Here is a 72,089-nt window from a genome sequence, read left to right as displayed (position 1 = left end):
TTTTTCTCCCTTAGCTATGCGGATCTTCAGCGCGGCAAACTGGCTTGGTTGAGCCCCGCTGGTAAATGATGGCGCATTAAGAGCACTATGATACGGTAAGTAAGCGCTATGCGCAGCTCTGCAAAGTCTTGCCTTTGCTAACCTGTGTTTTCTTTCCTTGTAGGTCGCACTGTTCTTCAGCACGAGTGGAATGTCCGGAGAGGTGCCAGCCGCGAGGCGACCAGCCAGGTAAGCCTTTTATGCAGTTCGTAATTCGTAAATGTCTCTACAGCTTTCTTTAATGTTGCTTCTACCTTCCTCTTTCAGGTCGTTCTGTCCGGGAGGCGTGCAGATTCAAGTAAGCTGTTCTCAGTAGCTGCGAGTGTTTAAAGATGAAGACTACAGGTAAAATGCTGCTGCTAATGATGTTCCTTTTGTCTCCTTGCAGGTTCTACTTCTCAGAGGTTCGAGGGAATAGCTGGACACGGTGAGCGTCACGTTGCAAGCTGCAAAGTAACACGAAGCATGTTCTGCCGTCATGGTGTGGTTTATATAGCCCAGGTAAAGTAGTACCAGGGAAAGTAGTTCCAGGCCTGCCACACCCAAAACACTAGACCGCATAGCTTGGTTCTTAGGAACCAAGCTATGTTGGCTGACAATACAATAAAGTAGTTCCCAAGCACATTGTTGTTCATGGTGTATGAGCCTGGCGCCATAGGCGCCAGGACTGGCCCCATGAGGGCTTTTGAAGAGGATGCCAGACTCGAGAGGCCCGAGTCCTGACTTCACCTGGAAAATGTGTTTGCCAGAGGGGGTTATGGGTGAGGGTCGTGACAGTGCTTAAAGTGCAGGCCAAGAAGGTTGCATTTTGGCATAGACGCTATGGGGGCCAGAACAAGACTGGCTGTACTTGCACGCAATGAGAACGTTGGGAGGGAACAAGCAAAAACGGCAGGAACTTTCATGATGCTTCATTACATCATGGCCTTTACAAAACCAAGCAAACAATGGGTGGACAAGCCAATATACCTGGAAATGAATTTTAAATGCGTGAATGATCTGACTTGACTGTGTTGGCCATGCATACGCATGGAATGGCTCCTGATTTTGTTCTAGGACACATACAATGCCACATAACATTGCAAACGAACCTTCTCTTCCAAAAATTGAACTTGTTGAAAGGTTGACGTCCAGATTTAAATGGTTTGTAGCTGTCTTTGAAATGTGTTCACAATCAAAATTTCAAGATGTGGCCCAATTTTTGGACATTGTACCAAACAATCTAACCGTATTACACTTTCAAGGTCAATGGTCAATAATTTATTAAAATGTATTTATTTATGCCGATGCAATCGTGTTAAAGATGCATTAATGAATTTATTTTACCTTACTTCATTTATATTGCTTATTATATGTATGGAAGGCACTTGTCTGGGTTGCTGTGGGTACTCTTGTTCAGAATAGAATTGCCAGAGCATTTCCGTGCTGGACTGCCCAGGTGGGTGTGATAAAGACTGATATGCAAATAGATATTTTCTATCTGTGAAAGGTACAGTGAGCTAAAGTGTAGCTAAGGACTCTGGAGTGTGTACCTTCAAAAAGAACAGGTCATGTGGTTGTGTTTATTCTGTCAGAGGGGCACCCATGACAAATGTTTGATTGTATACATATCAAAACCTAAAATGTAAATGTGATTAATTAAAACCTAAAATGCCAATGTGATTATTTGAAATATGTTTCTTCATTTCTAAATCAGGGAAAACTAGTTTTGATTTTAATATATTAATACATGCTTTCTGATTCTCTAGTGTTTTTTTTACAAAGTCTGTGTGGGGTGGCTTTTTTGTTCCCTGAATGAGTGCCTGATGCCATGCTTCACAATCTGACACAATCTTTTTTCGAATGTTTCGTCTGCATGCTTGGTGTCTGTCAAACACTCTGGCAGAATGTAATCCCATGCATTTATGCAATTCATGGCACTTGCACTCATGGCCTCCTCTTGGCAGACGCAATAAGTCGTTCCTATAAGGGATTTGTTTTTTATATGGACGAAGTGGGTTACCTTTCTCAGATTCTGCACTTTCTTTTGGTTTCTTTGAGATTCATCGGATGCAAAGGGACTGGCCTACATACTTCATCAAGAGATTGTCCTAACAGCTGAACACCCATGCCAAGCGATTTTGCAGAGAATAGCACAGCTGAGCCATGGAATGCTGTGATGCCTCAGACTGCTGGTCAAAACGAGCCCCTCATGAGAAGTACATAGTGATGAAGCTGCTGGCTCAAATTCCAATGCTGCCAGAGACGGCCTTGCAGAAAACAGCCTGCACTTGCAAAAAGTACTTTCTTCCTCCTGTTCTGCGAAATGACCTGTTTGTTATCATACGTGCATTATACATGCTGGTTTATGGGTGGAAAAAAGATTTAGCTACTCCATTGTACATAAGGATGAGCCATGCCAGAGAGGGGCCGAGCAGCATGCAGCCCTCCTATACACTGGTGTGTGTTTGCTTTACAGCCCATTTCTCTCTACTTCTGGTCTCCTGTGTATTATTTCTGCCCAAGTGCCGAGTGCCTTTTTTGAGGTGGCGTGGGGGAGCTGTATGTGCCCTGGTATCGTGGAGAGCAGGACAAGCCTGTGACAAAGTGGAGGTGCGTTCCGTCCATACATTAAGTTTGCTGAATGGTCAATGGAAAGGGCTAAAAAGGAAGTCATCAAAACCATTTAAATCTATCCATTGGCTCCAGGTGGCTAGATGGATCAAATTCAAGACTCTCAGAATCAATCACAAACCGTTCAGGGGGCTGAGACCAGGCAATCACCTACTTTCCTTCCCTAAATATTAAACTGATACAGCTGTATGCTCCTCTAATTCTAACTCCATAACAGTCAAATACTACTCCAATCTGAGAGTGGGTGGCAGTTCTCTCTCCTCCGCAGGTGCCTACCTTTAAAACAGGATCCATGCCCCTGTCAGACTTCAGGAGCAATGGCTACAGTTCTGCAAACTGCTAAAATCTCTTCCCTTCCATACCTCTTTCCTGTCACCGGTAATCACCCCACTGCCACTGTTACCGGCAGTCTGATCCTCATGAATCCTACAGGTTCCCTGGACCATCCTCCAAGTCAATACTTGCACCATCCAAACCAGGCTGACACTGCACTGCCCCAAGTGCCCCCGCTTGAACAATACACATACCACCATCGAAAGCTGACCACAAAAGCACTTAGCACGTTGTTTTCCTACTTGACTCACCCTAGCACTGAACCTCACTGGCCCTCCTCCAGCAGTTGTACACCCATACGATCCACCTTCCATCCACTTCACCAGCACTTATCCCCTATCCATTAGCATAGCCAATTGACACAAGGCCTAGTTGGAGCAGGAATGTAAGTGAGCATTTTGGAATTATTTTTCACCAACCTGCGTTCCCATTTCACGTTGCGGCACTTTGAAATAGAATTTTGTTGTAGAATGCGCGGTACCAATGTTCGCCTCATGCTTCGTGTGGCAATTTAACATGAGAATGAACACACTGGAAACATATTTAGTATGACCACGCAATTTCAACCAGTCTAGCATGATGGTAGAGAGGGCTGCTTTAGGTGCGCAAAGGGAGGTCGAACGGACATGCATGAAATATAGTATGAGCCATATAATATATGCCAGAAGTGTAATTAGCAAAGAAATGCTTCAAGAATGGATCAGGCACATAGTAATGAAGGGAGGTGGGTATATATATGAGTAGGAGAATGCTTTGTGTCATGACACAGTGCTGGATGAGGGAGAGCTGGGGTTTCGATTTAATTTTCTTAGAGAGAAGATATATCCCCATATGTAAAAGCAGCACATCATTTTCTGGACTGCTCTAATGTTCCCGTTGCGGCACATATTTTACATCACTGTGTGTAACTGTCCCCGATTTTTTGAACCACTTGTCCGCAGCAGCGTCTTGTTCAGTGTTTTTTTTTTCTTGGCATTCTTTCCCCAAATTGAAACCTACCTGTCTCTGGCTTCAATCACTGAAAACAGGCTGATATTGTTATTTGGCCTTGAGCAAAAGTCAGCAACAGTCCGAAGGACACAATGGGCCTCATTATAAGTTTGCCGGTCCGGGAACTACGGTACCGGTAAGCATACTGGTACCGTAGTTCCCGGACTGGCAAACAACAAGTTAAGCTCTCGGGCACCTTTCTGCCCTATGGGGCTCAAATGGGAATGAGGAGTAATGGATTCCGGCCCCTATCAATGGGGACATACAGGGTCTACCAAGGTCGGAATGGCCCTGTACGTCCCCATTGCCAGTGGCCAGAAAAATGAAACTCCGGCGGCAGCCATGCCTGTGTGACAGGCACGGCTACCGCCAGGGTTGTAATGAGGCTCAATGTGTCAAATACCCCAAAATAATTGATAACATTTACTATATTGATAGTGGACATACAAAACTTTACTTTCAAATTCGGTGAACGGTTGCTCAGAGCGGTTACTCACTGTGCGATTGAGAGGACGGAAACTCCAGAAATTATGTAAGCTATACTATACATACTATTTGTGTGATTAAAAACAGCATTTGTGCAGTGTGCATGATGACTAATTAATTGACATGCAAATGTGCGATTTGACCAAAGGAATTGACACAGTACATTATGTTATGTTGAATTATATTTATACCGCGCACTATAAAAACCTGAGTGCGGAACTCGCGGTCTGCTTATCTGTCTAGTAATGATTGTTAGTTGTTTATAGCTTAAAGAGGTGCGAATAGAGGTATTGCTTTTTTGGATGTATTGCTTGCTGGCCTTGATGGCTAAGGGTGGGCACATCTATATTTTGGCTGTTAGGTATTCTGAATTGTAGTAAATGAGATTATCAGAGGACCCCTTCAGACCTTGGCACAAGGCTATAATAACAAGCTAAAAGAAGAGCTAGAAATCAATCCAGTTCAGGGTGTGCTCATACTTGTCTCTCCATTGGAGTTGCGAAAGAGTTTAAATCAAAATGCATTAGATCGGATTGTCATTCATAATTCATTCAGAGATTCACACTAAACAACTTCAGTGTGGTATTTTCATTTGTGATTATTTATGTGCTTGCTTTATGCACAAGTTCGAGAAGGAACATATCTGAGATCACGCAGTATTGCACAACTATATCTCTCTATGGGTCCGGTATATCGATGACATTTTCAGGATCTGGACTGGCTCACAAGATGACGGACAAAATTCTTTATGAATACATCAATTCCATCGATCAAAGGATCCAATTTACCCATGAACATTCAAGCACAGAAATACACTTCTTGGATGTAACCATTAAAGCACAGTCCATCAAGTACACTACAAACATCTTCAAGAAAGAAACAGACCGGAACAACCTCTTACTTCGTCTTAGGTTCCACCAACCAAGTTTAAACAAAAGCTTACCATTCAGCCAGATGATACGGGTTCAAAGTATAGTGAATGACCCCACAGAATATACCAGAGAGATTGAGAAAATTGTCAACAAGTTCTTGGCAAGAGGCTACTAGACAGAAGAGATACAAACAGCCAAGGAACGGTTCATGACGCCAACCAAGTCAAACGGGAGATGAGACAAAAGCAGCACACCGTTAGTCTATGTATCTTGCTATTCAACCCAAAGCATCACATAAAAACAACAATAAATACACATTGGCAAACCCTGAAAAATGATTCTAGAGTGCAACATTTATTCTCAGACACACCTATATTTGCCTACAAAAGGAGTGCCAACTTCAGAGACCATTTAGTCAAGACAAGACCGAAATTGAAGCAATCTATTACGTCAAGAAAAGGAACATTCCCATGCTTCCACTGCAGCAACTGCAGCTTTATCATTAAAGGAGATGTTATCAATCAACCAGGAAAAGGTGAAAAGATACAAATAAACAGTTATTCCACCGGTGACACTTCAAATATAATTTACACCATAAAGTGCCCTTGCAGCATTTACTACGTTGGACAATCGAAATGACAAGGGAGACTACGAAGGAATGAGCACAGATGGTGCGTGCGGACGGACAATATGAACTCTGCAGTGGTGAGACACTGGAAGGAAAAGAGACACAGTATCAACCAGATCCAGTTTCAGATAGTGGAAGTAATCACACGACACAACACACATGAGAACTTGAGTGAAAGGATGGACCAGAAAGAAACATACTGCATTGACCGTCTTGACTCCCTTTCACCAAGGGGATAAATGAGGAAGTAAACTACTTATGTTATCTATGATACACCTGAGAATATGAACTATTGTGAACTTTAAAGTTGATTTGTATATGCAAATGTTAATACATCAGCGTGTATATACATTATTTGGTATTGACTGTACACCCACTAGATCGACCCCAATTGACTCCCTTGCACCAAGGGGATAAATGAAAAAGTGAACTACATGCGATACACCTAACAACAAGTATGTTGAGGTCATCAGTGGATACACACAATGGTTGGGAAAATGATAAATGACAACTGTTGGGAACATGTAAACTGACACAGCTCTGCGTGCCTTCACAAGCGACTCGGTTTGACACAGATTAATCATGCGCCACTGTCACTCTACTAGCGTGCAATAGGACTGAGAGTATTACCACATCACAACATAGTAACACTTTCGTTCTCCATAGCGATTAGCGCTTGATATGGCTCCTGCAGTAAGTAGCACTTAACATTGCGGGGATAACAAGACAAGCACAATTCGGTCTACTGACCTACAATGTCAACAATCATGTAACTAATGGTTACAGCTGTCTAGGACAGGTAGCTTGGTTACCATGTAAACAATCAGGTAACTAAGGGTTACAGTGATCTCTGTAAAGAGGCTGCGTTGTGCTCCATCACACGTCACCTTCATTAGCCAGTAACAGCTTCCGCTGTCTTTTACCTACGGACAGCGTGGATATGGAGTTACATTATATGTTATTTTGATTTAGAAGAACATCGATTTGCTATTAAGACAACAAGTCCTGCCGGCTTGCTAGGCTGGCGGATGCTTGAACATTAGTAATAATATAAAGGCATTATGCAGTGACGCACGTACAAATTAACACCTAGATCCAGCATTCACGTCGGAAAGCACAATTGACAGTTTGGCCACATAGCCACTTAAAGCACGTAATGAACATTCAATTACCACAAAGTAGTTTGTTGATGTTTTTAAATGAGTTTCTAATTCAAACTTACATTTTATTTACATGACCATGACCATTTACACTGGCGACTGCACTTTCTACCTGATGTGAACCTAACACGGTATGATTTTGTTTTACTGTAATTTTCTGTCTAACACCTGATTGATGGTTTGATCTAATTGATGTTATGCTATTGAAATGGATACGCATTGCAATTTTGAACTTTTTTCCATACATTTTCTTTGAGTCCTGATGTGGGTACACATGTTGATTCGGGAAATAGGTAACTTTTACTGTATGATTTGAATCTCGGATTCTGACCTTTACATTTGCATGTTGACCACTGAATTGGCAAACGCATGATACCAATATGAACATGAACAGTGAGGACGGACTCACTCTGAAATGCATTGGCATACCACACCTGTGGCACTAGCTTATTGGTTGCATTTTTTCAGCTTCCAAGAAAATAAATAATCAAAATTGAAAATACCATACTGAAGATGTTTGGCCTTTAGTGTGAATCTCTACATGCATTTTGAATGACTGTATGACCAAATCCATTTTGATTTTAACTCGTTTGCAACTCTAATGGAGATGTAAGCATGAGCACACCTTGAACTGGATTGATTTCTAGTTCTTTATTTAGCTTGCTTGCTGACCTTGCCCATTAATATATTCTGTGCAGAGTTATGGGTTGTTAGCTGGGGCATATTGTGACGATTATTCCTCAAAGACCCGCACCCACAACCTGTATGCAGGCTAATGATATCTACACCACTTACTATAGCTGTCCTTATTTTATGGTAGGGCGTGCTATGTGAAGCGTGTACGTCTGGTTTGCCAGCCCACCAGGAGGTATACCTACTTCACAGCGCTAGCCTTTTATGCACCTCGTGATCTGACCTACTCCTCGTGTTGACATGTCTATGTTCATTCTGTGTGGTTTGTGTTTATGATTAGGTTTCATCCGGTTCTGATTTATAAGTTAACTTGTTATATTCGATTACAGGATGGATGCTAAAATATATTCTTTCAATCTGTCATCCACACAGCTATATTCTGCCGTTCTGCGTATTCCATAGTTTCCAGCTACTGTCGGATGGATTATTCAATCAACATTGGCGGATAATCATCAACAGTGCTTACTTGATATCCGTAATGTGGGATGATTGACAGGGACCAATCTGCCATTTAGCGGTACCTGCAATAAGTAGCAAACTGTTAGCGTTTATGGTGTAAAAACGTGCTGATGCGAAAGCGTTGGCTTGGAAGTGAAAAGAATCCATATCATCTCACAAAGGGAAGTTTTGTGCTGAGGTAACATAAGGACACACACAAATTGAAGTACAGGAATTGATCAAACACTGAATCGCTGCACACAATCAGCATTTCATGAGGACATTATAAAAAACATTTGATGCATTCGATGTTCGCTAGCTGTAACTTGTTTTCATAAGAGATATCGTTCATTCCGTGGACTTAATCTTCTCTTGTGAGCGTTCTTTGCAACAAAAAAAAAAGTACTTGTTACATTGCAGGCTATTGTTTTCTTAAAAATAAAGGTTTTGCTCCCCTATTTGGGACAAGAAAGAAAAGTTATGTGCTTTGGGAGCATGTGTGTGTTAATCTTCCTGGTTTCGCGTTCAGCAACGTTATGGTGTGGGTGATGACACGGCACGTTTTGCTGCACTGGCCACCGAACATCGTTAAAAAAGATGGAGCATATGTTTTGGACTAGTGATGTCAGTTTGAGGGGTAGGGAATCTGTATTCTTGCAGTGAGGGCACTTTAACCTAGGGTGATGAATCAACCGATAAGATTCGCACAAGATGGCGATGCCCAACCCTTTATTTTCGCATTTGTAAAAGTGTGGAAAACTATGGTAAAATGCATAGGAATTTTTTTTAAGATTGATTACAGTATGTTTAAAAATACATGTCCAATTTACAGAGAAAATGTCAGTTAGTGGGTAATACTGATTGCATTTCCATTTTTGTTTGGAATTTCATGAGTTTGACCTTGTGCAGCTGCCTCTGAGGCATTTTGCTCAGGTCCATGTATGATGGTCAAGGATTCTGTAGGAACGAAAATACACTTGGAAACCCATATCAGCACAGCGACTTTCCCCCTTACAGCAATATCCAGGTCACTGCTACCTCTTATTTATATATTTATACATTCATGTATTGAACATTTGTAAGGCGTCTATACAGCAAAAGTGTATCCAGGTGCCACAAGACAAGCGAGGGGGGGGCAGAGGATGAAATGAGAATAACAGTCCCACTAGGCCTTGGGGCACTTGGATCGTGCAAGTGCAGTAACAACAAGTGCACGGGGAGGGGAGTCAAGGGGAAGGGATGATATAGGGAGAGGCGGAGAGGGAGAAGTGCAGGAGGGAGGTGGTCTAGGGGGATGGGCAAGTGTTAAGGGGAGCCCAGGAGGACAAATGTCAGGGGAAACATGGGAGGAGTAACTAGTGTGAACAGAGGGGTGAACCAGACTCAATAGGCCAGTCAGGGAAGTAAGCACAAGGGCACGTGCTGGTAATGGGATGCAGGGACTGGTCGAATGAGGGGCTGGCTTCAGTAAGACCCATAAGAGACACAGGCACCAGTCACAGCAGCAGGTGTAGTTAGCATGGGAGGGGGAGAGAGAAGGAGGATGAGAAGAGGAAGGTCTTGCAAAGCTTCCAGAATGTAAGGAGATTCAGCACAAGACAGAGGGTGGCATGGAGGCTGTTCCAGAGGGAGGCTCCTGCTGAAGAACAACATCTACCCCCCCCCCCACTCTCTGCTTTATTTGGGATAACCAGTAAAACCTGGAGACAAAGGAACATCCTTTTGTTAAAGTATCCATGGCAACATTCTCAGGTTTAATGCTTCTTTGGTCTCGTGTCTTGGGGTTTCATTGCTACTCTTTTTATTCAGGGTCTTTGTTGTACTTAACTTAACTCATATTCACTGCCATTTTGGAGAAGGCATTATATTTGGGAAGGAGGAACCACTAGGTTTGATGTCTGCAGAGTTCTCCTCTTTTCAAATGTAATTGTCACATATTTCTCCTTACTAAACTTCGCTTTTTTAATTTTCTATGATTAGGTTTCATGGACAAAGGAGGGTTCACCATTGATCTTTGCCAATTTTTCAGCAAACACAGGGATGTTTCATGCAGGGTAAAATAAGCTTCCTCTAAGGCCTCTCATATTGTTTCTTTTGCCTCCCCCGTTGTATGCTTTTCCTTGATTATTTTTAACTGTAACAATTTATTTTTGTCATTGTGCACAGTGACCTGCTGGCACATTCCAGAAAAAGGTTTCTATGAGCAATAAAGTCAGGATTTCCCTGTTGTGATCTCATGATTTGAACAATGCTCTCTGTCAATTGCTTAACCTGTCACTCAAGTTGTGACAATCTTTCTCCATCCTCCCGACTGCAGGGTGGTCTTTGGCCATGGCTTTGTGGTTCCCTAGGATGCTAAATATCTCTCCTAGGGAAGTAGATTTGGCAACTCTGATAACTGTTATTGTATGTGTTACTTGGTCTCCACTCTCCCTGGTACTGCGATCTGTTATAGTGGAACCAAGGAGGAGGAGGGTATGTTTCATTATAACAGGTTCTACAAGGCGGTGATTGGCTTCTCTCCCTGTGGAAATGTTCACTTGGACTTCCATATTTGTCTTAGAAAGATGGATATATTTGTAGCCCAGTATAGGCCTAGAACCTAAATACAGAGGATGAATATGTTTTTGGTTTTGTGGGATCAGTATTTTGCAGGCCATATGGAGGACTAGTCAGTTAGCTTTGAACAGAGAGTCTTCTCTGTCTGTTGGGATCCTTAACATGAGAGGAATATTTATTTGGGCCCTGTCTCTATGTCCAACTGAGGAGTACTCTTCTCACCTTACTGACAGTTGGAACAGATGTTTGTTTAGGGTTCTTTTCTTTGTATTTGGAAGTTGTTAGGTTATGTACCCAAAGGTTCCTTTTAGCTTTTGTGATGATCCACTCAGGACATCATGAGTCATCAAAATCACAAACTAACTGAGCCAGTATGTATTTTGGAAGGGCTTGAAGAATGTCGTTTTGAACCCACGGCTTTTGGTATCAGCACATCAAAGAATCTTTGGCAAATGCACGCTTGAGTTCTTGAGCAAACTCCCTTGGAAATGTTCCTTAGCACACATTCAATTATAGGATGCCTGGTGGGCTTCTTGGGGATTTCTGTGAGTTTAAAAATATTTCACAACGGCAGCATTGTAAGAGGACCATTTGTAATGATTTCAATCTTCTAGCACAGCAAAGAAACCTGAACATTTGAGAGCGAGGGCGTCCATTTGATGAATTCTATGTTGCTTTTGTCATTTTTCAATCCAAATGTTGCTATCATCAGTTTTAACACTTCTGGATGTTCCCAAAGAGATTATTTTGCATTTTTATGGTAAGAGGTCATAAATATTTTTATAGACTCACCTGCTTGATTGGGTCTCTCACACATTGCTATTGTGGCTTTCTTGTTCTATGTCTCCTTACTTGTGTCAAGCTATCCTCATCAGAGTCAGAGCCATTACTTGAATCCCACTCTCTGCTGACATATTTTCCTGCACCAGTTACAATGACTGTAGGGGGGTTTCCTATCTGTTTAGTACAGGGGACTGTAAGGGTGCAGACGTAAGGCTCGGACACAGTGGTGGCATCTTTCTGGTTACTAACTTTTATTAAATAATAAAAGGTTGGGAAATGCCTCTCTATCCCTAAAGCTAAGAGGGGTTTCCCTACCTCAAAGGAAACTAGTGAAAATGTCAGCAAGTCCAAAATTAGAGAGTCTGTCACTGTCGTGTGAAATAACCTGCTTCTGACCCTTCTGACCCTAACACTCGTCAACTACAATAAATGTGCAAGGATATTCTCTTAAAGTAACAAGTGTTATCTGGGATTTCAATCAACCAATATTTTTCCCAGTGTTTCTAGTGGTAAAACGTGATGAAATGTTCAAAAGTACAAGATTTCCAGGCTAGGGTGCTGCTCCTTTCCCCTAGTGCTCCTTTTAGGTTGTTGAGCCTTTCTATGATATAGGGTCCCCGCTTCCCAACTCCATGATCCTTGACACTTTTTGCCACTCAGATGGGTGCGAGTCCCAGACTTGTAGTTCTTAATGATATGTGTGTGGTGCACGCCTGCCAAACATAGGATTCCTCTGCTTTGTTTATTCTTGCAAAATGTTAGGTGTTTTGTTCACTCTCCTGCCAAATAGCTAATCCTCTTGTCTTGGTTGCTCTTATATGGGAGCAGGTCCCATACTTGCAGCTTGTCATCATATCTGTTCGGTTCACTTTCCTGCCAAACATATAATTATCAGCTTTTGTGGTTTCCCAGAGTTTTATATGTGTTTGGTTCACTCTCCTGCCAAACACCCGACCCTCTTATCTTGGCTGCTTTTGGTTTATTATATGGGTGCGGGTCCTAGACTCACACTTCAGCATCATATCTGTTTGTTTTACTCTCCTGGTAAACATATGATTCTTTGCTTTTGGGGTTTCCCAGGGTCCCCTACCCTTTTACAATATATGATTCTTGTGGGTGCGGGTCCCGGACATGCAATGCCCTATAAGGAAGGCATGCTATCAACAGTAAGACAGACACAAGTAGCCACAGTTCAAGGGTGTCTATTGAACTTGAATTGGCTTTGAAAAATGCCTATATAAAACTAAGTCTAAAGATGGGAGCAAGCTGCGACCATCAAATAATAATAACGCAGTCCTAGTAGAGTCTTGTCAAAATAAAAATGACCTATAACCTATTGACAATCCATACTCCTAAGTACAAATTGTGTGGGAAACAGTGTTATGCAAAAGAAAAGTGTCCAAGAAATGATATGTCAGGATACTCGAGCTGGTGGCTTCCCTTCCCCCATGTTTTCAGCCCGGGACAAGGCAACACACTCGAGCTTAGCACATACTCTGGCGTTTCAAACATGAGGATACAGTTCAAAATCTCAGTAGTAGGACAAACTGTGCCAAAGTCTCTTTGGTATTCAAAGTCAATTATTTCAGAAGGCCTGGTGTGACAAACAAACATTCAAAGTTCCTTTCTCTTCAGGATTCTCATATACACAACTTCTTTGGTGATTCACTGTTCACCTCGGATCCCCCTCTGTCGGGCTCAGACCCACTTTAACACAAAACCTTCAATTGGTGTTCCTCTGCCAGGCTCAGACCAAATGTATCTACTTTTCCAAACTTTCTTTACTTCATCAACAAATTGAAGACTTTTGACTGTGCGCAGGATTTTGCTCGACCCATCGCAGGACCATTTTGATCCACAATTCTTTCCTTTTAACTTTCACTTCTGTCACTTCTCAGCTGGATACCTTAGAGACCTTCAGTTGAGCACCGAGCCGGTGCCGGACCACTCTGTCAAAGGTAATGTATTGTATTTTTAAAGTTCAATCACTCATCAGCATTTCAAGGTTACTTGAGTTTTTTTATCACACGCATTTTAACAATGTTTGTTCCAGCACCCGCCATTCAATGTTGCTGCTTGCAACCTTGACTTCAACACAGACCGGTCATGTATCAGTCTCCCAAACTCACCAGCTGTGTTGATTTCACTGAAGCCGCTTTGTTCTGGGCGCCAAGGACGGTATCACAGCAGCTGCTGTTTCTCCCCACCTTGACTATTGATGCAGCATCACCCCGGGTATCTCTGACACACAATGCAGGATTCTTCAGCCTGGTTTCCTTGTCTTACACTTTCTAATCTCGAGGACTCTGGAAAGTAACAGTTCCTTGTTGGAAAGGTCAATGGAATTTCCTTTCTTCCGATCATCTCCTGGTTTGCTGTTTTTCTTCTGTTGCTCAGTTGCCGTTTCGAAACTGCTATTTCCTCATGTGCTTTGTGTCATTCAGAGTGTGCTCTCATGCTCTGCCTTTTATCCGTGTGGGGAAGCTTAATGGAAGTCAGGTGTGTGTGATAGTCACTAATTGCCTGACCTCACCTCACCATTGTATTCGGACATGTCAGGCATACTGCTGAGGTGTTAGTCTGTTTTCTCTCATAGTGGGATGTCCATGTGAAAGTGTTTGTGTTGTGGAAGGGGAGTTAGAGTTCCTAAGTATCCTAACTGGTAGAATGTGGCAAAGGTGTTACAGGGAAGGGGATACCACGTCCCACCATCCGGTGTCCCACTTCCACTCCCTGAAGACCCCTCACCCAGGTGATCCTCCCACACTGGTCCACCCACAGGAACTGGATCCAAAAGTGATGGCTGTGTCCTGGTCACATGGATGACAGATCCCTGGGGACCAGGGGGTGAGACACATTCTGGTTTATCACAGTCCCTTCTCAGCATCCCATATCCTCTTTCTGCAAGGTTCAAAATCACTCTATAGCTTCTCCAGCCATCCAACGCGTCTTGGTAGACCTGCATACCTTTTCTCTTTCTCTTGACAAGTACTAGAGTTTCCCCAGCTTCTGAGTTGCTGGTTGCTCATCCTGCCTTGCAAGCATCTCACCAGTGCCTATGGTGCTGTAAGTTATGTTTTGGCAGAACACATATGGTCCCTCCAGTCTGGACCAGGTTTGGGTTCTCCTTCCCTTCGATTCACAGCTTCTTCCCCTCTGGCTTCTCTCAGCCTGCCTGGTGCAGGAGTCACAGAGTTCCCCCTCAGAGGATAATTCACACTTTGCTTCAACGCTGAATTTCTTTTGAACTCCTGCACTGGCCAGCTACATTTGTTTGAGCAAATGACTTCTTGGGAAATGCTAGACTGCTCACTCTGCTACTTCTGAGTGATATCCAAACGCTTCTTCTTTTCAGCACCCCTTCTCCACTCAGATGTAAAATACGTAGTATACTCTTGTGTCTTGCTTTTGTCAACATTAAGATGGCTAACCTTGCAACCAAGTATTACTGTGAATGTTTTTTTTATTAATGAATGCACATTTGAGGTGTAATCAAATCTAAGAGGAGATGCTAAGCCTCAAAATGCACCCAGTCCCATGCTTCAGAGTCATATGGTTCTAGAATTATTAATAATATTTGCTTTTGCACATAGGGTCAATGGTTAATAATGTGCTGTTTAAACAAAGGGGAAAACACATGACTTGTCATGCCATGTATTTCAACTTGGAAATGCACACACAAATCTTGTAAAGAGATCTACATTGTGAGTTTAGTGAGTGATTAATTTGAAATTAGATCGCAGATCTGTTTTGTTCCCCTGCTTTAGCTTGTTGGCAGATTTTCTTTCAGAGATCGGGTCAAAGCGTGCCAGATAATGGATGAATGTTCCTTTGAAGGTGGGTTGTAAACCAGACTGGCCACTTTAGATCGTAATCTCTATCCCTAATGCAGATCTCCAATTTATAATATATGTATACTTTGTTTTTCAGTGTTTTCTTTCAACATGTCTTGCAAAGGAGGGGTTGATTGTTCCAGCATGAATCCTGTGTCTTCTTGAAGTCATCACAATAACAGGCTAACATATCTTCAAGTGTTATTCAAAGCAACATTGAATCATTGGTTTTTCAACATATGTACACCATTATACATTATAAAACAGTATATAACATTCACGTTCTAAGCTTTGTAAAATAATCTGATGGTTGTCTGAAAAATGAAAAAACTGTTTGCATTGGAATATTATTGACACTTTGATGCTTTGAATACAAAAATAGTGTTCTTTCTGCATTGTTTTTCTTTTCGATACAGCAGTGAAACTGCATTTCAAAATTAAATATCAGTAGTCAGAGTATGTTTCATGATTTGTAAGGAATTATCAATATTTATTAAATTGTATATTTATCTCTCCAATATTTTGAGTTTGCTTGTTGCTCTCAAACATATTTTTCTAGTGCTGCAAGCACAGTTTTCAATTAACACATATTCCTTATAAAGTTACTCAAACTTAGTCTTCTGGCCAGTATGTACTCAAGGCCCCATATTTTTCCTGAGATGGTTCAATGTGTGGATCTATCCATACCAATGAATAGAACAATGGATTAACTTGTTTCCTGTATGTATGAAAGAAAGGGCTAAGAACAAACTGCTTCTCATCTTCAAAACTATCCATGGACTTGCCCACCCTCTCTATCTGCTCATCTCACTCCCAACTCTCCTCCTTGCTTGTTAAGATAATTCTCAGCTCACCTCCTTGCCACAATGCCAGCCCCCTGTGCACCCTCTCTCGTTTACGCTCCCCCTCTCTCTCCCTCTCTCTCTCTCTCTCTCCCCTCGCTCCCCTTGTCTTGAATGTTCTTCCACTTTCTCCTGTGTGTTCTACGCCAGCTCTACCACTATTTAAATCCAGCCTCAAAGCTCTCACACTTTCTGAAGAACCTGTTTCCTAGCACTATACACTACTGCGTCATATGGTTTCCACAATCCATACCCTTCATGAACAACCCTACAGCACTTTTCCTTCACCCCTGCATCCTTAATTCAGTATTTTCTCCACCATTCCTTGCCTATGTCATTCTGTCCTGTCCTCGTCCCTGGTTTATCTTTCCACCTTCCCCTGCAACATCTGGCCTTAAAGTCGCATTCTCCCACCCCACTGTAAATATATCTCTCAATCTCTACATTTCTAAAGCACCAATGCCCATAGGCACCCAAGTTCTACATGGAAAACAAAGACGAAACGGACAAGGCAAACGACACAGGTGGAAAAATAGTCTGCGGACCTCACAAAGCAAATGATCTAGTTTTCAAATGTTTTCTGAAACTGAGATGGTCCTCTTTCTTTTGGAAAGACTCTGGGAGCTGATTCCAAGCCTGTGCAATCAGGTTGGGAAAAGTCTGACCATTCCCCTGGGTTCTATTAAACCGGTGGAGCCTTAGAATGTGAGCACCAGAGGATCTCAGGGTTCTCCCTGGTTTATAAAACTCCAGTTTCTCCTTCAAATAGTGAGGGGCAGTCCCGAATAGACACTTGTGGCCCAGCGTTAGACTCTTACATTGAAGTCTGGCTGCAACCGGGAGCTAATGAAGTTCCCTGCAGGCTTTAGATACCGGATATCTGCATGCAATATTGCACAATATTCGTACTGCATCATTTTTAAGCTTCTGAAGCTTGTTTATGTTTTCCATGCTTGCACCCCCAGGCAGAGAATTGCATTAATAGAGCCGCAGTAGGATAATTGCTCGGACCAGCTTTTCATGATTTTTCTCCGAGACCAGTGGCCAGATCTGTTTTAGGACTCTTAGGTAGTAATTTGAGTTCTATACTATATAGTTAACGTGGGCGTCTGCATTGAGTGTGGCCTCCATGAAGGTGCCAAGCTTTTTAACCTTACTGGCCACAACTACATGGCCTCATCAATGCTAAAACTCACATAGTCCCATCGCAGGACATCACAGACATGATTCGACCTGTATACCATAAGCTCAGTTTTACTATCATTAAACAAAGCCAGCTAGAGGACATCCAGCCTTTAATAAGCATGTAGATTTCATTTAAAGGGCCTATGTCCTCCACTCTGTTATCAATGGTAAATTCTGTGTTTTTGCGTCACAAATGCATTGCTTTCCCTATGATTTTTATTAATAATTAACTAATAAATAAATATTCACATCTTTTACATGCACCTGTAGTTTTGGTAAATGATGTGTTTTTGTGTCACAAATGCATTGATTTCCCTATGATTTTTATTAATAATTAACTAATAAATAAATATTCACATCTTTTACAGGCACCTGTAGTTTTGCAGTTCCCATTAAAAATGAAGGCCTGCAAGTGCCGGAATGCAAAGCCAACACCAAGTATGAAGGAAGTATGTATGTCTGATATGGGGCAAAATTAAATCCCTAATGTATAATTACTTTCAATATTTATGAAAAGCTTAGAGTGTGATCTGATTCCAGTTTGATAACAATTAGGTCATTTGTGTTGCGCTTCACAGAGATGGATCAGCTTCTAAGCACTGCAACAATGTATTATTCTTACCTGCCCGAGATACTCGATGTATCAAACTCAGAAGGATTATGAGCGAATCCTGAATAGAATGTTGAACCTCTGCGGGTCAGCATTGTCCCCATACTGGGACGAGAGTGTTGTGAGTGAGGTAGCCATTTGACTGATGATATGCTGAGCCCGAAGGCACAATATTTGCTCTAAATAGAGCGTATTGAAATGTGAAGCAAGCCAAGTAGCAGGACACCTGCCCACGTCGATGCCGCTGTTTCACTGAATTTGATGAAACAGCCATGTGGCTGCATCTTTAGCTGCATTTTTTATGGGTGGCTGGTTTAGGGATTAAAAATATTTTATTTTTAAGGGTGTAGGAGTGGGAAAGAGGAGTGAGAGGTTTCAGGGGATATGGAGAGCTCCCCCCATAAAAAATGCTGTTAAAAATTCTACAACTGACACCCGCAAAGTGATTGGTCAGATCCAGGTAGCAGTAATACCACAGTGATAAATCGACAGAGTGCAGCTAATTCTGCAGAGGTCGGGGTGACATTTGTGCTCCAGGAACCTGAGTTCCCAGAGCCACCCCCTTACTGAGAGTACTCCAGAGGAAGGCACTTGTATTTGATTAGAACACTTTACTCTCACAATAGGAACACACCAGTATCTTAGCCTGTACGTCACACTGCAGACTCCCAGATTCACATTCCTAATGCACCTGGCTGTGTGTGTGTGTCTCTGTGTGTGTAGAGCTGGGGCTGTCTCGGTGGATCTGTCTAGCTTAGACTACCTGAAAACAATGAATTCGGTCCATCTGTCTTGGTTTGCCAATGTGTTTCTTTGTGGCTGGGCCTAGCTCTTTCAGGGTCTGCCTGTCTGGGTCTGTTTGTGTGCCTGACAAGGATGCCGCGAGAGGAGGAATGTCTATCTATCTATCTATGTATCTATCTATCTATCTATCTATCTATCTATCTATCTATCTATCTATCTATCTATCTATCTATCTATCTATCTATCTATCTATCTATCTACCTATCTATCTATCTATCTATCTATCTATCTATCTATCTATCTATCTATCTATCTACCTACCTACCTACCTATCTATCTATCTATCTATCTATCTATCTATCTATCTATCTATCTATCTATCTGTCCTGCCTGCCTGTCCATCTATCTATCTCAGGAATTCTCCCCCAGCTTACTGCGAGTTAGCTAGCATTTTATCTTTCAGAAGTCATATTTATTTCCCAAATCTACTTCCTGGGATGGAACACAGTTGACAGGCTGCCGTGGAATCATGTGGGTGTGGCATAGCACTCCGTGACCCGCATCTGTGTGTGCAGGACTGCACGGTATGGCCCACCTGTGCCCAGAGCTCTGGCATCCCTCAAAGCCTTTCACCTTCGTTCTGAGATGACTTCACTGCAAGCGACAACATTTCTCGGGCTTCCAAGAAAGATTTGTTTGCATTTAAATGTTATACCTTCCTGGGTTCCATCCCCCACCTGTAACAGGAACGTATGTGTTGTGAATTCCTCTTAAAGTACATTTGCAACGGTTATACTTGAGATCTTGCAACATCTTCTGCAGGTTGATGTCCGTAGACCACCAGAACACCAAAAGAAACACTGTGTCATCATGAACTTTGCGAGAAAAGGGGGCCGTCGGATAAAATGTAATTGATTCCGAGGTAAAATGGATCCCACCAGCAGTGAATCAGTGCACACTGTAGGGACGCTGTCTAAGTTAATATATAACAGCCAACACCCATGGCTTTGGCAATGCTCGTCTTAAATGGGCACTCTATGTCTGTCTCGGTTTTCTCAGTGAGTTGTGTATATTTCAAAGAGATAAACTGTGGTGAGACAGAGCACGGCCCGCTGCGCCTGTCCCGTGTTTGTAGGTCACATGAAAAAGATACGATCAATGTTGTACCTATTATTGTGTCTGGGCGCCGTCACATGTTACCGCATCCCGAGTGTAGGCCGGTCAGACAGTCGGTCACGGGAAGACTGCGTTGTTCTCACCAGCTAATAAAAAACCCCGGCTACTCGCAGCAAAGGCAGCTGTTTACTTCATGTTATTTGCTAGATGTTCCGCTCCTTCCTTAAATTGGATCGCACCCCCCTTCCCGCCACTCTGTCAATTATAAATGGCAGAGTTGAAAGGCATCATGAAAGTTTATTTCTTTCATTTTAAATTACAATATCTAACATGAGCCCCATTTCTACTGCAGGCACAATGGAGGACAATATACACACGGCAGCAGGTCACAGGTCAAGAGCCTTGGGAGATAACTCAGTGGGTAAATGTCCCTGCGGTAGAGATCGTTGTGTAACCTTTAAGTCATTGGTTTAAAGTCTAGTAAACGAGTTAAAGGGTTGTGCACCTGCTGCACAGAAACCCACGTGCCATGCAGATCGCAGCTTTGGATCCTTGTGAGGTAGCTCAGTTTGTTAAAGCATCTGCTGCACAGATGCGGGTCAAAGATTCGAATCTGGGAGGAGGCGTCATCATTAGACATTTCGGAAGACTGCAAAAATCAATCTCTTGGGAGGATATCTCGGCGGAAACGTGTTCGCATTGGAAACGACGACACGGAGCAACACAGGTTCGATCCCCGGGTCCACGCTTAGAAACCTCGGGCTTATAAATAAGCTATCATATCAATGGCATTGACGTTGATAATCGCCTTATTATTCAAGATCGAGACACAATTCAGTTTCGATTGTGTGCTTTAGAAATAGTTACTCTCGTTTTTGCTCTTGCAGTATATATTCCGCTGTGTGTGGAGGCAGTTCCTTCTCTCACCAGAATACTGAATGCAAGTATTGTTTCTAAGATTTCTGTTATATTGCACCTTCTTTTACCTTTGCCCAATTTTTCTGACAATTGACCTATAGTAATAGTAGTCTTTTCTGAGCTTGATGAGGTGGGTTGTCTTCATGCCTCGGTGCTCGCTTCCACACTCTTGTGCAGTAAGGGCATGGCCCTTGTGCGCCTACATTGCTTCCAGATACCCTACTGTGCCTGGAAATAAGCATGCACTTGCAATCAACTGTGTACTTTGCTAACCCTTACTCCTCTACCCTGAGTGGCACAGAAACAAGTAACACAAGTTACTTCCGGTTGTTCTTCGAGGTTGGTAAATGGGTTGAGGGAAGGATTATTATCCATGGGAAATCACCAGCCCCCCTGACCTCCTGCTGGAGCCACGGTGGTAGGTACACAACCTGATTGAGCTCCAAAACATACCCATGTACTCTGCGTCTTATGTAGATGGCCACCAGCTGATGACCAGAGGAGCATTTGCATCCCTCAAAGCTTCCCCAAAAATGCACCCAGCTCACGTTCATCATCAAAGCACATACCATCAAGTTCTTCACTGCAACTCTCCTCATCTTCATAACATTCAATGAATGGCAGGGACAGACAAAATATAACAGTGCCAGTCTGCCACCCGTCCTTTTCTGCAACTACCTAAGGGGCTGAATGCTGTCTCTTTCTACCTTTACTCTTCCAAGACCCGCCCCTGATCGATGCCAAGACAGTTTAACAGGAAATGACTTAGAATTAGTGACTGATCTTGCTTCATTAAAAAAAAAAAAAAGTTTAATTTCTTTGAACACGCAGGAGTTGTTGGTGGAGCCAACCAGAAGGCTCAACATGCACCCCTCTCCTGTTCGCTTTTGTCCTCAATGCACCGGTTGTTGCATGCTTTCTGCTGCACAGTGGCTTCTCTTTTTGACTTAGACCCCACATTAGAAAGGAAAGAGGTTTCTCTTCTGTAGTTCTTGTGCCTGTTTCACTTTTCCACGTTGGCCATCTTTATCTGCTATTTGTTTTGATTGTGGAGCCCTGAGCGCGTTCTGAACCTGCAGCATTTGGAACATGCTCACTTTTTTCTTTTGTTGGTTCAGCTCCTGGGATTGTTAGATAAGGTGTTAATAATCTGAAAGTCAGTAGGAGTAGGCTGTAAGAATATTTTGCAAAAACAAACACAGATGTCAGAACGTTTCAGGAGCAACCCCCCTAGAAATCGGTATTGACTTTGCAGTAAGACCCAGAGTTTTGATTTTTTTTTTCAGAGCTATATATCAATCCATACTTTCCATGAGAAAGCACTTGAAAATTGAAGTTTACGCTTGCTGCAAGAACATAGATATACCTTAGCTGACTCATTATTAATAATATTAATTAATAAATGATTGCGGAAATGTCATAGCCCATGCCAGTCTCCTGTAGTTGTTGGGCTGGGCTGCTGCTACCATACGGCACTTTTAGAGTGTTGCTCCTGGACATTTAAATGCTTCTACAGGTGCAGAGCACCACATGGAGGGCACCATTGAGTGGAGTCTCCAGCAGCCCACCGCAGTTGTTGGCAGTGGAAGGAACAGACATCTATAGGATTTGATGTGACTCTGGTGAGAGTGTGTTGAGTGTTACAACTTTACAGTTTAGCTAGAACGTGTTGCGAGGGCAGCCGTTCCTGAAAAGCTGTCAACATTATTTCTTTGTTAGTAATTGTTTAATGATTCCTTGCTATCTTCCCGCTGAGCCATTGATATATACACTTCGGACTCAGTAAAACGATGGCAGTATCTACGCTTCCTTTTACAACTAAGGACCTCAGTGACTTTTCCAGAGACCTGGTCCCAGTATTTATCCTTCTGAAAGTTTCCGATGTATGACTCCTCGTTCTAAGCTCCCAAGGGCCTGCAGGATGATGGGCACTGGGAGCTTCTTCTATAATTTAGGGGACAAATCTATCATGATTTCATCTGACGAGAAACAAGATGACTGAGGTCCAGGGAGAAGTAGTGACCTCTTAACTAGAGCTGTCTTCACAACACACTGTCCCAAGACCTTTACATGAGGAGCCATTAGTGCTTATCAATTCGCAGGAGGGTCTCTCCTTTTCCCTTCCAGAGCCAGATGCATCCCTTATGCAGTCCCCTCCTTCATTCATTTCGGACAATTCTAAAAATTGTGAATCTTCAGCGTTCTCTTACACTCCTTCCCTGATGACTCTAAACTCTTCCCATTTGATGGACTAAATGAATCTGCTTTGTGTAATGGTTCATTCCATCATGTTTGTGTTGAATTTTCTACTCAACTCTTTGGGCAAACTGTATAAAAACATTAAAAAAGAATTAAAAGATCACAAAATTGTTTTAAATTCTATTAGCTCAAAGATTAACTTTTGGGAAGGCTACATTTGTGCACAGAACAAAGCAACCAACATTGCAGAAGCCAAAACCTCTGATCAAATTTCAAGCGTTCAGCCTCTGATTATCTCCCTGCCTATGCCAGCACAACTTAAAAGTATGACTCCTCTTCTGGATGCTGAATCCGTTACAACACAGGGGTCTGCCCCTGGGTCGTCTAACTCCGAGTTTGGCTGCTCACAAAATTGACTCAATGTTCAAGTAAACGACTCAGATTCCGAATGGCAAAAAAATAAAGAATATGAAAAATGTGGCATCCATTAGAAATAGTGGGTCGAGAACATTCCCAAGAAAACAAAGGCATAGCCTGCCTGAAGCTAATCTAAGTTTGACTATTGATCCACCCTCTAATAACATTCCACATGTGCATGAACGACGGACTCCCTTAACGGTTACTTCTGAAGTAGACCTAAGTTCTAAGCAAGCCACTTCTGCTTCATTGGGCCCAGTTTCCAATCAGGCTACTGCTACAGGCTCAATTAGACACTTCCTCATGCTGACTGTGGAAAGTCCTGGTCCTGAATTGAGTGAGGTTAACCTTAGTAACCCGTCGACTTATTCCCATGATTTAACTGGGGCTCATTCAATATCTTTCCTTCCCTCTGTTAACAAAGTTTGTGGATCAGGGGAACTTATCAGCTCTGAATCGACATTGGAGGAAAAAAGATCAGCTGCCCTAAAACGACCTCGGATGGAAATTTCAGTCAATACAAAATCATTTAAAACTTTTTTCCCAACTGATGATACTAGCACATGCTCCATTAAATCTTCTCTACTAACTGACTACTCTTCTAATCATTACTGTGTTAACCTTGAACACCTTTTAAAGTGTGGCAATATAATTGACCTCAATCGGCAGAACGTTTAACAACTTCAGGATATTCCTCGTCGAAGGACATCACTTCAAAAGACATTGACCAAATCGAATTTGTAACGGATAATAGGAATGATCTACTACTTATTCATCTAAACTCAATATTGGCAGTTGATGTGATCCTAAATGAAGGTTTCTCCTTTCTGTCATTGGGCTACAACATTTACAGAAATAATATAACAAAAGGTGGTTGGTAGACATGTTAATGGAATACAGCCAGCCCTCGATGAAAAGTAGTGTCTCTCCGAAGGACTGGAGCCTTAACATTCAGTATAACGGTGACATTTTGTGTCCTAGGAAAGCTTACTGATTCCAGTTGGTTAGGTCTAACATCTACACTGAATCATTCAGCTCATCATAACCGTCCTTCTTTTTGAGTTTAGGGTTCTCCCAACAGTTGTTACTCTCGTCGAATACACGGGGACACTCTTATCTGTTTAATCAGAGTGCTCACACTCTTAACTTGCAGGAGTTTGATATTATGTTATTTCATGAAACATTTCTAGGACACAAACCAGTATTGATGGTTATGAAATATCCTACACAGCAGCATGGGATAGGTTTTAAGTTCGTGCATATGGGTTAATTATAGCAATTTGCTCGAATATGAATGATCTGTGTGTGAGGCAGACAATACGGTCTGATGACTTTCCTGTTATAAAAATGTCTTGGAAGTGTTCTGCAATCTTTAAACCATGAGAATGTCTTATACTAAATGTGTACTGGTACCCATTGAGAACAAATCAAGCAGATTTTATTGATACTTTATGTATTGTTCTATGAGAGTGGCACATGAGAAGGTCGAGCCAGTTAATTGTGGCAGAGGATTTTAATTCTATATTTGGCCTCTGAATCCCATGTAGATGAGCCCATTCTCTGTCATGAATTTGACCTGATAACACGAGGAAGGTGTATTATGAGTATATTGGTGCGTGGTAGAATACTTGCGAAAAAAGATCATGCTATTTGAGTGCTGAGTCAATAGAATCCAGCAGGCATATCCTGACTTCATGTGAGAAGGCAACTGACCTTCATATTAAAGGATATGAGCGTTTTATGCACATGACCCAGCAGTATTGTAACAGATCAGATTTGCTCAACGATTGTAGCAGCTGAATTCCTTGTGATTACAGCTGCAGCAATGCATGTCTGGGAGAGTATACAATGCATATTACTAACTCCGATGCACTGAATTGACCTGAACTTTTCAAAAGGCTAAATGGTGCCATGACTAATCATGAATAGAATATGCACTGACCTATCCACAAATAATAATGGGTAAAGTGACCGGAATTTGAATGGAAGCTTTTATACATTTCATTATGGATTGAAGATTTCATGTATTGATGTTTTTATATGTATTAATTAGTAGTGTATGAACTGCTCAATTACTTTTTTCTCTGTATTAATGATTTTACATGTGGAGTATATTTTGTTGTGTTTTACAAATTGGTGTTGTGAAATATATGCAAAAGGCTTAATGTATTAGCCAAATGCATTAATGACAATGAACATAAAGTATTTTGGGAATTAGGAGTACATGGGATCTCTCTCGGTTGAATGGCAATATTAACAATACCATTCCTGCCCACCCCAGTTGACAAAGGGGATTGTCTTTATCCATACTGGACCACATTTTTGTAACTGATGCTGTTGAACATGTTGAGAGTTGAACATGTATGAATATTGTAGTGATCACGCCACCCTTCACTTAATGTTAAACATACATTTACCTAAAACCACTCCGACAATGCTTAATACACCACCCCTTACTAACACTAGAGTCATACGACTTATTTAGAGGCAGAAGAGGATATTTCACTTCAATAACAAATTGGTGGAATTGTTAAAATCAGATCTAGGGGTAAGTTCTGTGTTCCATCGGACATGGTTCAATACTCCAAATTGTTAAACAAAGTGATGGGTTGTATGTTGAAGGACGATCACTCCCATCAAGGTCTTCTAGCCACAATCACTTTGACGAACTAGTCCAGATCATTAAAAGGGAATTAAGACTTAACCTTTGCACCCTGAGACACAAATATGATTAGGAAGATCTGCTCTCCAATCTCGACACCAGCACCCTTTCTGTCTTCATCCTCCTTGACCGTTCCTCTGCTTTTAACACAGTCAATCAACATATCCTGATCAATCGACTCCGTGAGAACCTGGGCATCACAGATCAGGCTCTGGAGTGGCTGACCTCCTTTTTCCTTGACAGACCCTCCCAGGTTCAACTTGGGTCCCTTTTCTCTGCCACCTCTATCTCCACATTTGGTGTTCCCCAAGGCTTTATCTTCTCACCCTTGCTCTTCAATCTTTAGGTGGCCCCTTTGGCCCACCTAATCTCCTAATCTCTAGCTTCTGCTCTAAGTTTCAGTGTTATGCGGATGACATGCATCTCTCTTTCAGGCTTCCTCCAGCCTTCTCTCCTCTCTTGCACATTCCAGACTGGCATTTTGCTAGGATCTTTGATCGGCCAGGTCCTGAAAGTCTGGTGGTGGAAACTCTGATGTATTCTTTGTGGCATCGTGGTTGGAACTCAGACAACATTCTACTTGTGAATTTTATAGCTAATCCTTCTACAATGGCATATTAAAAGGTATTCTCGTGGCTGTGAGGATCTTGACCGCCAAGTGTTTAGTAGATTGGATTACAGCGTCTACAATCCTGAAAACGCATCAATCTATCTCTGATGGCGTCTTAGGCTGGGTCGGGGTCTGAATTTACCTTGGTCTGGTGACCACATGTGAGGAGGTGGCTGGTGCGCGCAGAGTGGAGGAAGGGGGCGCTTGGCTGTAGCTACCTGTAGATTATTGGGCACTGCCAGGCATGGTATCACAAGTATGACACTGACACAATGGATACAATTTGAAAAAGTTTTATTGAAAATGTTGGGGTCGGAGAAACTCCTATGTTGCCCTATAATTTAAGATGGGAGTAATCTCGACCATTAAATGATAAACAAAACACCCCTTATGGAGTCTGACAAATCAAAATGGCATATGCTAACAAAACCTAATGCCTGCCCTATCTCTTGTACAAAAAGTGTAAAAAGGAGAAATGTATGCAAAGGAAAAATCAGTGTTCAAAATAATACGTGTAGTTGAACCAGCTCTCCTCCTCACGTTAAACCTCACAGAGTAAGGCTGTCCTTGTAGGCAGGATGACACACTCTGGCTCAGTTTCTGACATTCTAAGCAGTTCCAGACTGTGGATTGAGGCCGGCCTGGCCTTCCACATTAAATATTCTTTCTAGACCTTCTAAAATGTATTCCAACATAAAGTTCACAAAGGTCCCCCTCTGCCTGGCTCAGACCTTAAATGCCACAGTTCAACACGAACTTGCCGGGGGGCTCCCGACCCCAAGCTTATTGTACCTTGGGTCTCCCTCAATTGGGCTTGGACCCCTTTCGGATGTCAAAGACTTTCGAATATGTGTGGCTCTCTTTACAGACCACTGCGGGACCACTTCGACTCAAACTTCACGTTCACTCTCGCTTAATTCACTTTTACTGTTGTTTGCTTTAGAGTTTCAAACAATGTACCTTTCACTGAGATATTCGAATGTGCTACTTCCTTTCGCTGGGCCACTCTGTTACTTATTTTTTCTGATCTCACAGCTGCCTTTTACTTCAAAGGTAATTCACAGGTCTGCCTTTTTTCTCATCTCATCCACATGCTTGCAGCTTTCACTTTTGATATAATGTTGCTGCTTCATTCGCTTTAACACACACCAGTCTCTCAGGTTGCTTGCCAACTCACAGGCTGTGGTCGCTCCTTTCTTGTTTTGCTATTTCCAATTTATGAGTCATGGTTAGTATCAGAGGCTTGGCCTGGCCTCCCCATACTTTGCAACATCCACATATCCGTGCCTATAAGAACCGAGGTAGGGACCCTCTGCAGCAAAGCCCTCGCAGGAAAAGGCAGCAGTGTTGAGTGATGTAGGTGCGCAGGAGACGCTACCTGAAGATACGTAGCACGCTGTGCTACGTTCACGCATCTGTGACTATATGAACCGAGGTATGGACCTTCTGTGGCAAAGCACTCGCAGGACAAGGCCCTGGTGTTGAGTGACACAGGTGGGCAGGAGGTGCTGCCTGATGATACGTAGTGTGCATCGTTACGTCCATGCATCTGTGCCTATAAGAACGGAGGTACAGACCCTCTGCGGCAAAGCCCTCTCAGAACAAGGCTACGGTGTTGAGCGATGTAGTTGTGCTGGAGATTCTGACCAATGATACGTAGCACGCTTCTCTACATCCGTGCATCCATGCCTATAAGAACCGAGGAATGGACCCTCTGCGGAAAAGCCCTCTCAGGACAAAGCCACAGTGTTGAGTGACACGGGTGCACAGGAGATGCTCACCAATGATACATAGCATACTTTGCTACATCCACAAATCCGTGCCTATAAGAACCGAGATATGGACCCTCTGCGGCAAAGCTGCAATGTTGAGTGACGCAGGTGCACAGGAGCTGCTACCCAATGATACGTAGCATGCGTCGCCATGTCCATGCATCTGTGCCTATAAGAACTGAGGTATGGACCTTCTGCGGAAAATCCCTCGCAGGACAAGGCCGCGGTGTTGAGCGACACAGGTGTTTGATGGCGAAGGGGATGTGGCGTAGACGGTGAGAGCAGATGACTCACCTTCATGTCTGCGGCCGCCAGGTAAGAAGTTGTGGGGATAGTTAGCTTGCTCCACTCCACGTAACCCCCTGACCTGGTGCCCCTTCTCACTCTTGCACACGCATTGTTTTCCTGAGATCTGTCCTTCTGCCCCCTCACCCATTGCTCACTATGCTCTCTCGCAATCCCAGATCACTTGTGTTCACTCGCTCCCTAGTCTGTGCATGCTCCATCGCATTTTAGGCTGTGTGCGTTTCCTTGCAATCCTAGATTAAGTGCGTTCCCTTGCATTCTAGTCTGCATGCGTTCCCTCAAAATCCTTGATTGCATACGCTCACTCGCACCCTAGGCCACGTGCATTCCCTCACAATCTCAGATTGCGTGCGCTCACTCGCATCTTAGGCTGTGTGCGCTCCCTCTGCATCCTAGGCTGCATGCGTTCCATTACAATCCTAGATTGTGTGCGCTCCCTTGCATCTATGCTGCGTGCGTTCCCTCGCTATCCTAGATTTTATGTGCTCACTCGTATCTTAGGCTGTGTGCGCTCCCTCGCAACTCTAGGCCGATCTTCTCCACTTGACCAATTGCCCTCTGCATGCCCCCTCTTTCCCCCTTTCCTAGCCCCCATCCCCCTACCTATCCCCGTTCCTCTGACCTACAATGTACTGTTCTGTGATATTGTTCTACATGGTTGTTGGCTATATTGCATTGCCTGCCCCCTGCTGTGTTCATTCTTTTCCTCTAGGATCTCTTGGTAGTTTGTTCTGTTTTTTTGGTGTTTTGCAATCCATGATTGTTTGATTACATCGTACTTCCTGTATCCCTGCTGTGTTAATTATTTTCCTCTAGGCTCCCTGGTCGATTGTTCTGTTTTTTGGTGTTTTTCTTTCTCCTTGGTTGATTTCTTACATTGTAGTGCCTGCATCCCTGCTGTGTCCATTCTTTACTTCTAGTTTCTGTCGGCAACTGACTTTGTCTATATATTGCATCTGAGTTTTGGTCATTAGTCTGTTTGCTGTGTACCCCTCCTTCTGTGTTTCCCGTCCTAGTGTTTACCCTGCCTGCCTACTGCCCCCTCCACTATCCACCCTCACTCCCCCCCACTCTTTCCTATGCACCCTCTATGGTGCTCGCTGTCTTATCTATCTTCTCTAACTGCTTTTCTATCATCTATACTATCCTTCTCATTAAGTCTGGTAGGAAGAAGTTCAAAAGGGATATCCTGGTCCCCAACCCAGGCCTCCCTATCGCTGATACCTACACCAGTGCTTCCTCCAGACAGACCCTTACTGACATCCTCTTTGTCAATCCGTCTCCAGGCCTATGGACACCCCATATGGTCTCTGTTTCTCTGTTCTTTCTCCTTTTTCCTCGTCACCCATTAATGGTGGCACCCAATGGGAGGCCCTCCTGGCCCCATTCCACTCCTCCAAGACCATCATTAATGTTTACCTAAACGGCACCGTCTTGGTCCAAGGTCTTCAGGCCAACCTCCTCCTTTTGGATATATGCGTTCTGCGCCTTATCAACTTCATTTCTTCTCTTGCTGTCCCTTCTTTACCCTCTCTGGCTCCTCTGCCTCCTCCATCCTCTGCCACTTCTACGATTGCCTCTGCTGCTTCTCTGGCTACCCTGTTGCCTCCTTCCTCCGCCACCCATCTGGCACCCACCCCCTCCTCCTTGGCTATCTTGCACTCTCCTTCTTCCTCCTCTGCCCATCTTTGGGCGACTTCTATACTTTCAGGGCGTGCCTCTGACCTGTAGCCCTCAACGGAAGTCCTTCAATGGGGCCAACCTGCTCCACATTGCTACTCTCAATTCTCGCTCAGCTGTTAAACACTCCTCTGACATCTGCCGTCTCCTGGAGGAACTCAATCTGTATGTTCTCGGTTTGATCAAGAAGTGGTTTCGCGGCCAGCTCTGTCACAATCTTTGATGCTCTCCTTTCTGATGGATACAAAATCCTCTCTGTGCCCAGAACCAACCATCCCAGTGGGGGTGCAGCCTTGATCTTCCCGTAGTGGATCCCTGCTTCTATCATTCCTGTACAGAACTACTCCTCATTTTAATTCCTGGTCTGCAAGCTCCCTCTCTCCAGGCCTTTCTCTCACTGTGGTCACAATCTACGGCCACCTGGCCAGGTAGCCGCTTTCCTCTTTGAGTAGGCGGACCTCATCTCCTCCATCCTCGCCTCTACCTCTCAACTTCTCCTCCTCAGAGACCTTAACATCCACTTGGATGTTTCTTGTCCTTCTGCAGGACTCTTTTTCAACCTCTGTCTCTCTCTCCTTCTCTCTCTCCCTCTCTCTCTCTCTCTTTCTCTCTCTCTCTCTCTCTCTTCTTCCCTTTGGCCCAAATAACTCTGCAGTGCACACCCTGGATGTTCTGATCTCCTCAACCCTCCCCCTCTCCAACCCTCTCAACACTCCTCTCTCCTGGAGTGATAACGTTCTCTTTTCCTCCCATCTCTCTCTCTCTACCCCTCAGGCCAAGCCGACTCCAGCACTGCCACCTACCTTCTCCGTCATCTGAGGAAGTGGAGGGCAACAGGTGCACCCTCTGACAAACTGGCCTGCCGGCTGCTCCAAAGACAGTACAGACTCTCTGGCCTCGCCAAAATGAGAGCACACATCCAAGCCCTCGTCTCTGTGGTATCTAACAACTCGGCTGAACTCTTCAAAATGTTAAAGTAGCTGGCCAATCCTGCTGCAGTCTCTACTTCTCCTGTTCCCTCCCAGGCCCTCTGTACTGCTTTGGCTTCTCCTTTTATCACTAAAACTCAGGACATCCTGTATACCCTCTCTTCCTCTTCTTCCTCCTCCTCCTCTGCTACTGGCCTTCCTGTGGCCGCCTCTCCTCCTCCCTTCTCTTACTTTCCCTTGTTCACCCCTGACAACGTTTCTAGACAAGTCCGATCTATGAAGGTCTCATTAAAACAGGTTTTTCCCTGTTCTTGCAGAACCATTAAGGACCACATTGACACCTTTGCTCCAGCCTTGACCAATTTCTGCAATCACTTTTTTGCCACTGGAACTTTCCCCTGCCCCCTGAAGCACTCCCTCCTAAAGAAGCCCTCTGACCATCCTTCCTCTCCAGCTAACTATCGCTCCATCTCTGTCGCTCCTTTTCTGGCCAAACTCTTGGAAAAGATGGCCATCTCCCAGCTTAACCGTCACGCTAAATTTGTTGGTTGTCTCCATGACCATCAGTCTGGCTTCAGAGTGGCCAGAAGCACAGAAGCTGCTCCCCTGAACACGTATGAAGACCTGCTCTCTAACCTTGATTCTAACCTCCCTTCTGTCTTCATTCTCCCTGATCTTTCTTCTCCTTTTGATACGGTCAATCATGCCATCCTGCTCAATTGCCTCCATGATAATCGGAGTGTAGAGGACCAGCCCTATGCCTCTACAGGAAGTCCCACCCCCCTACTGCCTACATGCCGGGAACCTGAAATCATGCCATGTTTAACACCATCAGTTGTGACCATTCGGCGGCGAATATTTGAGAAAAGATACCCATTGAGAAAGCTGTATCAAATGTATTCCCGAAGATAAGACAATCTCATGGAGGAAATCCCTTAAGGAATATGAAAAGAGCAAGAACAGGAGATGATGATATCACAAGAAATGAGCATGATGCATGAAAAAGACTGACTGAAGATGAGAATGTATGGACCTTATAGAAATTGATGACGAAATGAAGAATTGAGTAAACTTTCATATGCGAAACAAAGGTTGCACGTGTGAAAAGCACTGCAGAAAATGCATTAGCCACCTTCGTTCAACAACTGTACAGATGCTGAAATGCAAGTAGACTAAGTGATCGTAGCAGCTGGCTATACATAGTGAATAGACTGTAGGCGAAGTCGCTATTATAGAAAAGCTGGACATTGGTGTCACAGCTTTAATAAGTTCAAACCCGTGGAGAGAAGGGCTGAAAAATGTGTCGCAGCAAAAAAGTAGCCGACATCGTGGCAAGGCCTGGAAGGGCTGCCTGGCCTGGTCTCCAGGTTAAAGCAGCCAAGACTGGTTATCTATCCTTGAAGGCAGTGGACGTGAGATGCTGAATCATCCCATCCCATACAATGAAAGGCCTTATAGTTTGAGAGTCAAGGATGTACTGTGTATCTAATAATTGATGAAGATGACCTGCATTAGGGGTGGGCATGAGTTGTCCACCTGGCAGTAGATGTCCAATCACAACCCTACCCCTTATAGAAAGTATACTTAGATGTTCCCCTTGAGTCTACCATAACACCCCACAGGTTTTCCTTATTTACCACTTAGTATGATGTCACGTATGACACATTTTTACTATTTAAATGTGATTCTTTATGAAATACTGCGCATGCGCGGGGGAGCAGTGTCGCGTTGCACGACCCTTCTGCGCATGCGCTCACAATCAGTGCCTCGATGCGCAGGCCTAATGCGCATACTCTGCCCTTAAACGCAGCTTCTCTCTCACACCTAGCCCTGCAGCTGTGACTCCGGATAGCTCCTCTCACCATTAGAGGTAAGAAGCCATTTCACAGGAGTGCGCTTCAGCTCTTACTAACCAGTCTGGCAGTATCCCCTTAACACTCTACAATATGCATATGCCTAGCACAGAGGCACGCATTCTAAACAGCATTTTTTCTGCCCCTTCTTTTGCCTTCCCCTACAGAATCCACCCCCTGTCCTTCTTTACAGGGGTGCACCTTGTAACCATGCCCCCACAACTCATCTTTGCTGGGTCTATACTCTTGCAGCCCTCTACCTGCCCGGGGCTTTGGATGGGCCTTAACTAACTCTGGCCACCACTATTGGAAACTACTGGAGGTTGTTTAGAAAACTTCACTCAACCACCAGGTAGGAACTGTGCCTATCTCTTTGCTTCTTTTCATGCTTTTTACCATGATGGGCGTCACTAGCTCTGACACACACACTGGTGTCTTTCAGATGTAAGGTGGGGTTCTGCCTTTCAACCCTACCCAGGGGCGGCGTCTCCTGCCGCCTTACAGTTGCTGATTAACCACAGCTTTACAAGACAGAATTGCTACCTGTTCCTTTCCGCCCTTCTCTTGTTCCCTTCCCTCCGGACCCAAGCTTTAGGTTGGCTTGTTATTGTTTTTGTTGTTGTTTTTAATGGGAGGTTTTCTCTCTTTTAGCCATACAGGTCCCCCATATGTATATAGCACACTGTTACCACTTGTAACAGGTTACTCAGGTTACTCTGTGAGTTTCTAACATCCACCCCCTTTTTGTGTTTACCACCTATAGTGAGATATAATCCTCTTTCAGCCCAGATGAAGGCACCCAACCTGGAAGCCGAAACGTCCTAGGGTCCAGTACCACCACTGCTGACCCAACATACATCTCTGGGATTGAGGATTGGTCACTCATAGATCGAAAAATCAGTGTACAACTATATAAGACTCATAATTGACATTGCAAGGAAAACGGCTCCTTACCTATATGTGAATGTACACTAACTACTAACACTCACCAGTCCGACCTGCTTTGCTCTTGTTGCAGAATTCCCCGAATGGAAAAAAAAATGTGTTTATCTTTTTGTAATTGATGCAAATGTACCTCTGCTGCTCTTGGTAAAGAACTTTACCACTCAAGTGATAATGTTATGCAGAGATTAGGTCAAAGTTTATTATCATAATTGAATTACTTTGCTTTCTGCTTACTTTATTCCTTTACTTACAGAACAGGTTTGAGACGTATGCTCTATTACTGCCTGTATCTTTTGCTTTTCCATTTTATAAGGACACTGTATTTTGGATTTTGCTGTTTTGATAAAGAAAGTGGAGTGCAATAATAATAAAAACTGCACCTCAAAGAAGTGGTTTCTCTTAAATAACATAGAGCACACTCACACAATACAATTTATATAGTCTTGTCCACCCCCTAGGGGGTTCTAGATTACATCACTAGGATGAATCATTGGTGAATTGTTGCATACACCACCAATTTCAATATAATTAACTACATACAGAAGTTATAGTATGTCTCAACTTTGCTAGGTGGCTACCCCTCCCTGTGACGTATTGCTTACCTCAGCCTTAGGTTCTGCCATTATGGGCTGCCCCTCTAGTGTACCTTCAAAAGATCCAAACCAGTTTGCCTCTAGATTTTTGGAAGATCCGGCATCCTGCGCCATCTAGCTGGAAGATTGTGAGATTTCCTGTGGAGAGGGGCCGAATAGAAATCTTGCAAGAAGAACCGAGATGGTGGGCAGGGTCCCTCATAAATGAAATCCCTGCCTGGTTTCCACAGGTGCTCTGCAGACGGAAGACGAAAAGTGGTCAGTTGGAGGAGGAGACGATAGCGAAGGACTTGACTCGATTAACGGAAGAATGGTGAGTAGACTGAGGGGAATGTCAAATTAAGGGGACGGGGTTGTGATAATTTTGAGTAATGGGAAATATTGTATGACGAGATAGACACTCAATCAACTGTATCAATAAGTGTTCATGATTTTATTTTATGCAACTGTGTAAATAATGTATTACAATCAATCAACTGTATCAATAAGTGTTCATAATTTTGTACATACATAACCATGTCAACTACTGTAAATTTACCTGTAAGAAAAGTGCCGAGATGCCCTTGGGTTAGACGCGTTATATAAATAAAAAAATAAATAAATAGTAGCGCCGAGATGCCTGGCTCAAGGGAACTGCAGAAGAAGTCATCTCACGCTCCAGCGTGAGTCAACAGGCTACGTGTGAACAGGTTCACATAAGGAGATGATTTAAACCCTTTGACAGGGTAATTAAATAGAGGCAAGGAGAAAAATGGTGATCATGGGGTGTTTATTAAATGGGCAAAGTCAACTAGTCTGTCTGTGTATTATGTATTGAGTAAAGGTGTTACAAAAGTGATATGGTTGTTAAAGAATTGAGACAAAGTTACGGAGTGATAAGGACTATCTAGTGAAGTCGTTGGTATCAATCCATAGATAGACTGAGATAATTGAAAAGATAGAGGCTTGAGCAGCGATTGTTGGAGCACGCTCATATTTGTTGTTTTAAAAGTATTGAAAAGGTGGTGAAAGTATTTTTTATAAAATCTTGTAAGTATTGACAGTCAATTGAGATTCGTCACAATGGGAGACACTCCTGATGCACTTATATAATACATTGCCAAAGCACATGCCCAAGCTCAAACAGTATAGTGCGAAATGGGTGAAAGGCACAGCAGATAAGATGTTCATTCATGGTCACAAGGGGGGGTCACTGTAAAAAGCGGTATTGCAACAAATGACCACATAGTTGCACGCTGTGTAAACAGGGACAAAATTAGAGAAAAGATTAGCGATCCTAGAGCTCTGGAAAAGGTACCAGGAAGAGAAGGAAGATCCACCACCTGAGGAGTGGATGCTTAGTCAGTGTGAAGAGAAGGCGTTGAGCCTTCACCTCCCCTTACCTCGCCTAAAGTGAAAGGCACAAGCACAGAAGAAGTAGGCTTGCATCCTTTAAAGGAACTGAAAGCGGTGACGTGGTATAGTGATCCAATATACGAAATGCCCGCTTATAGCATTGATGATAGTCCAGAGAATAATAAGAGAAAAGGAGAGATCTTTAAGATCATACAGCACAAGGAAGAGAAGAGTAAGCTGTCAAACCTATCGGCAGAAATAGAAAGTGAGATTAAGAGATGGAAAGGAGAGAAGGATAAATGTGACGAGGTAGCACTCATGCAGAATGAATGGATAGATGGACGGATATTACTCAAATTAGATGGGAAAAGTATCGAGGAAGTCAGCAGGGGGAAGATTAGGATGAGCAAAATAGAAGGGACAGGGAACGAGAGAAGAGATTGGAAGAAGATGAGCAGGAAACGACAGGAGCAGATGTATTAGGAGGAACAACAAAAGAAAGAGGAAGAAGCACAGACATTAAGGGACAAGAGAATACAGAGATGAAGGGAAGAAGAGGAGAGAAGGTCAAGAATAAGAAGAGAAGAACAAAAGTAAGACGAAGGCGGAATTAGATGGGAGGCAAGAAAACAAAGAGATTTAGATGAAGAAATAGAAGAAAGAAGGAAGCAGCAGGGTTTTGATGCCAGTCTCATTTGTAAAGAACCAGTATGACCAAGCCCAGTAATACAGTGGGACAGGACAAAAGAGTTTGTTGCATTAAAGGGAGCAACGTCAGTAGTATTAGATGAAGAAAACTTTGATTTAGTAAGTGTCGGAGACACGCTTGATAAGCCCTATCAAGAATTGAAAGGAAGTGGAAAATATGGGAGTCAAGGGAAGGGGGAGTCATCTGTAATATTCCAATTATGAAACAAAGAAGAAAATCTGCTCAGTTACAAAGACAGAGCACTGTCGTTAAGCAGACTGAATCTGAATAAGGGTGAAGGAGAATATAAACATACTTCTTGGGGACAGGAGATGTCAGACTAGGAAAGATAATCCTTTTTTGGGGAAGCGGGAAGGAGAGCGTGTGCCCTGAGGGAAGCCTGTAGACAAACAAGGAAGTAAGATGGTCGGATCTAGAGCAAACTAATGATAGGACGCCAGATCCCATTGCATATCCATAGCGTACCCGAGGAAGATAGTATAGTGAGAAGGGAGAATCACCACCATATGGGTGCAGGTTATAATCGCTACCAGCGAGGAGGCGGTCAGGGACAATTGTCCCTGCCATGGATAGGCAGACGATGGGAGCTGATTGCGGGTTGGGATTCACGCAGTTCTCCTTATTAGAAAAAGGAGGAGCAAATCTGCAGTATATTCCATAGCTGCAGACGGATAAGGATAATTTAAGGTGCAATCTTCCGAGTTTGACTTCAGGTGCTGGGAAATGGATATACGAGTTGGAGAAAATGACAGGAGGGAACACATTGGCCATAGGGGACATTAAGTGTCTCTTTTGCAGCTATTCTTGGGGAGAGAGCTGATGACATATGGAGAAGAGCAGGCTATTCAAGTGTGACAGCACAAAACACAGCGCATGACAGAGCGTTGTTTAATAATTGTAGAGCAGATGTGTGGAAGGCTCTCAGGGTACTGTATCTTGATACACCAGATATGGGTGCAATCATGACACGTAAGATGAAGGAAGATGAAAACCATTTTTCTTACATTCAGGACATTCAAGAGCGATGGCAACTTGAAACGCGGAAGCCGTGGGAAAAATTGTGGCATTATTTTATCACATTTTATGTCTGGGTCTGCCAGAGCCAGTACAGAGGCAGATGAAGAAACAAGTGGCATTGGAAGCAAAACCATCAGCTGAAATACAGCTGACAATAGTGCATCACTGTCTGTTGTTACAAGAGAAAAATAAGAAGAAAGATGAGAACAGGTAAATTAAGGAAGCCAAGTTAGTTCAGAAGAAATTGTCAAAATGTGCCATAGAAGGGGCGGTATTGACAAGCGGAGACGGACTGGGAATGCAGGACGTGGTGGGTACAACATAGGCAAATAATCAGCGCCCGTTGGACCAAGGTGGTTATGGGTTTATACCAAAAGCTAGAGGTATGGGATATAGATGAAGAGGTGGATTCCAAAATAATCAAGGTGGGTTGCAAAATGCACAGAATGAGAATCAGAACACAGAAGGGGGATTAGTCAATCGGCCTTCCCCTTTGTGTTGGACTTGTGGGATGACATGGGCATATTGCACGCGTATGTGGGAGCCAGGAAAATGTACATAATGGGCAATTTTCAAGAGGGGGGACAGCTTATACTCCACCATATAACACACAAACTATGGAAGTGTTTGCCCATTATCAGACAGTGTATCAGACACAAGTGCCGCAAGTGCAGCAGGTACAGCAACCACAGCAAGTGCAAATGAATCTGCCACAAGGGCAGTCGCAACAAGCCCCCATGCAGACACAGCAGTATGCAAACAAGGGACAACTATTGACACCTAGGATAGGAGGTACCACTGTGGTGGGAGGAAATCCCTTTACAGGAACAGAATTATGCTGATACCCACAATAGGACAGCTCACAGGGTGACTTGATGTGTTCAGTACTAACTGTGACACCAGACCCCAAGAGGAACCAAGCATCGATGTGACAATAGGAACATATCTTTTTCTTTTTAAGTAGATATTGGGGCTACTCGTTCATGTCTATCAGAGGGAAAATATCCAATGCCAAGAATTGCCATGAATGCTCAAGGTATCTCTGGAGCTACGAGTCCAGTTCCTTTAACCGATAAATAACCAATCTGTATAGGAGAGTGTGACATGTCTGTCCCATTGTTGTATTCATGACAGACACCAGTTAACATTTTGGGAAGAGATTTGATGTCAAAACTTAACATGACAATGTCATGTACTGACAAAGGGATAGTGCGTTGCACTCCAGGAATACACTACTTAGATGTGGATCGAATTTATACTGGCGTATACAAGGCAAGTGGCTTTGCAATGCGTTTCAGTAGAGCCAGATGTTTTCCTATTTGGGGTGAGCATTCTATTGACCTGGATATCTGGCCTAGTTGGAATGACTGTGAGAATATCTGATGAGTTCTTGTTTAGTCCGCAGATACCTATGGATGAAGAGGGGGGACATTCAATCCCTATAGAGCTAGAAGCAGCCATGATATGAAGGGAAATGGCAATGCTTGAAGGAATGGATGATGAGGGTAGACCATGGAGGACAGTAATAGCTCTCGAAGACGGGTACAGGTTGACTGACATTACTGATGATGGAAAGTGTTTAAAGAGGACCAAACAGATGACGAAGTAGTGTTCTTTATGAGCATCACATATTGGATGAGAATAGAGAAGAGGGAAATCCCACAGCGAATAGCAATAATGCAGCAGCGTCCAGCATTTTTTGAGGAGGACATAGAAAAGGTGCCCAGTGTCCTGTGGAGCACAGGCCCTTACGATGTAGGATTGTAATAGTGCATAGGGGAAGTCAAAATAAATCTGAAGCCAGGGGCAATTTTACCTCGAGCAAGACAGTACCTCATGTCTCGAGAGGCTGATGAGGGTATTTTCAAGACCATTTCAGCACCGCTGAAACAAGGTATTCTGGTTCCATCAGAATCATAGTGCAATAAGATGGTGTAACCTATCAAAAAATGAAGGGAGGGTCGTGGAGATTTATACAAGACATCAGATTGATTAACCAGATTGTAGAAACAGAGTTTCCTTTAGTTCCTAACCCAGCGACGATACTAGGTAGTATCCCAGTGGAAGCACAATATTTAACAGTGATTGATTTGAAAAGTGCATTTTGCTCAATACCGTTATACAACGACTCACAAGTTTGACTTCCTTTACTTTCTGCCAATCTCGACTGAAACACACTAGGTTGCCTCAAGGGTACTGTGAATCTCCATCAATCTGTAAAAGAGTCCTACAGATGGACTTAGGCAATATTGATCTTTAGAGTGTGATTATACAGTATGTAGATGCCATTTTAATTTGTAGCACCACAGAGGATGAGTGCAGGCAAGACTCGATTCAGTTGTTTACTATCTTAGCAGACAAAGGATATAAGGTAGACAAGAAGAAACTACAGTATTGTCAAGAAGAGCTGTTAAGCATAGGACAGTTGATTTCACATGAGGAGAAAAAGATGACACCTGAAAGTGCTGAGGCAATTATGAAAACTGCAAAGCCACACATTGTAAAACAGTTGCAACAACTTTTGGTGCTATGTAATTATGTTAGAGTCTGGGTGTTTGACTACAGTATGTATAAAAGATCTCTTTTGCAGGCTTTATTGAAAGCACAAGTGAACAAAGTAAAAATAGAATGGACTGAGGAAATGGAGGAAGGGTTTGCAGAATTGAAGAAAGCAATTTGTACAGCCTCCATTTTGGAAATCCCCAAATATGCTGAGGAGTTTTACTTATTCTCGCACACAAATGGGACAGTCATGACGGCAGTGCTTACACAGAGGACTACATTGGGGTACAAACCTTTAGCATATTACAGTCAGATTTTAAACCAAGTGATGAGAGGACAATTTCCGTGCAAACAGTCATTGGAAGCTGCTGCATTCACAATTGAGAAATCTACGAGTATTGTCATGGGCTGCTCTATGACTCATTTTGTTGAGCATGCTCTGTTTGCCATATTAAAGATACCCAAAGGTAAATTGATGTCTCAGAGAGCCTCAGCCTATGAAGTAATGATTTTGAACACAGCGATCAAAATTGTCAGATGTAAAAATAGTGAATCCTGCCAATTTGTAGCTGAGCAAATAACAGAGGGTGATCAAGTGCATGAATGTGCTAATTATATTGAATTCTATGATGAAATTCCCTGTGTGAAGGACAATGCTTTGTCAGGAGTGAACATTCTCTTTATTGATGGTTCTTCGAAAATTGATCAGACGAGTGGGGAAAGGCATTCTAGCGCAGCTGTAGTGAGGCGTAGATTAAATGGGGAATTTGAAGTTATAGCAAGTGCAAGGCTACCATCTCGGTTTTCAGCACAGGTAGCAGTATTGATAGCGCTTATTGTTGCGCTTGAGAAACTCCAAGGGCAGGAAGTGATGGTGTACAGTGATTCCGCCTATGTGACATCAACTGTACATGCAGGGTTAGCACGTTGGAAAAGGAGGGGCTAACTCCCGGTGGATGCCACTCCAGTGCAGCACGCATCCTTATTGGACAGGCTTATTAAGGCACTACAATCCCAGTGACCATAGCAGTCGTTAAATGTACCGCTCACACTAAGCAAACAGATTTGATCTCTTGCGAGAATGAAGCTGCAGATGTAGAAGCCAAAAGGATAGCATATTCCCCAGATATTTCAAGCTTTGATACTCCAAATGTAAGGGAGAAAGTAGTCACAATCATGGTGATGCAAAAAGGATTTAATAGATAACCGATTACCAATGAATGGAGATTCAAGGAAGTGCACCGCAGGAAAAGCAGGAATTATGGAAACAAAGGGGTTGCTCACTATCCCCCACAGAAGCATTATGGGGACACGTTAGCATTGGAAAGCCAGCGATGCTAATAGCATTGTTAAAATAGCGCTTCAACAGCTGCATTAGCCCGCACATAACTAGGGAGAGTCTTGCTGCGACGATTGTGGAAGACTGGTTCATTCCAAATTTGTTAAAAGTTTAATGTTGGGCATACGGTAAGAACGATTAGAGGAGTAATACCTTGACCGAATGGTCCTTTTCAGCATTTACATATTGATTTTGTCGACATGCTGTAAGTATGCAATGGATATAGGTATCTGATAGAGGTGCTGTGTCCCTTCTCTAGGTGGACCAAGGCAGGTCTGTGTACACACCCTGACGCCACTTGCACAGCAAAGTTTTTAGTGCGTGAAGTTTTTCCAAGATGGGGTGTGAATGAAGTGCTGAGATCCGACAATGTGCCACATTTTGTTAATGAGCTATTTGAGCAAATAGGGATTCTATTGAATATCAAGCATAAGTTTTCTTCTGCTCAAGAAAGGATCGCAGAAATCAAATTGACTGATGAAGGGATGGCTATATTGCCTACCCTTAGCTTTATATACCCTTCAGAATCAGCCTGGTTCGGAACCATCACCTCACCACCACAAACTAATAACAGAGAGGCGAATTAGAACATCTCTTACACCTCCATCGAGGAGAAGTAGTAATGCCCAGAGTACAGCCAAATTGTTAGGTGATAAATTGCATGAATATTTGACATGTATGACCTCTAGAACTCTCTCATTTGAAATCAACTCAAGCATCATGGGGGTCGGTCTCAGAACATAGATGAAGACAATCCAACAACCAGATCAAGTGTACTTTTATCGGCACCTAAACCGTTTATTGGTGACACCATTCTGATAAGTAATTTTACTGGCAAGTGGCAATTGTCATTGAAAATATAAACCACCTCAGCAGTAAAAGTCCAAGGAAGTTGAGCTTGGCTTCATTTAAATGATATAAAAGCTTATAAAGGCGAGACTGCCCCTCCCACTGTTACCGATCCAGAAGCAAGACAAGAAGAGGAATTTCAGTATGTGCAGACTCGATCAATGACAAAGAAGAGGATGATAAAGCGACCACCCATTGATGCAGATTTTGCATTTGGACTAAGGCTTGTTTGGGCACTCCTTATAGATATTAAAGCGGTAATGAAAACCCTTGCTGAGAGCCTTAGGAATCTTTCCAAAGTGAACTTTAGAAAATGTTGACATATCACAAATATGTCTAAACATCAATTTCTAATAAATAATTGGATATGTGCTCAGTATCCAGATTCATTTCATGGTGTACACCTGTTCTAAGTAGGTAAACTCCATGGTGTTGGCCGAAAGTGATGTGTATACGGTTGTGTTTGCTGTTTTTGTATTTATCCTTCAAGCTTATCATGCTCTTGTCAGAAGAGACATTGATATTCACACTTTTTTACAGGATGGTAAAAATGGCCCTGTGATTAGGAGGCTGCTCATTGCAATCATTGAAGAAGTACTGCAATTACCAGAGTAAAGTAATTTGATAAATTGTATAAATTTGAAAGTTGGCACGTTTTTAGAGGAGGCGAACCCAAAGACCGAAATGTCACAAAATGGTGTTATTTATGTTTTGGTGTATAATGCATGCCCATACAATCACACTCTTTGTCTTTATATTTCTTCTCTTTCACAGTCTCTATTACATTAGTTGGCACATTAAGACAGAAGCTCTCATAGTTCTACCTACCACATTAACTGCTCTTGATTTAGTTACTTTCACTAGCATAGAGGTTCCTAAGGATTTCCCCAGGGGAAGAACTGCTCTTGATGCTCTTTGTGAGTATTACACAATTTATGCATATGGGAGACGTAAGATAAGTGCAGAGGAAGATAATGAGGGATAAATGCTGCACATGTGGGTAATAACATGTGGCACCAGCACATTAAACATGTGGGGAAGAACATCTAAGGAAAGTTGCTAGAGCTGCACTCTCATATCCTATGCCATGAATGCCCCAAGCACTTTTATATCCAGAGAAATTACAAGCATGGCCAGGTGTCTTGTTCATCTTGAGCATGTATGACACAAGGACAATTTGAAATGAGATCAAAATTGCCATTTCCATTTTAGGATGATTATATCAAGATATCACAAATGGAGAAACAACCTGGATGGGAGAGCAAGACGCTTGTATATCCTGCAGGCAGACAGGAAGAAATAGTCATAAAAGACCTGAAGAGAATGGACTGTCCCGATATAACAGAGATAGCTGGATCACCTGGATGTTTGGAACAAACTCAATTCATGGTTTATGGACAAGTGAAGTCTAAGAAAGGATGGGAAGCAGGAATGATGTCCTGTGCAGCTCATCTACTGAAATCAGAATATGTGCAAGAGGTACACAGAGTAAACGATGGGTGTTTGAAGTCATGGGCGAAACATGCCAAATTGCCAACAGGGGTGGAAAATTGAATCAGGTCCAAAGATGGTGATTTCATTGGTGAATGCAACATTCTGTTTACAAAGAGACTGAAGAATTTGTGTGGGAGATAACATAAGCTGCAAGACAAGAGCTGATGTTACTAGAATGGGAGCAGGGACAGCTGTCCTGATGGATCGATACTGGGCTTGTTGGCCCAGAGCCTCTATGAAGCTCCCCAAGGATTGGGGAGGGACATGTTCCTTGGTGCTCATCCATGTTCCAGCATTAGTGATTCCTCAAAGCGACCTGAATACTGGAGAATTTTCAAAGGTAGATGCCCATTTGAGGAAGAGAAGAGCACATGAATTTCTAAATCGAACTAGAAGAGAGAAATACTTTTCAGCAACATCAGAAGCTTTTTATGCTATTCCATATGAGCACAGGCCATTTAGCCAGACTGCTGTAATAACTGCTGTAATATTCACGTCTATCTTTATAGATGATGGAAATGCCAAATGGTTGACGATTACCAGATGGGAGCTCCTGCAGACAGTCAACACTATCATACAGGGATTCAATGCTATTAAAGAAGAATTGAAGGCCATGCAACTGATGACCCTGCAGAACAGATATATCCTTGACATGATCACTGCGAGGGAAGGAGGGGCTTGCGCCAAAATCAGCCCATCATGTTGCAAGTTCATACCTTCTCATGACAACGAGAACGGAACCTTGACAGAGGCTATAACGTTGCTGACGAACCTGCATACCAAGATGAAAGACGAGACACAGGACATTACAGAGGAGAGTTGGTTTGTGTCTATCGTCTCATGGGTTCCACAATGGATTGCGAATATTGTAAAGTTTCTTGGAGCTGTTTTAGTAATGCTGATGTTTGGATTATGTGTGGTCAGGATAATAATTGCCCAATGCAAAATGACAGCAAAGATGGCAGTATGAATGAAGATCATGATCAATGTCGAATTAAGCTTTGGACCCAAAGAGTTGACAGATAAAGATGTTAGGAAATCCATTGAGGCAAGCATTGTAGCACCTGAAGGAATGACGTTCCTGTATCCAAAGAATCATAAGAAATATGTGGGACAATGGGTTTACATGACCTGGCGTGCGGATGAGCATGTCAAATCAGAAGGTTTCTCTAAAGGGAGTGATGAAGATCTGGACCCCGAAGAAACACTTCTATAAAAGAAGATATCAAAATGTGGAAACCAGTGAAGGTGTGGTCGATGGCTTCACCAGAGTGGCGAGTGTAGAGGAGCAGCCATATGCCACTGCAGGAGGTCCCACCCCCCTACTGCCTATATGCTGGGTACCTGAAATCGTGCCATGTTTGACACCAGGACTTGTGACCATTCCACAGCGAATAGTCGAGAAAAGGTACCCGTTGAGAAAGCCGTATCAAATGTATTCCTGAAGAGAAGACAATCTCATGGAGATAATCCCTTAAGGAATATGAGAAAAGAAAGAAAAGGATCTGGTGACGTCAGAATAAACGAGCATGACACACATGGAATACTGACATAAGAAGAGAGTGTATGGACCGTATAGAAATTGATGATGAAATGAAGAATCAAGTAAACTTTCATATGAGAAACAAAGGTTACACGTGTGAAAAGCACTTCAGAAAATGCAAATCATTCAACAACTATACAGATGCTGAAACGCAAGTAGACTAAGTGATCATAGAAGCTGGCTAAATGTAGTGAATAGATTGTAGGCGGAGCCGCCATTATATAGAAGCTGGACATCGGTCTCACAAATTTAATAAGTTCAAACCCATGGAGAGAAGGGCCAAAAGCTGTATCGCAGTAGAAAAGTAGTTGAGATCGGGGAAAGGCCTGGAAGGGCTGCCTGGCCTGTTGTCAATGTTAAGGCAGCCAAGACTGGTTATCTATCCTTGAAAGCAGTGGATGTGAGATGCTGAATCATCTCTTGTTAAGGTACAAAGAAAGAACACCATGAGTGCCAGGTTTTATTTATTCGAGACAAGTAAATGCTGCAAAATGGCCTGAATTATGGTCTCCTATCACGTGAGCCACGAATGGAAATTGAGTTGGGCATGCAGCTCCCAAACTATGATAGCGTGTGCTCACACTCCCTTATTTTCCGAGAGACACAAATACACTGCAATACAAGTTCAAAGAGAAATCTTCACGGGAGAAGGCATGGGTGATGAGAGAAGTGGAACTAATTGGGTGGGGATGTAAAGTCATGTCCACCTCCTGGTACCTGGTTATGAGCTTACTTGCTGCGAGTGAGCCCAATGTTCCAGACTGGCACGAGTGTGCCAACCAATCGGAGAGGGTCATATATCGAAGGGCCTTATAGTTTGAGAGCCAATGATGTACTGTGTATCTGTGTATCTAATAATTATTAAAGGTGACTTGCACTAGGGTGGGCATGAGTTGTCCATCTGACATTAGATGCCCAATTGCAACCCTACCCATTGTAGAAAGTATACTTAGATGTTCCCCTTGAGCCTATCACAAAACCCCATAGGTTTTTCTTATTTACCACGATGTGTGACGTCACGTATGATGAGTTTTTGCAATATAAATGTGATTTTTTATAAAATGCTTGGAGAGAATGCTGTGCGACATCTGTTGATGTCTGTTGTAACTTCCTGTTTTAGACATTTGATATTAAAACGGACACACTTGGCATCTTCGTGAGTTGGTTCCGTTATTTGTTGTAAGAGTTACTCTGATTCCCATCCACTGCATGATACACTACCCAAAAGGACCTTATCTTCATGGATATCACTGATCAGGCCCTGCCCTGGCTGGCCTTTCTCACTGATCGACCCTCTCACATCCAACTGGGGTCCTTCCTCTCTTCTATCTCTCTCTCTCTACCTGTGGTGTTCCTCAGGGGTCTAACCTTTTTCCATGGCTGTTCAACCAATACCTGGCATCTCTTGCTCACTGCATTGCTGCTCTCTTCTCCAACTTTCAGTGTTATTCAGATGACACTCAGCTCTCTTTCAGGTTCTCCTCGGCTGCCTTTACTCATTCTCTCATTCCAGACTGTCTGTCTGCAATTCAGGAGTGGTGTGCCACCAGTGATCTCTGCCATAATGCCAGTAAGACAAAGATCCTCCTCATTGGAACACCAGCTCCCTCTCTCTGGCTGCCCACTCTGCTGCCCACTCTGGGCCCTCTTCCTGCTCCTGCCTGTGAGGCTAAGAACCTTGGGGTCATCTTCGACTCCACCCTCTACTTCTCTCCTTACATCTCCAGTGTCTCTAAGAAGTCAAACTATCAGCTGCACCTCCTCAGAGGCATTCTTCCTTTCCTCACTTTCCCCGAGAAGCTCACTGTCTCCAGAGCTCTGGCCCTCTCTAGGTTGGACTACTGCAACAGCCTCTCTCTGAATCTTCCTGCCTCTACTCTCCGTCCTCTACAACTTATCCAGAACAGGACTGCAATACTTGTCCTTGGTCTCAAGACCTGGGATTAAATCTCTCCAGCTCTGAAATCTCTTCATTGGCTCCCAGTGGCAGCAAAGATCAAGTTCAAGACCCCCTGCATTGTCAACCAGGCTTTCTGGTGCCTCAATCCACACTATCTCCAACTCTCTCTTCCTAGGCATCGCCCTACAGCCTCCCTGCATCTCTAAAACTTGAGCAGAACCACCTCTGGTTCTGGAAGAAACTCAAGACCTTCCTCTTTGTTTCTTCTTTCTCTCTTTCTCTCCCCTTCTGATGACCTGTCTGCTCCACGCACTGGTCACCTGGCTACCCCCTAAACGTGGGCCCAGGTCCCTGTCTGTCCAGTTGCACCTTGCACTGCCTCTTGGATCCCCCAGCACTTGTGGTCTGTATCTGTAACCCTAAAGTCCCTTCTCTCTGCACTTATGAGCCACACAGTGGCTGCACTTTCTGATTACCTGCACTGAGCCACCCATTGGCTACTCTTTTAATGACTTGCACTTCTCCATCCCCTCCTTCCCCCCTTGGCACTTCTCCCTTTGCCCTTCCCTGCACTTGCGCCATTTGAATGACACAACGCCTAGTAAGATTGTTGTTTTGTCCTCCCTCTGTTTCCCCCTCCTTGTCTTGTCGCACCTAGGAACACTTATGTAACAGCGCATTATGAATGCCATATAATATAATATAATAAAATATCATATCATATCATATCATATCATATGCACTTAGTGTAAAGTGCCTGACTTTGCCTGACCTGATTAACGGGGCATGTCCAGTACGATGTGAGAGAGTTCGTCTGGTTACTCTCAGTCAACCTCTTCATCAGCCCAGTGTTTGTGAAAAGGGGGGGGCTGGGACTTCGGACAATCCTACAAAATAGGATGGGGTAGATGAACAAAAAAGGGGGGAATACTGCATCTCACCATCAGCTTTCTCACCCCACTCCTCTAAGACCCCTCTGTGGAAATCGATATAATATTGTGACCCCAATCGCATTGTTTAAATGTATGTTGGCCTACGCCAAGCTGTCTAAAGAATATTATGAACATAGGTTCCGCGGCAAGGTCTTGACCTTAATGTATCGTGAAAGCTGCCATCTTGGATTTAGCCGCCATTTTAGGTACTCTTGCCGTGTGAAAGTCACCTCGAATCACAAAATGGAGGCCGAATGACATTTCGAGTAAGACTTCGGCTATGGTGACCTCCGCACACGTGAATGAATAATATGTCCGCAGGCTACCTGTTAGGGTCATGAACTAAGACCCTGTCCTCTGTTTAACCTAGGTGTAAATATGTAACTGTATCAGCGGAACCGATCTAATATATGGAGATTGCATGTTCGACCTGGCTACGAACCCTAGCCGTTGTTCCAAGAATGGTTAACTTGCAAGAGGGCTGGCCAATGCAGTACAAAATGTATAAAAGCCCGAGCATCCCGATGATCGGTCTCTCCCACTTTCAGTGCGAACCTAACGTTGAAGGTTCGCATGTTAGTCAGAGGGCCGAATAGCTATTCGCGTGTCAATTGACTTTGGTAACTTTGTAACTTTGAAATAAAGCGCTTTGTATGTCCTTTGTAACCTGTGTTGGTGTGTTTCCTTTTGGGCTTCCCGGCCTCATATCAATTTCTCTGTTTCCACAGTTGGCGCCCGAATAGGGACCCTCAAGATTGATGCCGGATCATTGAAGGTTGACACAGACTATCGAACTGGGATCGGACGGTGTGATTCTGCGGGCCCGACCGATCGAGACGCGATACCTCGGCAGCGCTGCACGATCCGATCCTTGGACGATAGTCGTGTGGTCTGACACGGCATCTTGACGAGGGTCCAATTCCGAGGCGGGCAGATTTGCCGAAACCACCGAACGCAGGTAAAATTTGTTAGTTGAAGTCCTTTGTAAACCGTACGGTCCTCCTTAGGTTTGGTCAGGTGTAGTCGTGACCCGGCTCTTAATTTAACCCTGACAATTTGAATTTGGCGTATTGTATCTGCAGACACAATTATTGGACCAGGTAACACCAATTCTTTGAGAAATGCCTGGGAAATTGTCTAGCTGTTTTAGGGCTCTATTCCGCAGCGATCGACAATCTTTGGAATTTAGCCGTCCGGCACCACAGGAGGGGTCGCCGGCGTGTACTATGTACTGTAAGTATGGCATTGGTAGTATTGTATTTAATGACATTTGGCACAGACAGACCAGAAATGCCTCCGAATTTCAGTGGCCAATCAATGGTAGTTTTGAGATCCCCCGTATCGAATACTTAGAGTCGATCTTGCTTAAGAAAAAGGCTAGGCCAGCAGCCTTTGATGTGTTACAAAACTGGAAAAAGGAAGCATTACAGCAGCTTAAAAGTAGGGATAAACATGCACGACGTCATAAAACGAATGCCGAAAAGGCATTGTTATATGACAAGGAAAAACGATTAGATGAAACCCAGAAAATGGATAGAGCTTTTTCGCTCGGAGTCCAGAAAATTTACCCTTCTAAAGATTTCCATGTTTCCGAGGAGTTTATTGAGAAAATATTAAACGAACGGAGGCCTGATTCTTCAGCGCCACCTCCGTATGCTCCTGTTGTGGGCGCTCTTCCCATTCCTGCTATTGTTCCTATCGTTATTCCTATTTCTCCTACACAGCCTACTACCCCTAGTTCCTTAGTTGTCGCTCCTCCGTCTATTTCGTCTGTTACATTACCTCTTTCCCCTGCACCCATGTTAGGTTCACCTACACTTTCGATTTCGGGGAGTCCTGTGTTTATTAAATCAGATCCTGGTGCAGGGTCGAGAATAGTGACTCGTAGTACTGTTCCTGCAGGCAGGAAACAGGAACTATTTGCTTGGGCTAAACATTGCATGGAAAAAGGTGATCAAACTGATGTATTTTCAACATTATCTAATTTGCGCGATTTTCCCGAGAAAAACGTTTTTATTGAAGGACTGGGGATTCATTTATGTGTAATGTGGGGTAGATTGCAGACTTCGGATCTCCCACAAGGGGTGAGAGATCTGAATGCCTTGGCACTCTCGAGGGATACAGAGCAGAAAGTATATGGGCATGTCGATAGGTTGTTTGAGTTTAGAAGGGATTTTGAAAGGTTACAAAACGAGGATGATGAGGATGATAGGATATATGTGCAGAAACGGTTCCTTTCGTGCCGAAGATCAGCACCTGAGGAAGTACGGATTTGTACCAGAGATGTGATTCGGTGGATCTCGGATTCATCGATACCGCCAGATGAGGTATATGACACATATAGTCAATACACGGTAGAGATGCAAAGGAAGGTGATCCAAGTGATGGTACAGCATTTACAGGAGGAATGTATAAGGAAAAAGGTTGGTTGCCCCACAGAGTTATTAGGTATTTGTAAAAGAGCTTTCTCGCCCGACACTTCTACAGCTGCTTTAGCGCTCGATTTGGCCTTATTACTTAGTAAGCGGTCGGAGGTCCCTATATCTCAGTTGCCTATGAGAGAGGTCCCTCCGACCCTTGTCCCAAAAGTAGAAATCCCCGCCAACGCGGCGGCTGGTACTCCCGCGGTGGATATCCCTGCACATTACGTATCACAGTTTGTTCACGTCCCGTTCTCTCGACAGGAAGTGAACACGATTAGACAATCAGTCCCTGACATCAGGAAGAACCCGACAGGGTTTTACAAAGAAATAGAATCCGCTTTGCAGTCTTCTGTGTTCACCTTAAGTGACATGGATTTATTGTTTCCAGTGCTTTTACCTGTTGATGTATGGAAACAGGTACGAACAATAGATGATGTGCCGGGGTTAGGGGATACATGGGTAAATTTGACTAGAATAGATGGGGAACGACCAGCTGGTGAGAAACCACCCCAGGTAATACTCACTTTACCCGATAGAATAGTTGCCAAATTAAAAACTATAATCCCAGAAAAAAGGATTATTTGGGACAAGCTTACGGCCTGCGTCCAAGGGAAAACTGAAGGTACTACCGAATTTTTTAATAGATTCGAACAGGTGTTCTCCGACTTCAGTGGACAGGATTTAGGTACAGAGTCGGGGAAGAGGTTGTTTGTGGACAAATTTGTGCGTGGATTGTTGCCCGACATCCAGTCACAAATTATGTCCTCAGAGAGCGCTTGGCAGGCAAAATCTCAGTCAGAAGTTTTGCATATGGCTCAGTATTATGAGAATCGGGTTAATAACGAAAAAGAGAAAATCGAAAAAAGAAGGGGTGACCTAAAGACTAAGGTATTGTTGCAGCAAATTGTCAGGCACCCCAGAGGAGGTACGACACAAATTAGAGGTCAGTACATTCCAAGAGGAAATACTCCTCTAAGTTCTATCAATATTAATCAGTGTGCTTATTGCCGCCAGGAAGGTCACTGGCGAGCACAGTGCCCTGCCCTCCGTCAGAGGTCAGGAGGCACATTCGGGGGTATGGGTAGGCGACCACGGGGCCGCACTGGAGCAGGGGGCCCTGATAGGGGTCAGCTTTTACAAGATCCACAGCAACCTTTTTCACGGGAAAATCAGACTCCGAGTATGGACTCGAGAAATATATTTGATCACCCTTCCGCCGCCTATCTTTCTGAGGAACTTCCCTTTGATGAAGTTCTGCCTTATTAGGATTGCCCGAAGCAGCGTTTGGAACCTTTACCTATTCCCGTTATTCAGAAGGGCCCCTATGTTGAATTATTGGTGGGGAATAGGAAACATCAGTTCTTGATCGACACTGTACACAGAAGTGCTCCATCGACCATTCCCGGGTTCCAAACATCCCCCTGTCAGGGCAAACGAATGTTTCTATAGGGTTCTCTGGTATACCGACTGTTTGTCCGGTTTCTGCACCGGTACCCGTTTCTTTGGGCCCTTTTACAGACCAGTGCCCTTTTCTTCTTACTTCGAACTGTGGAGAAAATTTGCTGGGGTTGAATTTGTTGAAGAAATTGAACGCAGTGATTCATTGTTCCCCTGACGGAATAAGATTAACAGTTTCACCACAGCAACCCTTTAACTCCCAATACTTGACCCGACCTCTACCTCCCAAATTTGACATTGTCCCAGAATATTTGTGGGCAATAGACGACAATGATGTCGGGATATTGCACATTGACCCTGTTAAGATAGTATTGAAACATGGGGTTAAGCTACCGCGCATTCCGCAATATAAAATTTCAGTTGAGGGCGAGCGCGCTCTGAAATGCATTGTCTCCGATTTTGTACATCGTGGAGTGATCGAAGAGATTACAGGTAGTTTATGTAATAGTCCGATCTTACCGGTATATAAGAAAGGCGACAATGCAATTCCGTACCGGTTTATAATAGATCTTCGTGCTATTAACCAGGTAGTGGCCCCACAATTTCGAATCGTGCCTGATGTAACAACAATCTTAACAATGATCCCTGCTACGGCTACGCACTTTAGTGTCGTAGATTTGAAAAACGCCTTCTTTAGTATTCCGATACACAAGGAGAGCAGGTATTTGTTTGCATTCACCTTGGGGGGACGCTCATTTACATTCACAAGGGCACCTCAAGGGTATACTGAAAGTCCTAGTATCTATAGTAGAGCCTTAAAAGAGCAGCTCGATACCCTTGAACTGCCACCTACTTGCACGCTGCTTCAATATGTAGACGATTTGCTCCTAGCTGCAGACTCTGAGAAAGCTTGTAAAGAAGGCACTATATTGTTGCTTGTTCATTTAGCTGAACATGGTCACAAAGCTTCACTTAAGAAATTTCAATATTGTTGCCAGGAGGTTGCCTATCTAGGCTACCTCCTGTCAAAGGAGGGGAGAAGATTGACACCTGAACGAATAAAACACATTTCTGGCATGTCTGTCCCAAAGACACAGAAGGAAGTCAGAGCCCTGATAGGGATGGCGTCCTACTGTAGACTGTGGATCCCGAACTTTGCCCTAGTGGTAAAACCGATGTTGGCTTTGACGAGGAAGGGCATTTCTTTGCCACTGCCATGGGAATCGGAACATCAACGATCATTTGAGCTTCTCAAAGCCGCGCTGTGTTCAGCACCGGTTCTGGGTACACCAAATTACGATAAGGCCTTTGTGTTGTTTGTGCATGAATGTAATGGATGTGCTTTGTCTGTGTTAACGCAGGAACATGGAGGGAAGAATAGGCCGTGCGGCTATTATTCCTCCGCCCTCGATCCTGTTGCATGCGCTTTGCCGCGATGTCTGCGCGCTGTTGCTGCTGCTGCTGCGTCTGTAAAACAGAGTGAGGGGATGGTCCTAGGTCACGATTTGATTCTGATGGTACCTCACTCTGTTGATATTCTATTGAATAAAACTCAAACACAACACCTTACTTCTGCCCGGTTGACCAGGTATGAATTAGCTCTATTTGCTCCTCATATCCAAATTAAAAGGTGTTGTGTTCTCAATCCGGCTGAACTTTTGCCTCTCCCGCAAACTTCTGCTTGCGGCGATGATGGATCACATGACTGCCTGTACGCCACCGAACAGGAAACAAAGGGCAGAATAGACCTTTCAGATACTCCTTTGGAGAATGCGGAAGGGGAGCTGTTTTGTGATGGCTCCTGTTTTAAACTTCCGAATGGCACATCTACAGCTGCTTATGCAGTTACTACTTTGAATAAGATTGTAGAAACTAAAAGGATTCCGCATAACTCCGCGCAGGCCGCAGAGATTATAGCGTTGACCCGTGCTTGTGAGCTCTCCCAAGGGCATAGAGTTAACATTTATACGGATAGTCAGTACGCCTTTGGGGTGGCTCACAACTTCGGAAAACTGTGGTCGGAAAGAGGGTTTCTGACCTCACATGGGACCAAGATTCAGCATGGCCCCTTAATAGTACAACTACTCTCAGCACTCTCACTCCCTGAACAACTAGCGATCATGAAATGTGCAGCACATCGGAAGGTCATAGACGATGTGGGCAAGGGAAATGCTTTTGCAGATTCGATAGCTAGGCAAACAGCCACAGACCTTAGCACAGACATGTATACCTCGAGGGAAGTGAGAGATGGTTGTATAATAGATGAAGGCATTGGGTCTGTGCGAGATATTCAGACTGATGCCTCTGTTGAAGAATCTAGGAAATGGGCTGAAGGCATGGGGAAATTGGATGACGAAGGGTGTTGGGTGGACGCATCTGACGGGAAATGGTTGCTTCCTGATTCTTATGTATTAGCAATGGTCACAATGGCACACGGTCCGACACATGTGTGTGCCCAGCAAATTGCGAAGATATTACAGCAGGTTTGGGTGAATGACAAAATTTTGGAAACTGCAAGAAGACATGTTAGAAACTGTATGATTTGCCTACAACACAATGTGGGTAAAGGGACAGTGACTCCAAGGGGAAGTTTCGGGCCCCCCTCTGTCCCCTTTGAAACCATTCACCTTGATTTCATTGAAATGGAACGTTGTAATAACTTGAAATATGTTCTTGTTATCATTTGTGCTTTTAGCAAATGGGTCGAGGCTTTCCCTGCCAAAGATGCTACCGCCATGACTACCGCAAAGATCTTGGTGAAAGAATATTTTCCTCGATTTGGGCTCCCGAGGATAATCTGGTCGGATAACGGCCCACATTTCATCGCAGCTGTAATATTGCAAATATGTGTTGCCTTAGGGATTGAGAAACGTTTTCATTCAGCTAGGCACCCTCAAAGTGCGGGGTTGGTAGAAAGACACAACGGTATTTTGAAAAACAAACTTGCAAAAACATGTGCCGACACTAAATTAAAATGGCCAGATGCTTTACCCATTGTATTGTTAGCTATGCGCACCACACCTCAGACTAGAACTGGGCTTTCTCCATTCGAGGTAGTAATGGGAAGGCCTGCTAATATTTGGGGTCTCCCTAAACCTAAAGCCCTGAGGGATGTGGAGAATGTATTGCTCGTAGATTATTGTAATCAATTGACTAAAAACCTGTATTTCATCTACCACCAGGTGAATGCCGCCTTACCTGTACGGTTTACGGGCCCAGGACACGATATATTGCCCGGCAGCTGGATCCTGGTAAAGGCCTACGAAAGGTCTTCCTGTCTCGCGCCTCGCTGGCGGGGACCCTACCAGGTTTTATTGGTCACCAGGACGGCAGTGCGGGTGGCAGGAAAGAAGAACTGGATACATGCAACACACATCAAGAAGATCCCTCACCCGACGCCACACGTTACAGAAGAAACAGAACCCCTCGCTGGTGCTACACTCTCTGATCTCGGAGTAGCAGGCAGCGTTGTGAGTGCGTCGGAGAAGTTCTCTGAGCCTGAGGAGCTCGGGGAGCCGTCCATTTTGTCTCCGCACTCCCTTGATCAATCACTTCCGGAAAACCTTGTTTCGAGTTCTGCGACTTCCGTCGCCACCGACGTGACGCTCCCCTCAGGGAGCGACAATTCTTTCCTTTTGGATTCAACAAACTTGGGTACCATCAGGTACAACCTTCGACCACGAAAATAAAATCGCTGCACCAGTATCGTGCATTTGGAAGAAAAAGGAGTGATTGAAATACTATTGTCTTTCCTTTTTTTGGAACAAAGGGAAACAAGGGTTCTGTTGGCTAGGGTTGGGACGGACTAAGAAGTCGCGCGGCCGAAGTGCCGCCAGCAAACGAACATTGGGGCCGACGATCGGGATAACCATGATGCCTGCCGCCTTCACCGCTGCTCCTCATATCGAACTATTAGATAAGGGGGTGACCAAATCGAACAATGGACAATGTGCCTGGGCCCTGAAAACGTACTGTTGTGTTCTTGTTTTGATTATTGTTAGTTTTGCAACTGCTGCCGTGGGACTTTGGTACTTTGAAGAAATGTATCCTTTGAAGCCTCTGTTACCGACCGAAATTGTACCAACTGTTTTGACTCCCTCTGTACACCTTCACACTTTGTCCCCTAGGGACTCTCGGCATAGACAGAAATATCATAATAACACTTTGATGATAGTAATGAATGCTACGCATGCTATTCTTAATAGGAGTAATTGTTGGATTTGTACTCACTTACCACAACATGGGAACAAGGGACTGGGATGGTATATACATCCCCTACCTCTAACGACTTCCTGCTATGCCTCTCTTAGAGCACTCTTCTTTGGCCGGTGGAATGATAGCATCTCAGGGAACTTCGATGGCACTCATTTGAATGAATTTGAAAAACGTGAATTGACTTCCCTGGGATGCTCGCTTTTCGCAAATAGGAGTAGACCTAATATCGCTTCTATTAGGCCGTCTGATAAACTTTCTTTTCCTTTTCAAAATCTAGTTTCTTTTAAGATGGCTCCGATAGGCAATAAGGATGCCATGCCTCCTTCTTATTCTGTAAATCACAATCCTGATTCTGTCCCTTTCTGTGTACAAAGAAATGGCACTAGGCCAATGGGAGATTTTGAGCCTTGTGTAAATATTGTAAATTTGACTGGGGAAAATAGGCCTTTGTATGTAGGGGGACCCGTTTATTTTGTTTGTGGTAGTTTAGCTTTTCCCTGGTTGCCCAAGGATTGGCAGGGGACTTGTTATTTGGGGATATTGTTACCAGGTGTGTTTATAGCCAGTACCTTAGAGGTATCTAAGGCTCGCCCGCGACGGGATAATGATGGAGATACCCCTGGACAAGTATTCGGGGATATAGCCAAATCAGTAGTCCCCTTCTGGGGACAAATAGCAAATTCAGAAAACATTAGGGGATTAGCGAGGGTATTGGAGAAAACGATCAACCGGACCACGGACATACTTTACAATATGACCTTAGAGCAAAAGGCGATAAGATTGGTAGCACTTCAAAATCGAATGGCATTAGATGTCATTTTAGCTGAACGAGGTGGAGTATGTAAATTAGTGGGGTCCGCTTGCTGTGTTTTCGTACCAGATTCTTCATCAACAATATTTAAAGCAATTCAGAATTTACACACTCTTAGTTCTGAAGTCCATATCCCTGTAGGAGACTGGAGCCTTAGTACTTGGTTTTGGGATTCTCTACGATCTTGGGGGTGGAAGGTGCTTTCTGTTATTTTGGGTATTTTAGGGACTCTGTTATTTCTTTGCTGCTGTTTTCAATGCCTCCCGAGTATATGCGGAATGATAGGGGGATGTTGTGCCCAAGTTATGAGCGCAATAGGGCGTAGAATATATACCCCGAAGACAGCATCTAAAGAATTCATGTTGCAAGAAGTTCTTATGAACAACTTTATGGCCATTGACGTTTCAGACAATGATGCGGAACCTATGAATGATAATGCCTTCAAGTATTTCCAAGAGTATTAGGAAATAATGTTTTAGCACTTGGCATAGGCCAAAAGGAGGGTCTGTGGAAATCGATATAATATTGTGACCCCAATCGCATTGTTTAAATGTATGTTGGCCTACGCCAAGCTGTCTAAAGAATATTATGAACATAGGTTCCGCGGCAAGGTCTTGACCTTAATGTATCGTGAAAGCTGCCATCTTGGATTTAGCCGCCATTTTAGGTACTCTTGCCGTGTGAAAGTCACCTCGAATCACAAAATGGAGGCCGAATGACATTTCGAGTAAGACTTCGGCTATGGTGACCTCCGCACACGTGAATGAATAATATGTCCGCAGGCTACCTGTTAGGGTCATGAACTAAGACCCTGTCCTCTGTTTAACCTAGGTGTAAATATGTAACTGTATCAGCGGAACCGATCTAATATATGGAGATTGCATGTTCGACCTGGCTACGAACCCTAGCCGTTGTTCCAAGAATGGTTAACTTGCAAGAGGGCTGGCCAATGCAGTACAAAATGTATAAAAGCCCGAGCATCCCGATGATCGGTCTCTCCCACTTTCAGTGCGAACCTAACGTTGAAGGTTCGCATGTTAGTCAGAGGGCCGAATAGCTATTCGCGTGTCAATTGACTTTGGTAACTTTGTAACTTTGAAATAAAGCGCTTTGTATGTCCTTTGTAACCTGTGTTGGTGTGTTTCCTTTTGGGCTTCCCGGCCTCATATCAATTTCTCTGTTTCCACACCTCACCCAGGAGATCCTCCCATACTGGTCCACCCTCAGAGTCTGGATCCAAAGGCAATGGCCGTACCGTGGCCACCTGAGACTGAGATCCCCGTGGACTAGCGGGTAAGACACCCTCTGGTTTCTCACAGCACTAAAATGATATAAATTGGCCTGAAATGCCGGTCAGATTCTAGTAACCACCCATGTCCATCTGCCCACCGAGATAGAAACCGGGCTCTTGCTTTCGAGGGTGCTGCGCGGACCCTAAGGCAAACTCAGCGTCCCAGGCAAAGATAGTTCTTGGGCTGATAGAAGAGCAGGGAACCTGTGCTACAAAAACTGCTGATAATAGAAGCTGGAGACTGCCACATGATGAACTGTGCTCCAGCGACCTGAAGACACGGAGCAGGATCCTGCCCCGACCGGCAGAAGAACCGGCTGAGAGGAGTGGTGAGACCGCAGTTTTTACATTTATTCATCAGTGCTGGCAATAGTGTTCGAATATTAACAAACATCCGGCCATGCTGGGAAGCCTTTGGAGTCTTTGGAACTCCCCCGGACCCCCTTTCAGACACTCTGCAGTGAGCCCTGAGTGACTTGTAATAGCACCGCTCATCAGAACCAGCTCTGGAGTCCTCAGACGCCAGTACCTACTGTAGTAGATCGCCCTGGTTGAGCAGGACCTCCCTGGACAATTCAAATCTGGCATCCTGTCGTCCTGACCCAGGGAGAGGGCGCAAACACAGCCCCCTTGAAAGCCCGACCCTATCATCCCTGCTTTGAACTCCAGGGAAATCTGGATCATCCCATAAGGGATAATGCCCCAGTGTCTGCACCACCAGTGACTTGAATTGGGAAGCAGCGCATGGAACATGCTGCCAATGTAGCTGCAGGACACTGCACTTTAAGCTAATGACAGGGTTGGTAGTTGTGGACCCCTGACAACATCAGCAATTTGGCAATGCGCCAGGTAGGAGCAGAGTGTGCAACTCCTTGATGAACTATCATAAAGCCAGCCCCTTAAGCCTCTGAAAAGGGAGGCGCAGAACTTACCAGGTGAGCAGTAGGAACGTATGTTCTGTTTGATCAATCTAGAGCCTTGCACAGAATAAATCATGTGCCTGACATTATCAAGTGGAACACATTGCCAGGGGCCAGCACTTCATCCACCGAGGCCCTCTCCCGGGACTCAACCTGGTCTGGGGGATTGGGCACTCACCATACCACTCAACTATGGCAAAGAACCTGGCAAAGGGAAAGTAGGGGGATATAAAAACCATGCTTTCACCTCGGGACAATAGGGAGAAGCACCAACAGGCCACCATAGCCCACATCCATGCTCCACAGATGGACTAAGAGCCAGGGAGAGACGTGGAGAGAAGTGTCCATCCACCTTAGTCACCTTTCTTTCTCCTCTGCTACTGGAGCAGCAAAATACCCCATTCGGTGACCTGACATTATGCACCTGATTTGTCTGCAGCTGTCTTGCTGCTAGGCCACCTAGTGAGTTCATCATGCATTGTGCAGTTTATCTCTCTCTCTCTCTCTCTCTCTCTCTCTCTCTCTCTCTCTCTCTCTCTCTCTCTCTCTCTCTCTTCCTCTCTCTTTCTCTCTCTCTCTCTCTCTCTCTCTCTCTCTCTCTCTACATCTCTCTCTTTCTCTCTCCCCCCCTTCCATCTCTCTGCCCTCTCCCTCCCTGGTGATCTCCATCTCCTCTATTTACTCTAACTGCTACTCTATCATCTATCCTACATCTCTTTCGAAGCTTGGAAGAAAAACTTTAAAGAAAGATCTGGTCTACAACCCTGGCCTTCCCATTGCTGACACCTACGCCAACACTTCTTCTAGGGAGACTGTCACTGTCACTGACATCCTCTTTATCGCTCCCTATCCGAACCTTTGAACTCCCCTTATGGTCTCAGTCCTCTACCCTTTCTCTTTTTCACCCATTAATGGTGGAACCAGAAGGGAGGTACTCTTGGCACACTTCCCATCATCTAGGTAAATCATTAATGTCTACCAGAATGGCACTGTCATGGCCCAGGGCTCTCATCCTAACCTCCTCTTTCTTGATAGGCGCCTTCCATCTCTCATAAACCTCCTCCCTTCTCCTGACACTCATCCTGCTGCCCCCCTGCTGGCCCCTTCACCACCACCGATGGGTGTACCACATCCATGTACCCCTCCTCAGAATATCTTCAAATGTGGAAAACAGCTTCACTTAGCTACCCTGAATTCTCGCTCTGCCGTTAAACACTCTGTCACCTCCTTGAAGACTTTTATCTTGACATCCTCACTCTCACTGAGACGTGGTTCACTGTCAGCTCTGTCACTGTGTTTGCCACACTGCTCCCTGAGGGCTACAAGATCCTCTCTAAGCTCAGGCCTAACCCGTCTAGAGGCAAAGTGACCCTTATCTTCCCTGAATGGGTCTCTGCAACTGTCAAACCCAGTCAGTAGGTGGGAAGTACTCTTCCTTCAAATGCCTCATCTGCAGGCTTGGTGTTCCTCCTATTCTCTCTCTGACTTACGACCATCTACAGGACCCCTGGTCCGGTCATCGACTTTCTTTCAGGAGTGGTCGTCCTTGGTGTCTTAGGTATTCACCTTGACTCTCCTAATGCAGCCACTGGACTCTTCTGTAGCCTCTGTGACTTTCTTTCCATCACCATTCTACCCTCCGGTTTGGCCCACTCAGTTGGACACACCTTGGATGCTCTCATCTCAGCAGACATCCCCATCTCCAACCCTCTCATTACATCTCTCTCCTGGTCTGACCATGTACACCCTATCCTCATTCTTCTCTACTCCCCTCCCTACTCCCACACCTGCTCTCAGACCTCCTTTGGCCCCCTCTTCCCTTCCCTCCTACTCTCCTCCTTCTTGCCCATAGAACCATATGAGGTCTCTAAACAAGTACTCTCTATGAAAGTCTACTCCAAACAGGTGCTCCCGTGCTCCCCCAGAACTATCAAGGACAACATTGCCTCACTTGCTCCATCCTTGGCGGATTTCTGCAATCACTCCTTTGACACTGGATCCTTCAAGCACTCCCTTCTGCACCCTCTCCTTAAAAGGACTTCTGCTGACCCTAACTACTGTCCCATCTCCATTACCCCCTTCCTGGGCAAATTCTTAGAGAAGTTGGTCATTCTCCAACTGATCCAACACACTGAATCTGTTGGTTGTCTTCACAACCACCAGTCTGGCTTCAGAGCAGCTAGAGGCATGGAAACATTTCTCCTGAACATCTGTGAAGACTTGCTCTCTAATCTCGATTCCAACTCTCTCCGGCCATTATCATCATTCTAGATCTTTCCTCTGCCTTTTTGACATGGTCAATCATGCCACCATTATAAAGCGGCTCTTTGATACCCTTGGCAACACGGACCTGACACTGGACTGTTTGACCTCCTTCCCACCTGACCAACCTTCCCAGGTTCAACTGGGCCCTTTCCTCTCCTCCACCTGACTCTCCATCTGCAGTGTCCCTCAGGGCTCTATCCTCTTGTTGTGGTTCTTCAACATTTACATTGCCCCTCTGGCCCACCCGATCTCCACCTTCTGTAGTAGCATGCCAGAGGTCATGGGGGGGGGTCCACTAACAATATCACAAGTTAGCATATTATCTATGGCCCATCAGAAACCTTCCCCTCCCTGGCAATAACAGAAGACTCAGTTATGGGGCAAGGTTTACTGTCTTTTATTCTCCAATAGACATGGATCATACAGGAAACCACACATCTCTGGCAATCTCAGCTTCTGAGCCCCTGCCACCCAGTTTTGTACATTAAGAAATCACAAACATCAACACTATCTCCCAAGAACCTATGGGAACCCCGCATTCGTTAGCTCAGGCTTACTACCTATGGAACCCATATACATCTGGATTCCCACTGGTCTTCCCATATCAGGTGGCTTCACTTGAGACTTTCCCGCACAAAGACAATTGGCCTGTGCAACATTCTACACCACCCCATGATTAGAGTGTCTGGATTGGCTAGAGCGGGTCTGGTACCCTGTTTCGTTCACAGCGCTCAGTGTAAATAGCCACTGTTTGGCTCTTCTGGCCCACTTGTGCCTGGACCACAAAACGGAGCCCTTCTGTCTACAAATATGGGGATTTTATTCTGAATTTCGTAGGTGGCTCACTGCCTCAGGAATCAGGGATTGTCCACCCACACTTGTCCTTGGCTGAGAACACCATCTCTGTGCTTCGTGTTGCTCGGACTGCACCTCTTCCTCCATGTTTTTGAGGCTTGTGGTTTTATGTGTATTCACTAGTAATTCTATGGTTTCCCTATGCATTTTAATATCTTTGTAGTGGTTAGTCATAATAGAGCTATTGGTTCTGTATAAGGCCCCGTAGCTACTTATGGTTAGTTGCGATGAAGTGGTTGCAAACTCGGTCCACATATGTTTAGCTTTCTTGCATTTCTGCAGTTGGCTAGAGAAAAGGAAAAGCTCTTGACAGTATGTACATGTATCTGTCCTCTATTTATAGAAGGTATAAACTTGTTCTTCATGTATACATGTGTGTGTGTGTCTGCATATCTTAGTGCAGGAATGCAAATTTACTTTGTGACTAACGCTGCTATGTTCTGCTGTCACTAATGATGTCCTCATGGTGGGACTTGGTCATCAGTCAATTTGGTCTATCGACAAGGCACCTGTTTCCTCAAATACATAAATTCTATATGGTTTGAAAGGTCATCTGAGAGAATATCTGTTCGCATAAGTAGGACACATTGGTTCACCTGGTGATTGGCCAAACAGTGTGTTACATCTTTTATTGCTTGTTCTATGGGTTGACATTCGCATTGGGGATAGGAGGGCCATTCCAGGGACCCCCTCTTCACTTCTCTCCTCACTTCCAGAGTTATGCGGATGACATGCAGCTCTCCTTCAAGCATCCCTCAGCTTACTCCTCTTCTTCTTCTCTCATTCCTGATTGTCCTGCTGCTATTCAGGCTTGGTGCGCTACTATTGATCTTTGCCTTAATGCCAGTAATACTGAGATACTTCTCATTGGGACCCCTACTCCCCCCCATCCCTCCAACTCCCTGGCCACCCTCCATGGGTCCCCTACCCCCATCTGCCTGTGAGGCTATAAACCATGGCATCATCTTCAACTCTTCCCTCTCCATCTCTCCTCACATCGCAGACCTTGCTAAGAAGGCCCCCTTTCAGCTGCACCCCCTCAGAGGGATTCTCCCTACCTCACCTTACCCGAGAAACTCAATGTCTCCAGAGCTCTGGTCCTCTCTACGTTGGACTACTGCTTCAGTCTCCTCCTCAATCTACCTTTATCCTCCCTTTGCTCCCTTCAACTAATCCAGAAAAGTACTGCGAGATGTATCCTTGGCCTCAAGCCCAGGGACCACATCTCTCCAGCCCTTAAATACTCTCCACTGGCTCCTGGTTTCTGTGAGGATCAAGTTCAAGACCCTGTGCAACATCCACAAGGCTTTATGGGGCCTGGGACCCCACTACATCCAACTCTCTCTCCATAAATACCTCCCTGCTAACGCCCTTCAGTCTTCTAGCCCCAACTCTCTGCAGATCATACGCTTTTCCAAGCAGAGAGTGGAGGGTAGATCTCTCTCCTCGGCAGGAGACTCCCTCAGGAATGGCCTCCCTGCCCCTCTCAGACTTGAGCTAGATTTCATTAAGTCCCGGAAGCTTCTCAATACCCTCCTCTTTTCTTCTTCCTTCCCTCTCCCCCTACCCTGCTAATGCCCCCTCTGCCACATTGGCTAGCTGCCTGGTCTCTTCTGAGTCCTACAGCGCACCAGACCTTCCTTGCCCAGTCTACCCCAGCACCCAGGTCTCCTAGAACCCCCACCCCCACTCACCTGCACTTGCCCTTCTGGGACCCCTTGCCCCGATTAACCTTGCAGGGTTTGCATCCCTACCGAGCCTGGTCCACCCCTGTCCTTGCACTTAGCATGTGGTCTTCACTCCCTGAACCCCCTGTATCCTCTTGCACTTTCCCACCTGGCCTGCCCTTAGCACTTGCCTTGCCCCAGTAGCCCTCTTCTTCCCCTCCTCCTCCCCTCCCATGCCCTTGTATGCTGCCAATCTGCCTGCGCTTCCCTCCCACACTAGCATGTTCCCATGCACCCGCCCAGCACTCCCCCCGCCTCCCCACTCTATCCCCCTGCACTTCTTGTTAATGCACTTGCACGATCCGAATGACACAAGGCCTAGTACGACTGTTATTGTTGTTTTCTTCACTGCCTCCCCCCCTTTTTTTGTCTTGTGGCGCCTTGAAACACTATTTGATTTATAAGCGGTTTATAAACACCCAATAGATGCATACATCTTCAATCAAATACAGTGGAGACCCTACATCACCTTTTTATTGAGTGTCCAAAGCTTCATCCAAAGAGAGTCTTTTTTTGCACGTCTTATACACAAAATGAGTGGACAGAAACTTTCCTTAAATCTGCTGCTATAGTCTTACTGCAAGGCCATGAGTGGCATTTTGTCCTATCCCCTTTAGATGTGATGTGGTCTGGTCCCGGAGGCCCAGCGAGGAGGCAGATCCCTCCTTATATTGTGGAGTTTGGGTGCCAGTTGAGAGTGGAGGATGGAGTGCGTCGGACCTCGAGATTAAGTGGGGGAGAATCAGGCTTTTCATTTGTATTTGTATTTTATTTATATAGCGCAATATAGCGCACCAAACCCAGAGGTATCTAGGTGCTTGTACATAGGAAATTGGTTACAGTGCTTATGGTTACAGTACAGCAGGCACATGGGGTAAATACAACATACAAATCAGTACAGAGGTAGTTCATGATACCGAGCTCAGGGTTGGAAGCCGTCCCACACCTCTACACTGTTAAGTGCAGATGGGATGGGCCATGATGCAAGCTGTGCTGCATGGCTGGAAAGGATGACCCCATCACCCTGCTAAAGGGATAAAGTCTGGAAGTGACCAGCCCTTCTTGCAGAGACAGTGGCCATTTTCAAATGGGATAACTATGTTTGCATCTGCTCAAGTCTATTTTACTTTATTTTCAGACCAAGAAACACACCCTTGCCTTCCCACTACCATTATCTCAAACACTCTTGCCCTTCCACCTCCCTAATTTCTAGCATGAGCTTCTAATGTACTTCTGACTCATTATGTGACAGTTTCAGCTTGCCAGATTGCTCTGCTTGCACACGTACCATGGAGCGTTTGGGATGATGATGGGTGCTGCAATGCAGTGAGCCTTCTGTGGGGGTGATATAAATGGACATTTCCGATTCATTTCCCTTGATTTTCTGCAAGGTCAGGAGCGGTGTCCTGTGCAAGGTCTCTTCCCCTGGTGATAACGCCTCTGTCAGTTCTCTGAAACTCTTGCCAACCAATATATTGGATGTTCTTGCTGCAAAGAGGTGGGTCTTTTCCTGTTTTCCCTAGCCATATATCAGGATGAGCCCTGCACAGCATCTCTAACGGCCTGCATGTGTAGATGTCACTGCTCCACAATGTTTTCATTCTGTTCCAGGTGCTCCTCAATGTTGTTCAGACTACTTCAGATCCCTTCAAATGTGTACTGGGGCATGCTCTCAGGGGTGTGGACATGGCTTCGGGGTGTTTCATATACCTGTCCCACTGATCTCCTGCATCCACTGGTTCAATGCCATCCTCGTCAGTCTCTGCGTCTGTGTCCTGATGTTGGTGCCATTTACTTGATAGAATAGGTGAGGGGCCAGTAGAGTAGTTAGCAGTGTCACACCATGTGTATTTGGTATGGCATCTTAGAGGTCACTGGTCTCCAGAGTGTCTGTAAGCTGGTGATACTTGAATCAGGTGGGGCTGCGGCATTGGCAGTAGAGTTGGTTGTGGTGGCGGCAGGTGGAGATGTTTAATTAGTGTCAGTGTCGGTAGTGCCTGTGTCAGCGGCCACAACTACTGGGATGGAGCCAGTTTAGTTGGTGGGTGCAGCACATATGCTGATGCAAAATGCTGCCTTGCCAGAGATCGTCTGAAGGTTTCATGACTGTGGGATTCAAGGGTGGTAACTGGGGTGCTAGTATTTGGTGTCATTATCTTGCTGCTCTCAGTTGCATGTCACATTGACATTGATGTACTGGGTCCAGCTTCCTCTCCCTGTGTTGCCTGTGACCCTGTTGGGTGATGAATGATATGCAGTCACTCATCAAGTAGACTGTTCATAGCATGTGTGCATTGTGTAAGGCGCTGAATAAAGGCTAGTGGGTAGTGGGGGTTCACATGCAGGAGGATGAATACTTAACCATGTGGCCTCTGAGGTGCACACACCTTGCAGTATGTGAGAGCTGAATTTTGTGTGCCCTATTTTTTGTTGTCATGTCCACCTTCTGGGCTGCTCTGTTGATTCAGGTCATGGATAGGGGCAAGGTATTTTGTCAGGGCCTAGATACAGCACTGGCGATGTTGGACTAGGGCATGGAGACATACGGACATGGCTTGACATTGCTCATGGGACATTTGCATGGGAAAGGCCACTTATTAGTGCTAGTGTTTTCAATGATGGCCAGGTGGTTTTGGGGTATTTTGTGGAAGGATGTGGATGGATGTGCACAGAAGGGGTTTTAGGTGTGTCACATATCCATGGATAAAATGTCATGATCTTCAACGTCATGTGGACATGGTGTCCCTTCATAGATGGCACATTGATGTTGTTTGCAAGTCTTGGCTCAAATGCATTGAAATTTATTGGCAAAAGTGAGGATGGGAACCCGTAGTGAACAAAACCCAGGCATTTCAAATCACTCAATGGCCCTCATTACGACCCTGGCGGATTTTTTCCGCCATCGGCGGACTTTTCCGCCATGGCGCAAAGTCCCTTTACGCCATGGCGGATGGCGGACTTACCGCCCCATTCCGAGGTCGGCGGGGCAGTAAGTCCCCATTGACCCATTTACCCTTCCCCATTCCCATTTCGGCCCCATAGGGCTCAATGGGAGTGGGGAAGGAGTTAATTACGCCACCGTAAATTACGGTGGCGTAATTAACACCAAGGTCCCATAGCGCCATGGATTTTTACGCCCGCAAAAAGCGGGCGGAAAAATGACCATGGCGCTATGGGAACTCGTAGTTGGCGGTAAGGGGTCGGCGCAGCTAACGCTGGCGCAGACCCCTTAGCGCCAGGGTCGTAATGAGGCCCAATGAGTGTGTAATAGTCCCGCTACTTTTCAATCGTTACATAAATTCACTGCCGAATGCACTGCTAGACCTGATGAGCGATGTCCCTCGGATGGCTGGCCAAAGGACTTGTGTACTTCTGTATGCTGAAAATGCAGGTTTGATAGTTGGAAGAAAGCAGGCTCTACAAACGTTGGTCATTGGGTTTAATAACTATATGGGGCAGAAAGACTTGAAGATAAATATGTGGAAATCAAAGGTCATGTATGTGGGTAGCAGTAAACCTCTGGGAAATACAATATCTTTAGAAGGTAAGAAACTGAATGGGATTACTACCTTTCGTTACTTAGGTGTTACAATTTCCGTGATCTCAGGTGGTCCCCACATATTAGGAACAAACAAAGAAGGCTTTGAAAATCAATGGTTCAATCTTGAGATTTGGTTCGAGATTGGGGGTCTGCAATTAGAGCATACTGTCCGAATTGTTTTCAGCAAAATCAGCGGACTTATGGTGCAGCTGTGTGGGGTTACCAACTCGCAAAAGTAGCCCAGATCAATGAAAATAAATTCCTGAGAAAAATCATAAGGGTGCCTCAAGGTTTCTCGGGGCACTTGCTGCACAAAGAACTTGACTTGGACTATATTGAAGATCTTATTCTATTACAATCTTTAACCTGTTGGCTACGCCTACGAGGAAACTCTCATCTGTCGCTAACTGGACCTTTGGATTTCTCCCTGGTTAAATTACATTAAGTCATCCTTTTGCATGCTTGATTGCATGCGTTTCTTTAGTGAGGACCCATTGGTTGGCAACATCGGAAAAAGGGAGTTAATGGACATCTTTATTTCCTTTAAAGCAAATGCTAGGTGGAGAAATTAATCGCAAAAGCAAAGAACATCCCTGTTGCAGTTGTTAAGACAGGCTCGTTTCGTGGTTCACAAATCAAAGGAAAAGTCCACTTATTCTTTGTTTTAGAGTAAATCTACTTTTTACAAACAACACTACACTTTTTCTCAGAATAATATTACCACTGGCTAGAAGTGCATATGCTCTTGGTATAACACGCACAACTTTTTTTTTTAAAAAACATTGCCGTATATTTGAGGTTCAGATGAAACAATTCCTCCTCCAAATATTGAGGGCATGGGGAGTGACACATTCAACTAGCCCTTAGGCTTCTTTATCAGTTTGAGATGTGTTTACTGCACAGTGTGTTTACTCCTTTATTGAAAGCGCAGCCAGTAATTGTGAGCTGAATGCTCTATGTGCTGCTTATTTTAATGCATTATGCTTATAGGTTGTTTAATCTTATTGTATTTATTTTCATATATGCATTGTTATTGTATTGTGTTTAAATTGTATATTCTTTTAAGGAAATTATTATTGTCTGAATAAAGAAAAATGTAACCTGAACTTGAGACACCATCTCAATTGTCTGGGACAATTCTCAATGTACCTGACACTCTATTTTAACTGGTCGTATTGGTAGGGACGTTTCTTTTGAATGTGTCCTCCTCACATTAGAGGAGGAATTATGTGTGTAGAAGACTAGTCAGTCATCAGTTACACCTAATGACATGTACCAAAGAAACATTTTCAATGAAATTCCTAAAACAATAGCTCTAATGCTACATGCTCATATCAACACTTCTTTATTATCAGGGACATTCCTGAGTTTGAAAAGCAGCATTTGACCCATTCCTAGAAGGATAAAAAAAAAAACAAAAAAAAAAACATGGAGCCTGGCAATTTGTCTCTATTGTTGAATCCTATCTAACATTGAATATTTGAACAACGAACCTTCCTTCGATGAAGTCATCCAGACGTCATACGCAATAACAGTCTGTTTGACCTTTTGACCTAGCAGGCGTACTGAATCAGTGTTGATTGGCTCTTACTGGTCATCTCCAGCTGTCATCTGACATACTTTGTGTCCCAGCATTTACATTTTTAGATGTTTCAGAGGCATTTGATGGATAGCTTTATAGACGCAGGCAGGACTATTGGAACATATCAGTAATAGCAATGTAGGCTTCAGCATTTTAATGGTGAAATAAAAACTGTTTAATGCTAAGTAACGTAAATAAACAAAATCAGTGGTATATTTTTTATGTTGTAATATTTAGCTAAGAAGGTCGTCTTTATAGGGTAAGCACTTTAATTATTATACCAAAAGTGCGTGAGCACCAAGTCTCAGTGTGCAACTCACAAAGATTCTGTGGGACACTTTCGGGTCCATTAACTCTTCCTATTTGAACCCAGAATCGGGGTTTCAGTTTTCACTGCATCAAACAGTGTCCAGAACCCTAATAGGCCCAACTTATTTGGCCGGGTTCAAATCCAGTTATTCAGCTGGTTGGTGCAACGTTTTTTAGCTGACAGCGGCCACCCTCCCAAATATCTCATATCACTGCTACTTGCAATCACGTCGTAAAGAAAAACCTAAGTACTCAGAATCTATCCTGATGAAGAGCAGTGCTCGAAACATGTGTCGGCTGAACATACGTGTTCTGCATATTTCAAAAGGCTGAATAAATGCGATTTTTTTAACTGGATGCACTTATGACCCAATTGAACTTTATATTATAAATATAGTGCAATGCATGAGATCCATTTATTTAATGCTAACATCTCCGTTATGCACAATATTAATTTCAACAAAATTAGGTTGATATTGGATGGATATATGTTTCTCTTGAAACACAATTCAAATCCCTAGCTGATGCATTTATATGTCCTGCTTCTGGTACAACATATGTGGAGTTTTTTGGAATCACATGAATATGTATGAATAGATGCTACTTTTTGCTCATGATTGTTTTTTTGTTTTGTTTGGAAGGGTCTAATACCATACCAATAACGTATTGATTACAGACAGACAAGCTTTAGAATCTTTGTTAGGCGCACACTGAGACTTGGTGCTCACAATCTTTTGGTATAATGTTTTAGAGGTGAATCAGACGAGTCTCCAGCGTGGATTTCGATCTCTTAACTCAATAACCACCAGCAGGGCAGAAGACTGGGTTTTTCCAAAGTTTTCAGATTTAAGGATTTTAATTGTAAACTGGGTTGTAATGTACAAGTTTTGGCATGAATTAAGCAATATGCCCAGAGCGGCGGGGGCATTACCGAGTCATGTAATGCCCCAGGGCCCATAGTTATAGGCCCGAGCGAAGCAGAGTCTGTTTTCCCTTTCCATGGCGGCCATCGGGAGCAGACGCGCTGGGAACACTGCTGAAAAAATAAAGACAAGAAGGTAAGTAGGGTTGGGAGGGAGGGGAAAAAAGAAAAGGAAAAAAAAATGTACCTGGGTCCCCGGCAGGGGATGATGGAAGCCTCCAGCCGTGTGGAAGCTCGGAGTGGGGATGGCCCCGCTCTGAGTTGCCACACGGCTGGAGGCTGCTATCGCCCCCCACCGGGGATAAAGCAGCCTGAAGGTAAGTGGGGTTGGGAGGGTGGGGAGGAGGGAGGACAAAAAAAAAAACATACCTGAATCCCCGGCGGGAGACGAAGGCGGCCTCCAGCTGTGTGGAGGCTTGGAGTGGGGATGGACCCGCTTTGAGTGTCCTCATTGGCTGAGGGGCTGCCACGCCCCCGCCGGGGACAAAGGCAGAGGGATTCCCTGCCTGGTAATGCCCCGGCGAGGGCCAATCAGAATGGTTCTTTAATTCTGATTCTCCCTCGCTGGCTACTAATATGCATTATATGTTATATAAAAGGGAATGGTTACTCTGTGCGAAAGCAGTTTTCCATGTTTCAGCTTTAAATGTAGTGTTTTAAAAAGGAGTGTCTTGTTCAAGGACATTTTGCTGGGACATTTCATTGCAGGTTCCTGAATGCACAGAAATGCTTTCTGTTGTTTCCACATTCGCTTCTGAAGTCAGCATTCTTGGAATGCATTGAATCTAGCAGTTACTGACTGCATTCTGATCATTTTGATTGGCTGAAAGGAGGTCAATAAGAACCTTCATGTGCTAATATGAATCATAAAATCTTTTTCAGCCATCTGGCAGAATCTGGTCTGAGATATAAAGCTCGAAAATAATACCTCACACAATGGACTTATCACGAGTTGGGAGGTAGCGCCTAAATGCGTCAGTTACTCTTTTACCACCGCATTTAAGAGTTCACCCAATCACGAGTCTGCCAGCATTTACCAACTTAACGTCCATTTTCATGCGCAATTAGTGCAGCGATATTAGCGCATGCTAATTAAATGGAAAATGCCCCAATGGGGAATGGAGAATACCCATTACTGCCCAACCCTTGATCCGGCACTAATAGCTCCGGAACAGTTGGCGGCAATGCTATTAGCCCGGGAGGTATCCCGGCAGTAATGCTGCCGGGATACCATGCAGCTCGTAATGAGGCCCAATGTACTGCAATCCCTCCATTCACCTAAGAGAACGTCCTTCTCCGATGTGGATTCCCTCGGGGGTCCACCTAGTGCCCCTTACCTTTTAAGATCATTGATGATCTTTTGGCTGAACTTACTGCTTCCTTTGGTTTCCCGTATTTCCTC

This window comes from Ambystoma mexicanum, chromosome 10, assembly GCF_040938575.1.
Source record: "Ambystoma mexicanum isolate Mex_15411 chromosome 10, UKY_AmexF1_1, whole genome shotgun sequence".
NCBI lineage: Eukaryota > Metazoa > Chordata > Amphibia > Caudata > Ambystomatidae > Ambystoma > Ambystoma mexicanum.
The sequence above is the reverse complement of the archived record's forward strand: the minus strand, read 5'-3'. Positions refer to the sequence as shown.